The 72,089-nt window shown below is 36.6% G+C and overlaps 2 protein-coding genes across 4 annotated transcripts; one reads left to right on the top strand and one right to left on the bottom strand.

Annotated features, from left to right (window-relative positions):
* Window positions 1-25,979: 25,979 nt before the first annotated feature.
* LOC311085151 (uncharacterized protein) lies at window positions 25,980-33,762 on the top strand. The gene is made up of 9 exons (XM_084117583.1): window positions 25,980-25,992; window positions 26,631-27,145; window positions 28,094-28,259; window positions 29,382-30,038; window positions 30,996-31,052; window positions 31,987-32,028; window positions 32,679-32,746; window positions 33,007-33,050; window positions 33,397-33,762. Exons 2-9 carry the CDS (start codon window positions 26,933-26,935, stop codon window positions 33,458-33,460), a joined length of 1,311 nt encoding a protein of 436 aa, XP_083973709.1. The 5' UTR covers window positions 25,980-25,992; window positions 26,631-26,932; the 3' UTR covers window positions 33,461-33,762.
* A 3,654-nt stretch (window positions 33,763-37,416) lies between these two features.
* Window positions 37,417-47,864, bottom strand: LOC311084994 (uncharacterized protein). 3 transcript variants are annotated; one of them, XM_084117365.1, is made up of 19 exons: window positions 46,663-47,864; window positions 45,585-46,022; window positions 45,152-45,269; window positions 44,768-44,860; window positions 44,430-44,640; window positions 43,941-44,110; window positions 43,747-43,845; window positions 43,151-43,383; window positions 42,884-43,062; window positions 42,703-42,796; window positions 42,201-42,545; window positions 41,870-41,987; window positions 41,702-41,793; window positions 41,481-41,598; window positions 41,093-41,209; window positions 40,323-40,514; window positions 39,941-40,093; window positions 38,601-38,803; window positions 37,417-38,405 (listed from the first exon to the last, which is right to left on the bottom strand). In XM_084117365.1, the coding sequence occupies exons 2-18, from the start codon at window positions 45,684-45,686 to the stop codon at window positions 38,601-38,603; spliced, it is 2,637 nt and encodes an 878-aa protein (XP_083973491.1). In that variant the 5' UTR covers window positions 45,687-46,022; window positions 46,663-47,864; the 3' UTR covers window positions 37,417-38,405. The 3 variants fall into 3 exon arrangements, with proteins under 3 accessions (XP_083973491.1, XP_083973490.1, XP_083973492.1); XM_084117364.1 differs by lacking the exon at window positions 46,663-47,864 and having other exon boundaries at window positions 45,585-46,365; XM_084117366.1 differs by lacking the exon at window positions 46,663-47,864 and having other exon boundaries at window positions 38,601-38,797; window positions 45,585-46,365.
* Between the last annotated feature and the right edge of the window lie 24,225 nt (window positions 47,865-72,089).

The following is a 72,089-nucleotide window of genomic DNA, read 5'->3' as shown; positions in this document are numbered from 1 at the left end:
TGGTGTTGAAGACAAGTTCAGGTCAGGAAGGAAAGCTGAGGTCAGGGTGGTCAAAGAGGGATCATCTAAGGTATTTCTGCGACCTATATCAGATGTTGTCTTACTGCTGTCTCATGAGACTGAATAGACAAACTTAATTATGTTTTACGAGTGTTTTCATAGGGTGTTTTCACACCTAGTTCGTTTGAGCCCTCCAAACTAGTGATGTTACATATGACACTGAAGCTTCGATGTGCGTATCACACATGCGACACAATTTCTAACACAGGCTTCTGGCTGCTTTATTTTAAATAAGCACCAGATGGCGCTGTTCTCGACACTCTCGAAGCTTTGATTCTTTTCCCGGAACAGTCAGGGGAAAGCCTCAGTGATTCATTAGGCTTCATTTCCCCATCCCTACTCCAAACGCTCTCAGAGCGGTTCCTTGTATATGTGAACAAACCAAGTGATCTCAGACGCCCCTAAAAGGAAATTAGTTTGCCTCTACTGCTGTCACTTGGAAAACAGTAAATATATATATATATATATATTTGCCATATTGCCCACCCCTAAAAGAGGCTATAACAGAACAGTGCTACTGTAAGGTGGGTGCCAGTAAGTCTGGGCTACCCAGTGAGAAAGCAAAAGGCTCTCCTGAGAATTAACATTTGAACTCTCTCTTGCATAGTAACAGCAACATCCGAGATGCAACACACAGTGCAGCTCTCACCTCACTTTTACATTCTCATCATCTCCCCCTGCTCCCCCTCTTCTCCTCCTCACCTAAAACTAACTGAAAACCTATGCAATGTTAAATAAGTACAATAAGTAATTATACATGTTTGGTATCATTTGAAATGTCTCAGTGCGACTGGTATAAAGGTCTCATTCCAAAAGTAGTAAAACAAAAGATAACTTGAGATAACTTTAGAGATAACTTGCACACAGAGGAGGGTGCGTCTTCCAGACAAATGGCCTCCTGCTCTCAAAAGGTGTAAACTCTGAATGCAAATTCCCCTTGTTAGCAAATGTTTCCATGTGAAAGAAGTTTCTGTCTTGGCCTGGGTATATAATGAATTGCAACAAGAGGCTCGGGGCGACTTGTAACTCAAATTAGCCTGTGATGCTGAGTGTATGCCAAACACTTTGCATCATGTATTTTATAATGTCAGGTTCGCATCTTCTCTTTTCTTGTTTTTATTATCTTTGAACTGATTATGAAATTTCCGTTTACGGCAGTAAACATGCCACTTGACCAACCTAAATCTGGGTGTCTTACCTCTGTTTTAATTTAATATACCAAAGTATATGTGATTGTGTAAGCTTGTATGCGACCGATCTCAGGTATATAGCAATTACCTCTGTTCGGTGATGAAAACTGATGAGCTTGTGATCGTGAGACCCGCGTTAAGCGTGAGGACCTCTGAGCGACATAGCTTCCTAATATGAACGGGTAAAATATAAGTAAAGAGTTGAAAAGAATAGTCAAATGTGCTGCTAAACTATTATATGATTGACCAATAACCAATGGACAATCTAACCTAAATTTGAGGTTGTTAAAAAATGGAGTCAGATAAAAGCTTAAATAGAATTAAATGACTGTTTATATCTGTATTTATTTGCTGCTACACTATATTGTTGAGATGATTTTTTTATAGAAGGAATAGTACAGACGAATGATATTTATCATTAGTCATAGTCGCTATATCAGGAGGATACTGGATAACGTTAGCCTACTCGTGGTAAGTCTGATTTTTTTTCCCTTTATTAATACTATACTAATACTATTTATAATACAGTACTGGCTTTTTTCAGGTGGAGAGGCATTTTAGAGCTCAGTGAGAGCCCATAACATTATACAGCTGTGTTGTCTTGATTTAACTGTTAGCCCAATCATTACATGACTTGTTTATCTACATTCGGTTACAGTCCTCGATTAGATCATATTTCCCCCCAGCCACCCCAAACAACATTGGGCTAGAGTACTGTACAGTATCTGTACTGTATCAGTCAATGACCGATGCCATAGGACCAGAGCGCTGTCAATCACTGCCTGATCAATCACTACTTTGGCAATGTAAAGCCTTTTTTTACCATGCCAATAAAGCTATTTAAACATGAATTTCTCAATTTGCTGATTAATTTGCGATGCAGAGTTTTTGAAAGAGGAGAGACACGACTTGACCACAGACACGTCTCTGTTCGTAATATGTAAACACTCAATTATTTTGAAGTATCGCCCTGGTTGCAATATTTATTCTGATTACTTTTGTGTGATAAAGATGACTGATAAAGCTATTATATGTATCTAGTATGAGTAACAAAATGCTTTTTCTGTGTCTATATTTGACTAATAATAATGAAAAAAAAGTGCACTTCAAATGAACATTTCTGAGAAAAATGTTTAATCTTTAATACTAAATATATGTCCAAATTAAAAACTTAATACATGCAAGTAATTATGACTGAAAACATCCAGCAACTAAGGAACAGCCATATGTTTATATATAGGGCAATACAGCCATCTACTGGTTACGTAACAGTATTACAGATGATAAATGCTGCTTGACTCCGAGGTAAATATTTAGTACTGTAAAATCATCACCTTTGAATGACTGGGATCTTGATCTTCAGACACCTGATTTATTTTAATATAGCAAATATTTAAATTTCCTCTAGATTAAAACAAACATAGTTCACAAGTACACAAGAGGTTTCACTTTATTCTTATTAATCTATGCTGATCTTGGATTAGCATACCAACAGCATATGAATGTTGAGGGGATAGTTCAACCAAAAATACAATTCTCTCTTATTTTACTCACCCTCATGCTGTCCCAGATGCATTTTACTTTCTTTCTACAGATTAACACGAATTAAGATTGTAAGGAAAGTAATCCATCTCTGCGAGTACTAAAGACCCTTTAAACCACACACAGTGAGCGTGACGGTAATCCATGCAACCTCAGTGGATGAATCAATGCCTTCTGAAGTAAAACAATAGGCTAGATAAGAAAAATACTAATAATGTGACTGTTTTAACTATTAAAAATCACTTCCGACCAACTGTCTTAAGTACATGGGTTACAATCCACTTGTATTATGGACTCACAGAGATGGATTATTTCCTTAAAAATCTTTGTCTATGTTTATGTCAAGAAGAAAGTCATATACATCTGGGATGGCATGAAGGAGAGTAAATGATGAGAGAATGCTCATGTTTTAGGTGGACTATCCTTGCACTGCTTGTGTCCAGTCACTGCTTTGTTACTTGTACTGCAACAGGAACTGCTCAAAGAATCATTGCAACATTTAAAATGTATATGAATTTTTAAAATGTATTCTGTATTTGTAATTGTGCATTTTGTATAGTAATGTATATCATGAGAATACTGTGCATTACATTATGCAGTTAATGTTTTGTGGATTCTGGTCTTTCCGGTCACAACATAATTGCATCCAAGACTTTCACTCTGATACTTGTGTATATGCTTTAGTGACAATAAAGAATGTACATTTATTTGAATTCATATTTTCAGTTACATTCATTTAACTGGTTGTATAAGTCACGATTGAAACGGTTGATGATTGTTAACATATATTTACAATTTTAAATGTTAGAAGATAGTGTCAATTAAATTAAATAACTAAATACAATTATCAATTAAAAAAATGGCAACAATAAAAAAATTTGTGTGACATATGTAATGCAATGCCCTTTGAGGTCTGTATCTGACAGCAGGACACGACTGTAATTTTCATATTGTTTAAATTCCTCTTATTTAAGTGATCATTAATTTTGATGGTGTAAACGTATATCATGCTAACAATGAGTAGTGTGATGGCCATGGCTGCCAACCCTGATTACCTGGTTGAAGTTTGACTTTCTTGACGGCTGAATATATCACACACGTTTTCTCTTTAAATTGTAACAGCTGAACCTAATCAGAGCCTAACATGCAAAAGAATCATCAGGAATAAACAAATATTCTCCGAAAACATTGGACACTACAATACTTTAAGTATTATATACAGTACTTTAATGTACAATTACACCTGAATAGACTGAATAGATCTCTTGTGCTCCTAAAAGCTTCTGCTAAGTAGTAGCAGCAGGTAAATACAGATAAAATTAAAAAACAAACATAACTTAATATCACTAAAATGAAATAGAAAGCTGCGATTACAGACGCTCACATCCACACATAAACAAACACACCACTGACGTCTTCACTTCCAGGTCACGAAACTGTCAATCAAAAACTCAGTAACCAATGAGAACACACTGCCACTAGCCCCGCCCCCACGTGAGAAATGTGTCAGAACGGCGAACGAAAACTCAGGGAGCGTAAATGAAAACTCTGGAAGCGCATTTGTAAGTTCAGATCAGCGATTGAAATATGAGAAATAGTTTGCAAAACATGCAGTGTATTAAAAACGAAGTAAAAAAATGTGCCTGCGATTTATTCTTTTTCAGTTTCAGAGATAATTTATTTAGTTTCAATTTATATTTTCATTAGTTTCTTGAAAAGCTACGTTCATTATTATTGGCTCAAGAATAATTCCATACTTGACCAACCTAAATCTGGGTGTGTCTTACCTCTGTTTTAATTTAATGTTACTTTAGATAAGTGTACGTGGGAAACCACGGCATGGCCAATCCAAAGCTATTATAAGAGAAGTAAAGTTGGTTGACTTATCTGTAGTAGTGGCCATACCTCTACTGAAGTAAACGTTATGTTAAATTCAAGTGTATGCAATTCCATGTGGGCTATGCCAAAGTATCTTTGATTGTGTAAGCATGAATGCGACCAATCTCAGGTATATAGCAATTACCTCTGTTTGGTGATGAAAACTGACGAGCTTGTGAACGCGAGACCCGCGTTAAGCGTGAGGACCTCTGAGCGACATAGCTTCCTAATATGAACGGGTAAAATATAAGTAAAGAGTTGAAAAGAATAATCAAATGTGCTGCTAAACTATTATATGATATATATAATTATATAATATAAATTACTTTGCCGTGCGGAAAGACAGTAACACACAGAGACCTTCACCCGTTCTATCTGATGCCGCCTTAATTGGACCGATCCAGACGGGCTTACACTACAATGCCTGACAAAATGCATCAAAGTGGGTGAAATTAAGCATTCCTGTCCCTTCTATGATGACCAGGATGACATTTTGGGTGCAAGCACTTGTGCTTGTCGGAGTTCTTTTGAGGCTGTGGTGTGAACAATAAAGGGTCTGAGATCACTTCAATGCTGAAGAGGACCAAAAAACAAACAAAAAACGGGTTCTCTTTTGAGTCCACTATAATGTGAACACCAAAAGGACTGAGGTCACCTTCCGGCTGGTTCCCTTTAAGTGAACTGGGTTTGGTTCTTTTAAAATGAACTATTTGTGAAACCACCCATAGAGAGTAACCTCTGACCTTTAATAGCAGCAATCTTGTTTTACTCAGTTGATGCTGATAGTCACACGGTTAAAGCAGCTATCTTCAATCAATTCATCATCTTTGCAATCATTTATAGAAGCTTTGTCTGTAAGTATTAGGTTTACAAGAAGCTTGTTTCCATCATATGTTTGGAATTGGTCAACAAGCAAACTGTTACGATACAAACTGTACAGTCTCTTTATAAACGTGTTCTTCCCTTTTTCTGGATTTACTCTGTTCCACTTGTATTTTAAGTGGTGGTGCTGATAAATCCATGCTTCAGTTCAACTTTCTTGTGGAAGGAGTTATCTGTCTGCCTAGTAGAAGAAGGGGAACTCTTTTACGAGGGCAGAATAGTGAAGCTGGCTAATCTAAAACACTTGTTGATAATCTATGTTAAAACACTTGTTTCTTTCACACGGCTGTAGAGATGTAACTTTACCTCAGAGCTTTCAAATGAATAGTGTGATTAACCACAATCAAGAGGAAGTTAAAGGCAGGTTTGCTCTGACCACACTCTGTTTTTTTTTCTTCTTTTTTTCTATTTGTTCAAAACTCAACCATTGACAATTGAGATATATATATATACATATATATATATATATATATATATATATATATATATATATATTTTTTTTTTTTTTTTAATATATATATATATATGTACTCTAATTCACTGGCAGAAAAATTGACACTGAGAACAGCCCATTTAACTAAAATTAATAAATGCTCTAGAAGAATTTTTTTCATTGTTAGTTCATGTTAACTAGTGAAGTTAACTTATGTTAAAAAATAGAACATAACTGTAAAGTGTTATCATGGTGTTTCGTGTCATGTTCACTTGGTTAAAGTTTAAACCTCTTGATGCAGCAAGTGTGTGTGATCGTGTTGTTCATCAAGTGACCAAACTAGTGGAACACTTCATTTACAGAAAACCATGCTTGTGTTAACCACAAAAAAGAAAACTGTGCAAAAGTTATGTTTTTAAATATGTGCAAAAGTATTAAAAACAATTAATATGCATGCCAAAAAAATATCTTTAGATTTATTGACATTTGTTTTCTTGACTTCAAGTTTTGTCAAATCTCTGTAAAACATCACTCATGTAATGTGTAATTTGATATCAAGAATAACTAAAATTGTTGCAGAGATAAAAAAAAAAACAGTTTCAGCCCCAAGAAAGCTCATTTGCTCATGTGGTTTACAACTTTTACTGCTGAGCATGTCAGCGCACTTATAACAGAGAGAGAGAAAAAAATTCTATTACTATATATAAGCAAGATCTCCACTTAAAACAGTACCAGCAAAAAGTGTTACTATCATACACACACTGCATATTTACATACAAAGCAGCAAACGGAAATTATATGTGGGAATTTTAAATAAAAAATTCACACATATAAAACATAATAACAATAAAATTAATTTTAAAAAGCATATGTAGGCACACTTTGTATTCATAAAGTGTATCACATCATACATTGGCTGTAGACAGTAGTGCTCTGCTCCTGACTAGGCCTGGTGTTACTGGAGCACATGAAGAAATCAACTTCAGCACACTGAAAGAGGACCATATTATATATGAATGGACATATACAGTATGATAGACATAATGTACAGTCAGCTGGTCATACACATTTCAGATCATTTAATGAATCTTGTGCAGCTTGAAGTTGCACTGTAAGAATCTCCAGGATAATAGAGGACAAAATAAGATAACATATATTAATATTGAAGATCTTACCTGTGGATTATTTGAGTTTTGAGCCGCAGATTTTCCAGTTGCATCAATGAAGCTCTTCACCATTCCTGAAACAACAGCGAATAATATGAGATTCAGACCAGGGGAATGAAAAAAGTGTGTTCTTTTTAGAACGCCATGTCTCGCACGAGACGCTGAAAAAGAAGACAGACGTGAGCGCAGCAGTTAAACACGTTTAGTGTGTGTTTACATAAAAAAACAAAAAAAACAATGCAAAAGTAGCGCAGAGGAATAGAAAAACAAGTGACCGGACAAAAACACGTTCTGTGAGAACCGGCTACATTTTATAGATCTAGAGTTTGTCATCTTGTAGTTCAATGACACTTTTACTGTAGTAAAACAAGTACAAACCTATTAATGCAATGGTCAGAAGCACATTCAGCAGGACAGATATGATGATGGTCAGATTTCTCCATGGTATCTGGTGTTGTGGAGCGTCATCTGTCTGATTCCTGTGGACGGAGTCTGTAAAAGGTTTGTAGTTCAATCTTTATTCAGTCTTTAACAGAACAATAAAACTATTATTAGTTCTTCATACAGTATATTCAATCTGGAATCCATCATGTAGTTTATAAAGATATGAAATGATAAAATAACTCACCGCTGATGTAGATTTTGGTGCCGTTGTGGAATTTAGTTGGTTCACTAGTTTTCACACAATAATAAACTCCTAATTCATCAATGGTGATATTTTTGATGAACAGACGACTGTTAGTTTTCACTGAGTATTTGTGTTTAAAGATGCAGTTTTCATATTCAGCTTTTTCATATGTTCTATCATAAGTGCGTAAGATCAACACTGGAGGATCCGGTAATTTCTGTTTGTACCAGTAAATCTCCTTTATATCAAGATCACAGGTTATAATCACATCAGATCCTAAAGTTACTGGTGTGTTTGTTAGACTCTCTGTGGCTTGATACAACATGAACAGATCTATGACAGAAAGAAAAACACATTTATTAAGATATAAAATCAAAAGAAAACTGACTCAATCAAATGTGACGTGAGAAACTCACAGATCTGCAGCTGTATGATCTTCATTGTCTGATCCAGATGAATAATATCTGCTATAGTGATCATTCACACATCTCGAACTGTGAGCGGAAACACAAACCTCGACCACACAGACGAGAGGGGAAGTCAGAGCTGGCCTTCTCTGAGAACATGATCATTCTTAGTTGTTTAAATCAACAAGTCATTAGAAGATACAGTGTGTGTAAATATGCCAGTGTGTTTTATTTAAATATACAAATGTTTATTTTGATTTCTCCTATTTTTTTTTTTAAAACACACACACACACACACACACACACACACACACACACACACACAACACATAACTTATATATAACCATAAAAAAATGTATATATATATATTTTTTTTGCTACCAGCACCAGGTGACATAGATTTACATTTGACTAAAATGCCATTGCAAAGACTCAAGCTTAAAGAAAAACATCTGATGATCGCTTGATGAACAAATCAATAAATGTGCACGTCTGACTGTGTTTGTTCAGATGTTTAGTGGCAAAACAAACACATGTGGAGTTTCCACATTTTCATAATGCAAAAATTGTCTCAGAATTTTGTTTAATTTATATTGTTAATTGTGAACATTGCTACTGTCAGTCTTATGCTCATAAAAAAATGTAATCTTTGAAAAGAACACTGATTTTACTGCTAATACACCTATACATAAAATATATTTACAACACAGTAAAATAAATGATGAACGCATTATGAAGTTCTCTAAATAAGTTTTAAAATGACCTAAATGTATCAAATAGACAAAATCCACATCCTTAGATTTAGTCTTTACACTCAGTGAACAAACAAAGGTTCACAACACAACGAAAATGCAACTTGGTTTGATTTTGTACATTTATAGCCAATTTAGTCAATATAGTCAATGTTTTTAATTTATTGTCAGTAAATGTTTTTAAATCCTGGTTTTCTTGCTCAACACTGCCCTCTTGTGGTCAGGAGGCATTTCCTTTGTGTTGTGGATTATTTTTTTAGTTTCAACAGAAATAAACAAATTACAAAAGCATAGAACAAAGCCAGCAGGAAACATGAAAAGGACATATTATGAAAATGAAAATCTCACATGCATAATTGGGTATTATGTTTTTAATATTTACTTGCCCCTAAACAGCACATACATTGCTGTATAAATCAATATCAAGCTCTCAGTCGCACAGTTGGCCTGAATATCAGCACATATGCATAATTATAACCATATTTATAAGCTTTATACTTTAACAAAGAGAAAGACATATTGTTTTACTTTATATTTTCATGTAACATATCAGTGTTTGTGTTGAGTCTTGAGGTTGTTTGAAATCCATATCTTGAAGATTTTGTAGGTCTGTGTCTTGAAATTGTTTCAAGTCGTCTCCGTTTCTTGCATGAACAAACACCTTTAATAATCCTTAAAAGTGAATTCAGATTTAACATTAAATTAGTATTTCAGACAAAACATGATTTATTCACCCACATTTCATGGTTTTGTTCTTTCTGTAATATAACAGTTGTAGTCACTATAAAGAGCTGTAACTGCAAGAGCTGTTAAAATATTCTTTAAACATTTTTAAGCATACTGATATTATAGTGAGAATTCAAGAGCACAATGTCCACATTTGGAGCCATACACATATAATTTCACCAAAGAGCTCACCTATGATCACAATGATCAGAAGACCATTCAACAGAGCAGATATGAGGCTAATAATCTGCCAATGTGTCTGATTCTTCTCAATGTTCTTCACCGCTGTATGATTCTGGATCTCTGGAGTTGGTACTGTGTAATCATTGAAGGGGTTTAATATTAATATTTAATATTGTTTTGTCTAACAATGGTTAAATGTTAAGCTTGATGATCACTGAATGTTCACTCACCAGTGATGTGTAGTCTGGTGCCGTTGCTGTATTTTGGAGGAGTGTCTTTGGTCACACAGTAATAATCTCCTAAATCATCAATAGTGACATTATTTATGAACAGGCGATGTTTACTTTGCACTGAATATTTCTGCCTAAAAGCTTTACTGTAGTGAAAGAGAGCTAACGTTGTGGAAGAGCGTAAAATGACAACCGGAGAATCTGGAAGTTTCAGTAAAAACCAATAAACCTCCTTTACATCAAAATCACAGTTTATCGTCACATTTTGACCCAAATCTGTTAGTTGATCAGTTAAAGTCTCCGCAGCTTCACACCATATGATCAGATCTGTGGAATAAACACCACACACACATAATATGGATTATTATTATGTCATTAAACATTATAAATGATCTTATAAAGAACAATACAATTTTCATAAAGAACAATAAAATATTCATAAAGTACAATAAACTCACAGAGGTAAAGCTGCACAATCTTCATGATGTTAAAACACTTGTTTCTTTCACACGACTGTAGAGATGTAACTTTACCTCAGAGCTTTCAGATGAATAGTGTGATTAACCACAATCAAGAGGAAGTGAAAGGCAGGTTTGCTCTGGCCACACGTTTAGCGTTTTTGTCTGTTTGTTCAAAACTCAACACTTGACCTATATATATAATCTCTTGTCTTTTAAAAATATATATTTATCTCTAATTCACTGGCAGCAAAATGACCCAAGACACTGAGAACAGCCCTTTTATTTTCTTCAGTGTCAAACAAACACATATATTATGTTTTCTTCAACTATTCTCGTTCTAACCCGTGATTATTAACTCATTAGTTTAGAGGAGGTTTTTAGTTTCTGTCTCTTGACAGAATTTTCCACTAATTCACCATAAACAATATTTATCCTCAAAGCAAGTGTGTACTCTATGTATTTTAATTAATCTGGATTGATATTTTTTTTGCCTAGTACTTAGTACTTCTTTTTAACTAGAAAATAGTAGGAAGTCTGAAACTTATTTCTAACATTTATTATACAATTTATTAAGTAAGGAATAATTGACGACAGGCCGTTGAATTATTAGAAAAATAATGCACACCCGAGGTGGTAATGCGGTCACGACGCGAAGCGGAGTGGCCGTTCACCTCGGGTGTGCATTATTTTTCTAATAATTCAACGGCCTGAAGTCAATTATTCCGCTTATACTACAGTTACCACACCTCGAAACATTGTTCAGATTATGTATTTCAAGACGTTTGTAAAGTTTTTGTCATTAAAACGCTCTTGTATGTAGGACTAATTTCTTACGCATCTAATCCCATGCCTCCGTTGCTAATTCCAAAACGTCATTTTAGAGTTAGTAACGGAGGTTTGAGCCACTGATAGCAGACTAATGCTGGGACACACGACTAGCTGACACACTCTCTGACTGTTTTCATCGCAGCATATTTTAAACACCGACTCTGAACACAGACTGAACGCGCTGAACACGCGTTTGGGCATGATCAGTCATAAGTATCAAATTACATTCATAACCGGCCTTAAAGTGTGTCCCCGGCTTTATGCAGTTATTAATGCAGTTATTAGAGAGAGATGTGCAATAATGAGACAGAAAAGCATGTGCGTCAATATTATTATTTATTTATTAATTCAATTCGTTTTAATTAATTCGTTCATTCTTTTGTTTCTATTATTGACAGATGACAGTAGACTAGCCAAATAAATGAAACACAAAGCCCTTTTAACAAGTAGGCCAATCAATAATTATTTATTTGTTAAATTATCTGCAATAAAAATCCGTGCTGCAGGACTATCCATTTATTTAGCCTATATTCAGTTTAATTTTCTATTGATTATATAGGACTATATACTTTATTTATTAAAATTAAACTGCATGTTTCCATTGATTGTGAAGCTAGACATTGAAAATTGCAGATCAAGCGCATGGGGCTAAATGTTTTTTCTTGTTATGAATTGTATCCTATTTTCCGTTATTACAGTTGACTACGCGAAGTGATATGGAACTGTAATGCGGTCGAGACCTGCCTGGAACTACTTTAGCTGTGCGTTTCCCTGAAAATAATGCACACCTTAGAACGTTCGTCAACCAATCAGATTCAAGCATTCAACGGCCCTGTAGTATAATCTTTGTTAATGTTAGTTAATAGAAATTCAGCTGTTCATTGTTAGTTCATGTTTGCTCAGGTTCATTAAATAATATTAACAGATACAACTTGTGTTTTTAATAATGTACTTAAATTTCAATACAGATTCAATTAGCATGAACTACAATTAATAACTGCTGTAGAAGTATTTCTTTTATTATTGTTAGTTCATGATAACTAATGAGGTTAACTTAACAAAGAGAACATAATTATAAAGTGTTATCATGGTGTTTCATGTCATGTTCACTTGGTTAAAGTTTAAACCTCTTGATGCAGCAAGTGTGTGTGATCGAGTTGTTCATCAAGTGACCAAACCAGTGGAACACTTCATTTGCACGAAACCATGTTTGTTAACCACAAAAAAGAAAACTGTGCAGAAGTTAGATGTTTTTAAACATGTGCAAAAATATTAAAAACAATTAATATGCATGCCAAAAAAATATCTTTAGATTTATTGACATTTGTTTTCTTGACTTCAAGCTTTGTCAAATGTCTGTAAAACATCACTCATGTTTCAGCCCCAAGAAAGCTCATCATCCATGTGGTTTACCACTTTCACTGCTGAGCATGTCAGCGCACTTATAATAGAGAGAGAGAAAAACGATTCTATTACTATATATAAGCAAGATCTCCACTTAAAACAGTACCAGCAAAAAGTGTTACTATAATACACACACTGCATATTTACATACAAAGCAGCAAACGGTAAATATATATGAAAATTATATATTAAATTTCACACATATAAAATATAACAATAATAACAATACATTTTAGTTTGTAAAAAAAAAAAAAAAAAAAAAAAAAAAAAAAGCATATGTAGGCACACTTTGTATTCATAAAGTGTATCACATCATACATTGGCTGTAGACAGTAGTGCTCTGCTCCTGACTAGGCCTGGTGTTACTGGAGCACATGAAGAAATCAACTTCAGCACACTGAAAGAGGACCATATTATATATGAATGGACATATACAGTGATAGACATAATGTACAGTCAGCTGGTCATAAACATTTCAGATCATTTAATGAATATTGTGCAGTTTGAAGTTGCACTGTAAGAATCTCCAGGATAATAGAAGACAAAATAAGATAACATATATTAATATTGAAGATCTTACCTGTGGATTATTTGAGTTTTGAGCCGCAGATTTTCCAGTTGCATCAATAAAGCTCTTCACCATTCCTGAAACAGCACTGAATATGAATATCACTGAATTCACACATTAACAGTCCAAGAGCTGATTCACAGAGAGTGTGTTTTACTGTGAAAAATGTGAGATTCAGACCAGGGGAATGAAAAAAGTGTCTAGAGAAATGCGTTTTTTTAAAAGTTTAACTTTTTTAGGCATTTTTAGAATGTCTCGAAAGAGACGCTGAAAAAGAAGACAGACACGAGCGCAGCAGTTAAACACGTTTAGTGTGTGTTTAAAAAACAATGCAAAAGTAGCACAACCAAATAGAAAAACAAGTGACTGAACAAAAACATGATCCGTGTGAACCGACTACATTTTGTAGATCTAGAGTTTGTTATCTTGTAGTTCAATGACACTTTTACTGTAGTAAAACAAGTACAAACCTATTAATGCAATGGTCAGAAGCACATTCAGCAGGACAGATATGATGATGGTCATATTTCTCCATGGTATCTGGTGTTGTGGAGCGTCATCTGTCTGATTCCTGTGGACGGAGTCTGTAAAAGGTTTGTAGTTCAAACTTTATTCAGTTTCAGTCTTTAACAGAGCAATAAAACTATTATTAGATCTTCATACAGTATATTCAATCTGGAATCCATCATGTGGTTTATAAAGACATGAAATGATAAAATAACTCACCGCTGATGTAGATTTTGGTGCCGTTGCTGAATTTAGTTGGTTCATTAGTTTTCACACAATAATAAACTCCTAATTCATCAATGGTGATATTTCTGATGAACAGACGACTGTTAGTTTTCACTGAGTATTTGTGTTTAAAGCTGCTGTTTTCATATTTACCTCCTTCATATGTGTTGCTGTAAGTGCGTAAGATCAACACTGGAGGATCCGGTAATCTCAGTTTGTACCAGTAAATCTCCTCTATATCAAGATCACAGGTTATAATCACATCAGATCCTAAAGTTACTGGTGTGTTTGTTAGACTCTCTGTGGCTTGATACAACATGAACAGATCTATGAGAGAAAGAAAAACACATTTATTAAGATATACAATCAAAACTGACTAAATCAAATGTGATGTGAGAAACTCACAGATCTGCAGCTGTATGATCTTCATTGTCTGATCCAGATGAATAATATCTGCTATAGTGATCATTCACACATCTCGAACTGTGAGCGGAAACACAAACCTCGACCACACAGACGAGAGGGGAAGTCAGAGCTGGCCTTCTCTGAGAACATGATCATTCTTAGTTGTTTAAATCAACAAGTAATTAGAAGATACAGTGTGTGTAAATATGCCAGTGTGTTTTATTTGAATATACAGATGTTTCTTTTGATTTGCTCCTCAAAAAAACTACATAACTTTTATATAACGATATAAAATTGTATTTATTTATTATTTGCTACCAACACCAGGAGACATACTGTATCAGACTGAGCTTTGACTAAAATGCCATTACAAAGACTCAAGCTTAAAGAAAAACATCTGATGATATCTTGATGAACAGATGAAACCAAATCAGTAAATGTGCACGTCTTCCATCGACTCCAGCAGATTTTAAACACCGACTGTGTGTAAATAATGGGCCCGGTTTCCCGATAACACTCACTCTTAGCGCGCTAAGAAAGCTCGAAAGATATATCTTACCAAAGTTGTTTATGTTCCTAAGTGTGTTCCCCGAACCATACCTTAGGAAGCTGCTTAAGATATACCTTCTTACGTGCGACGTGACCCGGCGCTGTCCGTGGCGATGGTGCTGAATTGGTTGATATCGACGGCTCGAGAATCAATTATTCTCTCGTGCAGGGGCTGTTTATGTGAGAAAGCGGTGATCTTTATAAATGAAGCACTTCATAAATAGTTGAAATTGCATTTATTAGGACTCATGGGATATTATAAAAAATAACCCAAACTATAATAGCCTATAATAGCCTTGCCTACATATTATAAAATTGTAACATATATTGCTGCCATAATAACCATTTCAAAAATTTACGTGCTTTCTTCTCTTTCCCATTTTTGTTCGCTGAGGTGGAGCTGCGATGAAATATTGTTCTTGTAAATACTTTCCAGCATTTCAGTAATAAAAGTGTACGTCATGTACGGTGCTTGGCAGTGATCAAAAAGGATTTAAACAGCGGATTTTGAATCTCTTTTTGTAAACTCAGAGATGTGGATTCAGACGGCATAAATTAACGTACGACCTGTTTGTCAAAAAACAGTAGGTACTACTTTGGACAGGGATTTTAACGCGGGTTGGGTGAGAAAAAACACTGATATTATGGATTCGGACAGCACTAAAATAACCGACTTACCGGACGAGCCCATGAGAAACAATATTAGCGTCCGAATAGTACTTAACTGACAGTAGCCTATGCTTTCACTGGCCTTTAAAAGCGCTCTTTTATTAAAATAAATTTATAAAATTGTATTATATAATAATATAATTAAAATTCTAACAACAATCAGTGTAATGACAATTTTATTCTTTGCATGAAAATACTTGAATTCGCCTAATTGAACACTGTCTGGGTGTATTAAAACTTCAGAATTATATTCATATAGACCTGCAACAGTGATAAGGTAAAGCTAAGAGTGGTCCAGACTCCAGACCAACCTTCCGAATGTATGACTTACAGAATGTATACTTAACTAAGAACGTTTCGGGAAACACATATTAACGATAAGGTACAGCTTAAGGTGTAACTTAAGAACGACGTAGCGTTAAGAAGGTTTCGGGAAACCCAGCCCAGATCAGTTGTTAGTCAAAACATCAAAACATGGAGAACACAGAATCCAAAGTATGTAGTTACAGAAAAAAAGTATTTTAACAAAGTAAATAAATTTTGCAGTTTTATGTAAAAAAAAAAAAAAAAAAAGTAAGCTATAGTAATTGCAACTTACAGTATTAAGGTGAATAAATTGTATACTGTATTCACTGCAAGTATAGTACTATACTGAATATTGTATAGTACGTAATGCATGTCTATTCAGCACTTGCATAGTGTAAAAATACAGTAGTCCAACTCCAAAAGCCAAAAAGGTTACAGTAAAAAACTCTAATTGAAAAGCATGTTATAGTACACTCAATAGAGATGTGCAACTGCAAAATCAAAGTCAAAATCAAAACCAAAGCATCAATCATGTTGGGTCCGGCCTGATGACTTTGTCTACATCACAGGCATTGACCTTTCTTTACAGTTTTTCACAATTCCTAAGACACATTTCTTGAAACCTTCACCCATTTTCTAACAACATTGAACAAAAAATCTAAATTTTCAAACTAAACTCAAAAAACCATTGACTCTTCTCAAAAAGTCAAACAAGTGTTGTACTCAAAATCAAACAATGCTTTCAGATCATACACACGAGTCAATAAAATAAGCACTACAGATCATTCATTGGACACTACATCAAAAAATGGAGAAAACAGCATCTAGAATGTTACAGAAAAGAATAATATTGTATACAGTAAACATTTTTTTGCAATTACATAAACAGTCTAGTAATTGCAACTGATAAGGTGAACATATTGTATACTGTATGCACTTTAAGTATAGTATTTTACTGAATATTGAATAGTAGGCCTATTGAATCTCTGTATATTCAGCACTTGTCACAAATCTCTTAACATTTTTAAATCTTACCTTAAAACTAATTTTTTATAGCTTTTAATTGAATATTTGCATATTTTTTTCATTGTGCATTATTTTATATGGTGTATTTTGTTGCTTTAATTTTAATTTTATATTGTGGATTGTTTTATTTGTTTCTGTAAATCGCTTTGAGATATACAGTTAAAGGCGCTATAGAAAATAAAAGTTATTATTATTATTAATTGCATACTGTAAAAATACTGCAGTCCAACTGCAAAAGCCAAAAAGGTCAAATAAAACTCTAAATGAAAAGCATGTTATGGTACACTCACATACTGTAAGTTGTGCAACTGCAAAATCAAGGACAATGAGAGATTGATTCTGCTTCAGCTTCATGTCTTCCTGCTGGCTCTGGCCTGAGGACTTTGTCCACATCACAGACAATGTTGTCTCCAGCCAGACGAAGAGAAAAACCTTCTAGTCTGACACATCCAGCCTTGACAACACTGTCCACACCTTGCTCTTTCTCATCCTCTTCCTCCTCTTACACGTACTCCTCCTGCTCTCCCTCTCAGATTGTTTCCATTTATTGTTCATATCATCAGTGCACCTGTGTCACCTGTACACTCTGAACTGGCTCATATTATACAGTTGGTTTGATCACATCATATGAAATCAGCGTGAACAATTTTGAATCGTTTGAATTGCAAAAAGAGAATTGCAAAAAGAGTGCAGGAGATTTGCAAACAGTGTCGAACTGCCAGAACTTGTTTAAGGATTTTGCAGAAATAGTGATTTATTTGACAATTGGTTTAGGCTATTGAGAATTTGGTTCAGAGAATGGAGTTTAGTGTTTTAGCAATTCAGAAAAACTGTAAAAGCCTTATTCAAGTAGGCTATAGTACAGCAGGATGCAGTAAATCTTTTAGTGTTGTTTTAGGTGTACAATATGTATTGCCTTTAATGTCCATTTATATTCTTTACACATTAGCTTGGATACTTGCATGGGTAAAAAATAGCTAATTTTAAGGCGCTGACGTCGCGTCAGGTCGTCGCGTGAGTCACCCGTTCAGTAAGACGCTCAAAAGTACAAGACGTTCGGATAGATGTTCGATCGTTCAGATGTTTGATTTTGGCACGGAGTGCGCGCCATATTCTCAGCTCCATTTAAAATTGTAATAATACAGGTTTGTTGTAAATGTCATTTTAGTGTATTTTACAGATTGCATGTGTCAGTTGCAAAGGCTGGTATCACTGGGATTGCATGAGCAGACCAAACTTTCATTTGTCTGGGATCCCAAGACCCTGTGTAAAGTGTGTTAATGTGTGTGTTTAAATAAAAGTGTTTTTGCTAATATGTCTATATGGCATGCCTCGTTTGTGAATAAACTTCAACACAGAATCAGTTGCTCTTTTTTATTAAAAATGAAACTACACTCATGATTTACTATCTTTGATATTTTCAGTAAATGTATTATTTTATCTGCTGTAAACATTTTAATTGTTATGGAAAGATTGTAGAATAGAACTAAAAACATTTAATTGCTAACTTGTTGCAGGTTTGCTCATTTCACAACTTTATCAATTTAATAGTTCCATATCACCACTGTGTTCCTAATACACAGCATCATGTGGTCAAAAAAAAAAGTTTTTTACATTTACAGTTACGCTACATTTACAAGACATGTTTTGTCAACTAAATCCATCGTTTTGGGGGGAAAAGATCGGGAAAGTTTTCTGACAATATGAAAAAAAACCCCACAACTTTAGGATTTAATAAGGTTAAATTATTTACCAACTGAGCAAGCAATTATGAAATTATGGAACAATCACAGCAGTGTGTATGTCTAATTATCCCCATATTAATAATAATAATCCTCATGCTTTTGCCAATTACTGTATGTCTTCTCCATATACATATTTGTAAATAAAAACCCATGAGTAACTTAGCTTTGTGGTTGATCAATTTAACCACTTGTAATTCAGTTTTAACATTTATCATTGTGTTTTAATACTAATGATAAGTATTGTAGATGTTAATATTGATTAAAAACTTAAAAACTTGATTATAAATCACTCAAGAGATATACATTGAAGCGGCAGTGGATTTCAGAATCAAACCATTCAGGGGTCTGAAGTTGCACCCTCTTTGCAGACTGTTACACCAGATCCTCCTGTGGTTTAGAGCAAGCTCCCTGAGAGAGAGTCTACATTCCTGGATAACTGAATTTAGGGAGAAGAAATCCTGTCGAGTCAGGTACTGAGGGCTGGGAAATGGAGACTCCGTCCCAAGATGGAGTTGATTTGGAAAAAGTCTGGCTGGGCGGAAATGGAGCTGTTTGCTTCTCAAGAAACACCACACTGTCCGCTCTGGTTCTCATTCACCATGGTACAGACATGGCCGATGTCTGTACGCTGTCCCCCAGATTACTGCTCTAGAGAGTGTTCGCCAGGACGGGATCAGCCTACTCTTCGTAGCCTATCTCTCCTGAACGACTCTCCTTGGGAGATTCCAACCAAGTCTGTCAAATGCTGGGGGCACAATCCACCACCCTCATTCACTCGCATTTGCTGTCCTGCAGTATTTTAGACCAAACATATAATGGTGACTGAGAGTGACCTGGACATGAATAAATAAAATGAGCCTGCCAGAAGAATTTCATGATAACTGGATTATGTCTTGTTCGGTCTGTATCATCTCAGTGAGCTTTTATGAGGGTTTACGCATGCGCTGTAAGGTGAATTTAGCGTTTTCCGATGTTTCAGTGTGGATTAGAAACTTTTGGAAAATGCTTGAAAACATTATGGACAGCGAGTGTGGACAGAGAGGTGTTTAAAGTCTGTGTGGACAGAGAGTGTTTTGAACTCAGTTTTCAAATCTATCTGGATTAATGTAGACATAGCAAAAGCCTTAGGTAGGCTGTGTGTTGAGAAGTTCATATCAAAATTTTGCATGCAGGAATTAATTTATATTACATAGGAAATAAAGAAATGCTGTTATCTGGGGGTGAATGCAACGTATGCAAATTTCAAAACATGATTGTTGAAGAGACAAATGCTTTTTATTTCACCATAAATCGCCTTTACAAATATTTTTGTCCTCAGCTGTGTTGAGGTGAGGCGTTTACTTGGAATTGAACATCGACTCCAATCAACAAGTAACCCTGTTCAAGAAAACACATTAGGTTACACAGGGTCTCTCTAAATGATCCAAGATGTACAGTGAAAGATTCAAATTTAAGAATATGTTTTAGATCTGCTGATCCTACTTCCTTACATAACATCACATGAAAAACTAAGGTAAATTACACTGTATTGGGCATTCAAGGTGAACATGATGGCATCAATTTACTGATCAGAAGTCAGCTGTAAGTCAGCTGTCTAAACATTGTAATAGTCAGGGGTTAGTTGAACTGTGTGTGAATGTTACATAGTCTTGGATCTCAGTTGGGGGTAATTGCCTCTATTGTCTTTAGATGATTAGATTCAGTAGTCATCTCTAAGGCTGTGTGTAAGTTCAGCACCTTTAAGGACAGCCCACTGTATGGCCTATAAGATACCATGTAAAGTTCCCTCAGTCAGATTATGTTGGACGAATCCTCATCCGCGCTCAATAAAGAATACTTCTGTTTGAACGTGATCCCAACTGTCTCACTGGTCTCTGCTTCGAACAAGAAAAACTTTACAACAGATGGTGCCGTGACCCGGATGGAGAAGAAGGAAACTCAAAGAACTGAATCTTAAAACTTCAAGCTTCCTCCAGATTGAAAACTTCAAGCTCAAAGATCTCAACAAAGCTGACTGAGTTCCAGACGAATGTTTTCTGTACAACCAAAGACTCGGTGAGTTTCACTCCACTCAAAGAACCAATGCAGACCAGTACAAATGTTTTCCTCTGCGCCGTTCAGAGAAGTAGTTAACAAACAGCTGTAGAGTTTGGTTAACTAAAGATAAGCCTCTAAAAAGTTTTCTTTTAGAGATGAAATTGATCCTCTGTTGTTGGCAGGGAAGATTAACAGTTACATGTTAATATTGTTTGTACCTTTGTAAGCTAGAGAAGATTTAGCCTCATGTGCTAATAAGATTGTACCCTCTGTTTGCAAGACAGTAGAGAGAAGTTTTTTTTTTAGTGTTTGTTTGTGGTAACAGAAATTCACAAAATGTTTAGGAAAAGTACTAGACAGATTACACCTTTTTGGACAGATAGTGAATTCAAGTCTTTGTTATCAGAGCACATGGACTCCATCGTGACTGAGCCAGTCAGATTGAATTTAACAAAGAAATTTGGCATTGATCCAGAGAAAGTGTGGTCAATTGAAGATTGCAAGAAAGTGTTGAGTGCATGTATCAGGAAGAAAAATCTGAAAGGCATTATCTGTTGTCACAGAGAATTTAGCTTATCCATTGCACAAGAACAATCTCGTTGTATTGCTACGTTAAACGATCAGAACAAACAATTGCAGACTCACATGTCCTGTCTCAAGACAAAGGTGGGCCATAACAAAGCCTCAACCAAATGTGATTTAGAAGACCAACAGTCAGATGAAAGCTATCCTGGTTTACAGTCTTTTGATAGATGATAGAGGACAATGTCAATGCAGATGTAAATGCAGTTGAAGTGTGCGTAGCTAGACAAAAGCCTCAGGGAAAAGGTGTTGATACAGTTCCATTTGCAACCCCCATATTGCAGCCACAAGCAGTCAAAACATTTTTAGGACCTAAAGATGTATAGAGACTATCCCAGAGCTTACCCTCAGCATGCACAAATTTTTCTGAATTTAGAAAAGCATTGATCAGTAAAATGCGTCTTTATGACATGTCGTTGGCAGAAGTTACACAGCTGATGTCACAAATTCTAACTGAATCTGAATTCAACAGTTTTGAGTCTGCTGTTACTTCCGAACTGCAACATGTCAGTAAAGGCGATTTGAGAGAAGGTGTTTTGAAAATCCTAAAGAATATCTTAGGATTTTTATGCTTGCTTCAATTCTGTTTAAGAGAATATAAAGTTTGTATGTAATTTGAGATCACTATCTCACATTCATAGATGGATGCACACTACTCAAAAACTACTCACATTTCAGCATTAGAATAATCTCTGTAGCCTATGGGTATAATCTGCAACGTTTTAATTAGTTTACATGGTTATAAAATAAAACCCGAAAATAACCTGCAGGGAAAGTTCCCAGAAAATATCTTTGTTTGACCGGTTGTGAACAAGTGCGGCAAACACGACTAGAATTTGGCTGAAATAACCTCTGATGATGACGTTCTCTGTGGGTATAAAAACATAAACCCAAAATCTTCTTCTTCTTCTTCTTCTTCTTCTTCTTCTTCTTCTTCTTATTATTATTATTATTATTATTATTTGGTACATTGTTCAGTATTATATTGAGAGCACTTCTTGTTAAACTTTCTGTTTACTTTTGTGAGGAAGAAACTACTTCAACTAGTTGTGAAGTTGTGTGACAGTTTTATCATTTTTATTTGCACTACAAAGAGTGTATGTATATTTTTTTTATTATTATTTATTCATTTTTTATATATTTCTTAAGAAGCATAATTTATTTTTAGACTTATTTGTTGGCCAGTTGTGGTCTGTGCAATAAATATTAAAAGTTCTAAACCATCTATTGTGTTTTGTTATTCCACTATATTAATGATTATATTTTAATATTAAAGTTAATAGGTGTCTCTTACATTGTCCCACAGCAACAGTAAAATAGTGTAGATTAGTGTACAATGTTTTATAATAATAACAATTTATTATATTTAGTGTCCATTTCATTCATTTAACATATTTAATATTGGGGTCATCCAAGTTATTTGACATATTTGAACATTTAAAAAAAAAAATCAATAGTTACTTTCCCAGATAATTAGTTTTATAAATAATTAAGTTACTAGCTCAGTTACTAGTGAGAAGTAACTAGTAACTATAAATAATAACTTTTTTATAGTAACATGCCCAACACTGCTAGTATGTAGCTACCGCTGGACGCAGCTTTGCGGTAACAATAAATACAACATAAACTAAGTTAATAATTTCAGAGTAAGTCAGAATAAATCCAAATGCAACATTTTATTATTAGTCAGGTAAATGTATCATGCCAATTACATAATCAAGTCAAAGATAATCAATACAATAACATTAAATGCTCAAAGATAAAGAGTAAAAGATGCATATCTGACATTAGATAAAATATATAATGCTGAGCGTCCAATTACAGACTGATCTGACTACAATATCACACTGAGCCTCTTGCAACATCTCTTTAAATAATCAGCCCAAGACAGAAACCTCTTTCATATGGAAACATGTGCTAACAATGGGAATTTGCATTAATCACAGTCTTTCGAGTTTACACCTTTTGAGGGCAGAATCCATTTGCATGAAAGACCCACCCTTCTCTGTAAGGACAACCCAGTCTCACGGCAGTTCGTGACATAGTAACGAAATTTAATCTATTGATTCGTGTTCGTGGACACGATTTCCCCCATTTTTTCGTGTCAGTCAGCACGACTTTCAATCTAATGTATTTCAATGGGACGTATTTTTCGTGCCTGCACCACGTTTTTCTTTCGAGAGCACAGTATTGTTTTTTCTCAATTGTTATTCATTTTGCAAACTTTAAGAGCTACATTACTCAATATTTAATCAAGATATTTTAATCCTCGTTTTTATTGCTTTATATTCGGTAGACTACTCAACATTAATCTATTTATTCGTGTCCAAGGGCACAAATATCCTTCTTTTTTTCGTGTCACTCAGCACGACTTTCAATGCATTTCAATGGGACGTATTTTTCGTGCCTGCACCACGTCTTTCTTTTGAGAGCACACTATTGTTTTTTTCTCAAATGTTAGGCTATTCCTTTTGCAAACTTTAAGGGCTAGGCCTACATATTACTCAACATTTAATCAGGAGATTTTAATCCTTGTTGTATTGCTTTATATTCGGTAGGCTACTCAACACGAATTGATTCGTGTCCATAGGCACGAATTTCCTTCTTTTTTTCGTGTCACTCAGCACGACTAATCTAATGTATTTCAATGGGGCGTATGCACCACATCTTTCTTTTGAGAGCACTCTATTGTTTTTTCTCAGATGTTACTATTCCTTTTGCAAACTTTAAGGGCTACATTACTCAACATTTAATCAGGTGATTTTAATCCTTGTTGTATTGCTTTATATTCGGTAGGCTACTCAACACGATTTGATTCGTGTCCATAGGCACGAATTTCCTTCTTTTTTTCGTGTCACTCAGCACGACTAATCTAATGTATTTCAATGGGGCGTATGCACCACATCTTTCTTTTGAGAGCACTCTATTGTTTTTTCTCAGATGTTACTATTCCTTTTGCAAACTTTAAGGGCTACATTACTCAACATTTAATCAGGTGATTTTAATCCTTGTTGTATTGCTTTATATTCGGTAGGCTACTCAACACGATTTGATTCGTGTCCATAGGCACGAATTTCCTTCTTTTTTTCGTGTCACTCAGCACGACTTTCAATCTAATGTATTTCAATGGGGCGTATGCACCACATCTTTCTTTCGAGAGCACACTATTGTTTTTTCTCAAATGTTACTATTCCTTTTGCAAACTTTAAGGGCTACATTACTCAACGTTTAATCAGGAGATTTTAATCCTTGTTGTATTGCTTTATATTCGGTAGGCTACTCAACACGAATTGATTCGTGTCCATAAGCACGAATTTCCTTCTTTTTTCGTGTCACTCAGCACGACTTTCAATCTAATGTATTTTAATGGGGATTATGGGGCGTATGCACCACGTCTTTCTTTCGAGAGCACACTATTGTTTTTTCTCAAATGTTAGGCTATTCCTTTAGCAAACTTTAAGGGCTACATTACTCAACATTTAATCAGGAGATTTTAATCCTTGTTGTATTGCTTTATATTCGGTAGGCTACTCAACACGAATTGATTCGTGTCCATAAGCACGAATTTCCTTCTTTTTTCGTGTCACTCAGCACGACTTTCAATCTAATGTATTTCAAAGGGACGTATTTTCCGTGCCTGCACCACGTCTTTCGTTGCAACATGGTCTCACCCCTATTCGTCACATACCGTTTGGTCATTTCCCCCTCACGTCCAAAGCCGACGTTGAGGGTACCCCCTATTCGTCACTTGACAACGGAGAGGGTCGTCCGATAGATTTGAGTGCGAATCCCTCATCTTTGAATTTTGAACTTTGATTATTTTCCTAACCCTAACTCTTTTTCCTCTCTTTTTATATAATTTTGGGCTACATTAAAATTGCATAATTACAAGACGGTAGGCTATATTTTCTATATGCTTAAAACATTCCAAGGTTCATTTAGGTGGGATATTTTATAATTTTCGATCACATATTGTGGTAATTTCCCCCTCACGTCCATAAGCCGACGTTGAGGGTAGCTTGCTGAAACTCTTTTCTAAATCGGTAATATCACGATTTTTCCTCTCTTTTTTATATTATTGTGGACTACATTAAAACGACATAATTGCAGGACTGCATATTTGCTGTAGGCTTAAAACATGCCTTAATTTATTGTGGGATATTTTATAATTGTCGATGGTATTTCAATTTGCAATGGCTTATAGTGAGCCTACTTTTCTTTTCTTTTTTTTCTGCGCCAAAAAAAAGAAAAAGAAAAAAAGAATAGCCTAGAACTTTCATCTCAATACTGATTATGAAGTTGTAATAAATTAATTATATAGCCTACTGCAGACATGTTTATATTACTTTATATGGACATATCCTTTGGCAAAGAGATGGATGCATTCTGGGAAGTGATATGTGTTTAAATGTAATGGCTACATACTCGTTTTTCCTTCACTTGGACATTTATGCTGACCCCTTTAAAAGTTTGAGCACGGATATAAAATATTAAGACTGTACTTTTTAATTATGATTGATATTTTGGCGCAATTTTGTGCAACACGTCACTGTGTGCGACCATCGGAGAAACCATTGCCCAGCCCAGCGCGATTCCACCACGGTAAGTCGCTTACAACAGTCTAATAAGCAAGATGAATTCATAAGCATTATTTACACGTCCAAAATGAATAAAATTACGAGTTTATATAAAAAAAAACATGTTCTAAGCCTAGATATAGGTTCTAGATGTATATATACAAAATAAAATTATGAGTATTTCCACATAAAAAAAAAAAAAAAAACATGCTGTGATATATATATCACAACATGTGTTTTTTTATGTGGAAATACTCCTAATTTTATTTTGGACGTGTAACTGCTTATTGAGAATTTTTTGGGGGAATAGTAATTGGGGACATTTAGATGATGAGATTTTCTCTCGATCATCGTGGTTCACACACAACGTCACTGTAATGTGTTAGTAATAACAATATTATCACTTGGTCTAACGTTATACTGCACATAACGCTGCCTTTAAATCTGGGATGGCGAACCCCTAGACACATGTTACGTGCCATTAAAAAAAAATGTTACGCGCCTTTTAACAGTAGCACAGGAAATAGGAACAACGTGAATCTGTATTTATTTATCCTAAGCATTTACAAGAAAATGGGAATCACTCAATATTTGGGTACACTTTTTAAATCTTATATCAACATAACACTACATAATTAACATTTTCTGTTGTTCTCCCTGCAGATCCTGTCAAACATATCACCTGTCGAACCTATCCGAACCTGATTTTCAAAACCCAAAGGCACTTTTAAGAGCCAACCTCTATCTCTTCATTATTTTCTATCTTACATCCTCTCTGTTACATCCTCTCTTTCATCCTCAATCTTTATCTATCTCACAGTCTTTATCTATTGCTCTTTCTTTCCTCCCTGTCTGTCTTTGTCTACTTGTCTGTCTTACCCATCTTTGTCAGTCTGTCTGTTTGTATCTGACTGTGTCTGTCTGTCTGTATCTGACTGTCTGTCTGTATCTGACTGTTTGTTATAATGCCAGGGGGGTCTACAAAAAAGATCTGCCCCTTTTGTCAGGGGATAATATTTTGTGCTCAAAAGATCTGCTCACATTGTAAAAAGGAGCAGCCTCTGAAGCAGCGCCTCAAGAAGAAGCTTCAGAGGTTTGATGAGAAGCGAGAGGAATGGGTGGTTGGTCGTAAGAAAAACCACAACACTGCGTCCATCAAGGATGAAGCCAATATCATGGTACGTACAATTTCATACATGACAGTAAACTGTCCAGATCATCTAAGAAGTACATTCAGTGGTACCATTTGATATTGAGCATGCCAGCGCAAGGTCAGAAAGGCATTATTTTTTGCCAATATAGATAAATTTGAATTTTTTTTTCCAATGATACTTTGTCCTCCCTGTGTCATCAGAATCAATTTAAAAGTATAATTTAACTATCAACTTTGAAGGCACACGTAATTGTGATTTGTAGTTTTTATTTTAGTGGTGGTAATACAACCATAAAGTTATCACATCTTCACCGTAATACATCACATACCTAAATGATCTACCAGAGCAAAATTTGAACACACAGCAAATACAATTGAAACTCAGGAATTCTTGAGTTCATAACATATACAGTCATGCATTATGACAGAATTACAGGTGCAATTTAATAATCAAACTTTCTTATTGAGTGGATGAGAAATAACACATGAACTGCATTCATACTGTACTACTCAAAGCACTTTAAAATGTGAATGCGTCAATTGTAAATATGTGCAGCATTCACCCATTTGGTCACATAATCACTAAGGTTCTGCCTTTATTTATAATTAATCTTTAGATTGTCATTGTCCAGTTGCACAATGGTTACATAATCTTATCAATGTAGGTGCAAAACCCGAGCTACTAATGTTACAAAAATAAATATTTATATAAAGTTATATGAAGGGTACCCTCATGGTGTCAGATTTATCTTTTTACTGTTTTTCTATATATAGTTGTTTTTTGCTTCTATTGTATGAGCCTTTCCTGTTTGCACATAAAGCTAAACTCACCATTAGGTTAAAAAGCCTGAATGACAGTAACCTGGATGCTGTCATTAATAATGTTATATATTTTTAAATTAATATTCTTAGTTATTTTTTATGTTGTTTTTCTATTACTTAAAACAGCAAACACACAATTTTGTCATTGCAGCTTGAGAAACTCCATGCCATTGGCTACAAACCAGTTCTGCTACTAGGAAAGGAGAACAAAAAAAAAGAAATTAAGTGCGAAATATTAACGCCTCGCTGCACACTCTCCACCTTTGCCCAGGACTACCTACAGAAGATAGGTTCATTTTATGAATACCTTTGTGAAGGTGAGATGCATGCACTGTCTTAAAGTCACAGTTCACAACTTGTGTTGAGTACTCAAAATATTTTATTAAAGTTTAAATCTTAAAGGAATGTCTCACCCCTAAAACTTAAATTCAATCATTCTTTTTTTCTGCTGATGAATGCTTGTATGATCATAGGCTACTCTATGTGACTTCTCTACCAACACATTTAATGTAGACGCAAATGGGTAGAAAAATATAAAAATTCACACCTGGCAAATGATTATGGGAATTGAAGTAAACTTTCAAAACAGTAGTTTCTTGCAACTGCAGATACTCAGACATGTAGATTCTAAGTGTATTGAGCCCTGTTTGTATTAATAGCATGCAGTACACTGGTCTACAATGGGATTTGGCACCCAGAGTTAAGTGCATTCAAGCATATACTGTCAACTTTAGAATTATGTTTGGTATGTTTTTGTAGGAGCCATATTTCATTTCTGTTTTCAGCCCACATACAACCATATTTTTAATGTTTAGGCACACTGACCACAGCATTTTTTGTAGTGACATACTAATTGAACACATTACATTTGCAAAGACCCGTTTTGGTCACTGGGTCAATGAATCAAATGATAATGAATCTATATATACTCATTGAAACAATATCGAGGACAGTGCTAAAATGTAGATCATTAAAGGAAATAACACAGAGAAAAAGAAAACCATCAAATTTTTGCTGTGGATACACCACAAACTTACACTGCTACTAACTTTGAGGCATAAAGCCCAAAGTTTTTTAGCGCACGCAGTCTAGTCTTAACTGAATAGTTTGACCCAGTCTGTAAACAAACATTATACTTGTCATTTTTTTAATAGATATTATGAGCACTCTGGGTTTTATTTTCCTGACTTAAAGATATATTGTGTTGGTTATCGTCATAGAAAATCAATCAAATATATTACAGATATCTACTGTAATACATCCAGTAGACTCTCAATAGTTCTCCTGCAATCAAAAGTGCCTTCAAATCTGGTTGGGGAAAATTTGGTATATATTATTCAAACACATTTACCTAACAGTTAAAACAGGTACAGATCAAGCTTATGGTTAACCTCTATGTTTTAAATAAGCAAAACACAACACTTGTTTAACTTGCACAGGATGGACCCAGGATTCCAGTGGCAATGAGGATCAGCTGATTACTCTGCAGCTCACACCCTGCGAGGCGAGCCCCACGGAGGGGCAAGTGGAGCAGGCGGAGTCCACGGAGGGGCAAATGGAGCAGGCGGAATCCACGGAGGGGCAAGTGGAGCAGGCGGAATCCACGGAGGGGCAAGTGGAGCAGGCGGAGTCCACGGAGGGGCAAGTGGAGCAGGCGGAATCCACGGAGGGGCAAGTGGAGCAGGCGGAATCCACGGAGGGGCAAGTGGAGCAGGCGGAGTCCACGGAGGGGCAAGTGGAGCAGGCGGAATCCACGGAGGGGCAAGTGGAGCAGGCGGAATCCACGGAGGGGCAAGTGGAGCAGGCGGAATCCACGGAGGGGCAAGTGGAGCAGGCGGAATCCACGGAGGGGCAAGTGGAGGAGGCGGAATCCACGGAGGGGCAAGTGGAGCAGGCGGAGTCCACGGAGGGGCAAGTGGAGCAGGCGGAGTCCACGGAGGGGCAAGTGGAGCAGGCAGAATCCACGGAGGGGCAAGTGGAGCAGGCGGAGTCCACGGAGGGGCAAGTGGAGCAGGCGGAATCCACGGAGGGGCAAGTGGAGCAGGCGGAATCCACGGAGGGGCAAGTGGAGGAGGCGGAATCCACGGAGGGGCAAGGTAATTAGAACAAATTTAAAGAGTTACAGTTTATATTTGTAAAGTCCAAAAGTGTTTGACCCATGGGTTACCTTAACTTTACTTGACTTCCAGTGTTTTTCCCCCATAGAGCTTGATGCAGGTTAGGGCTCTTTTCAACGAAATGAACTCAAACTCACCATGCTATAACTTTTTTGCTGCTTGATAAAGTAAAACTCACTATAGGTGATGATACACAGGGCAACTTTTTGAGCAATGTTGCTGGGCAATCTTGCCGAGCGATTGTTCCTTGGGCACTTTCACATTGAAAATGGGCAACACATTTCTATCTGGATAATTTAGATGGGTTGTGGGCCCTGTGTCTCATCTGGTTGCCTGTTGACGGCAACATTGCCCAGCAACATTGCTCAAAAAGTTGCCCTGTGTATCATCACCTACAGGGTTCTCATTTTCAATGGATAATCTGCTAGAAAAGTTTATCTGATATTACATAATTAGATAGATGATAGGTCTATCTGATTCTGTACTAGGGCTGTTGGAAGGAATTTTGTGAGTCTATTAAAAATTTAAAAGTAAAATAAGTACTACTAATCAAATGCTGAAATTACTAGGCCAAATTTTATTATTAAAGATATTAGGATAATTCGAATATTCAAAATAATTGGGAATGTCAGTGTCCCATGAACACTTAACTTAACCATTCTCCCACCCCTTGCGTTCCCTGAACAAGTCAGCGCAGAATCAGCGCTTGTTGAAACATATTAGGATTATCACAAACAGGATGGACATAAACGAGAAAATGAAACACGTGGAGTTAATGGAGCAACCTTAATTCAATCGCAATAAGAATGCATGTACTTTACACCTATTAATACATGTACTGCCACACTTGTGCGATGTTGTGATCTTCAAGAATTTGAAATAATAAGTTAAAGATTTATTTGGTATATGAGTAATTTTCTTTCTCCAAACCCACAGCTGTCTTCACAGGGTCAGCCAGGGGCACAGTCGCAAGTCGAAAAAAAAAAAAGTCAGGTATGTAAATAATGTTTGTCCGTCCTTCGGATGAGACGTTAAACTGAGGTCCTGACTCTCTGTGGTCATTAAAAATCCCAGGGTGTCCTTCGAAAAAGTAGGGTGCGGTGGGGTGTAGGGGTGTAACCCCAGCATCCTGGCCAAATTTGCCCATTGGCCCCTGTCCATCATGGCCTCCTAATCATCCTCATATACTGATTGGCTTCATCACTGTCTCCTCTCCACCAGTAAGCTGGTGTGTGGTGAGCGTTCTGGCGCAATATGGCTGTCGTCACATCATCCAAGTGGATGCTGCACATTGGTGGTGGTTGAGGAGATTCCCCCCTTCAATGTAAAGCGCTTTGAGTACCCAGAAAAGCGCTATATAAATGTAATGAATTATTATTATTATTATTAGGGTAATTATTGGTGGTTCTGATAACTGTTACCATAGCTTGGTAACTATGAAACTCAATGAAACTCATTAGTCAAGCAGATTCTCTAATAAGTAAATTCATTACTTAAATAGAATTTAAAGGGGACCTATTATGCTAATTTCCAGTTCTATATTTTTATTCTGATACTCCACTAGAGTAGCTTTGCATGATCCTAAAAAAAGTCCTTATTTATCTTGAACTGGTCCTTTATGCAGACCGTGTCTGAAACAGGTCATTTTAGATGGAGTATTCTAAAAGCCTACTATGATTACTATTTTCCAATGAGCCTGCATGTGATGTAAAATCTGGAGCCAAATTAAACGGTGTGTTTGCACACACATTAACTGGGAGGATGGTCTTTTCTCATATTTCAGGGGTGTCTAGACACACCAGGGACACATATTTATGTTGAAAAGACATTACAAAGTGCATTTTGTCTAATTATTGTAAATGTGTTTTTTTTTTTTTTTTTTTTTTTGAGTGGATATATGACTGGACTGTAATCTTATATCCCACAGGGGGACCAAGGCATATGCCTGAAAGGAAAAGGCCACAAAAGAGTAAGTGCATGTAAAAGCAATGATTCATACTTTGCTAAACATTGCAACTTAACCCGTTAATTCGCTTTAGTTCAATTGCTTATTTTTTTTAACTACTACAACAGACAATTTCCGGTAGTCACAATTTTATTTATTTAATGAATTATTTAGCAAACGCTTTTATCCAAAGTTACTTACAAATAAATACAATATGTACAATACAAGCAGTCAAATCAACAACAGGGCAACAATACTGTATGTAAATGTCGTGACCAGTCCAGCTAGTCCAGCGTAGCACACGTAACCATGATTATTCATAATAGATATAGAATAGGAATGATTAGTATTATTGATATTATTACAATTGACATGCTATAAAATCCAACAGGCTTAATTAGTCAAATTTGACCAAAATGCATTGCCAAGTAGTAGAAGTAGCAGCAGTGTTCTTAGTTGTGAGCTGTGGCTTAGCAGTAGTATGGTTATTCAAGCAAGCATACCACATTGGAACCGAGAGTAATTTGGTTCCATGATACATATTTTGATTAGTGATAAACATCACTTGTCATCCTTGCAAGTCTGGTCACTACTTAAGTCTTCATAGTTGTGTTTATTTTGTTTCTAATCTAACAATCTAAGAAATATTTGAAATGTGTTTTTGATGTTCACAGATTGCTCCTACCACACTCGCCTAGAGGCTTTCCCCATCAGGAGTGTATTAAGAGAAAGAGTGAGAAAGGTTAGACAGTCATAAAGGAACTGCAGAGTGTAGGCAGTATGCAGAGTGTAATATAGGATTTAGAAACTTCCGTGTGTTTTGGCAAATACATATTATACATACCATAATTGTTAGGTAGATACTTTTTATGTGTTCAGTCTTTTTGAATTACAGTTTATGAAGGAGTGTCTTCTGAAAATCAATGAAACTCAATGCCTATAATCAGACATAATAGCCTTATGCTAAGAATGGATTTTATTTTTTGTATTTTCTTACATTAGGGCAAAGCAGAAATGCTGGTTGACTGGGAGCCCTGTCCAGTATGGTATGTATTATTCTGTTCTTCTGCTTAATGAATTAATGCATTCATTATTTATTTACTTAAACTTTTTTTTTTGCTACAATTTTTTGATTAATCTGTTCTGTTTCAGATTAAACAAGCCTTTTAAACAAGTTTAAAGCACACATCATTACCGAACATGTCTTTTATAAGTATAACAGTTTCATTTTCCATCTATGAAGGACCACCACCATTACTGGATGCATGAAGGAGGTGGTTCTTCATAGATGGAAAATGAAACTTATACTTATAAAAGACATGTTCGGTAATGTTTTAAGTTTATTGGAAACCCCAACCAGTAACAGAAAAAAAAAATCCCTTCTGTTTTTAGTGGTGAGCAGTGGGCCCATTCCTGGCAGCCAAAGGATTCACTCCAAAATAATAAAAATAAATAAAATGTATATTTAGAACTCCATTTTGGTTTCAGCCTATTTATTAAATTGTTTCTGTGCTGCATTTGAAGTCATATCTCATCTTTCTGTAGTAGTGAAAAGGGGAACATCTCCAAGAATATGACCTGGAGTTTAATCTCGAAAGGGAATGTACTAGAAATGTACTTAATCCAACTGAATTTTCTTCTTCAGATGTTATTCAAAAGCATGTTTCATATTTCATGATTATAAATTGCACTGTTATTTTATTACAGTTGACGTGTAATTTGATTTCATGTTCTGTTTTCTGTGCTTTTCAAGTTCACTTAACCTCACAGTCCACTGTTAAGAAAAACAACCTTATGGCTTGTTTGACATGAAGCTAAAATATGAAGTTCAACAAATAAGACTGTCCTTCTTTATACTCGCACATTATATCATATCTTTTACATTGTCTCTCTCACTCTCTTCTACTCCAAACTCATCAGCTGACTGGGTGTTTTATGTCTTAAACCAAATGTATTTTCTTCTCAACCCTCTTGAGCCAATCGTGTCATACAGTAGGTCCCTCCACTGTGGTCATCAGGAGAAGAGCTCCACATTCATCCAGATCTCAGCATTGCTACTCACCCCTTCACCACCACCAGTGTCGGCTCCATGTAGGGGATATCCCTTTTTCATATCATGCATTTCTCTTAAAAGAGTGATGTCTTGATGTGGTCCAATTGCCAAAGACTATATAGTTTCAATTTGTTATGCACCTTGTCAATAAATTTGTTTGATCATTCTTTAAGCCTCTAGTGAGTAATTAAGCAATAAATAAGCATTTGGAATATTTTCACTTGTATTTTTGTGAAAGAACACAAATACACTACAATAACACTTGCAAAAGATGATAATTTTTGTTTTTACTTTTCCATGCATGAATTTAATTCAAAACAATATGAGGATGAAGTGGTTGAGACAAAAGAAACAGACTACATTGAGCATATTTATATGTGATGAAGTGGATTCTTTTTTAATTAAAATTTAGCTTAGCATATATAATTGAATCAGAGCTCTCAAGTTTTTATAAAAAAAATTGGAGTGAGGTTACATTTGTTAGGGGAGGAGCCACTCACATATTTGAAACAGTGGCCCCAAGTTTTTGCTTGCAGTTCAATTGTATCTATTCTTGACCAGCACAAACAAACTATAGCAATTGGTAAATCTGATAAACAGACTGATTCATCCAAATAAAATATATGATTTTATCTTCTAGAACTGAACAGTGTTTTTCACACATTTTGGAATTCTTTACTGTAATATTAGGATATTGTTTGTATACTTATTGCATCTAATGCTGACATATTTATAAGTGGCAGTTTATTACATTCATCAGTTGGTAAAACATTTGCAGGCCATAAATAAATAAATAAACATAATGTTAAATACAACTTTTTTTTTTTTTTTTTTTTTTAGTCGCTCTTTGAAGGGTAGCATAACTCCCGCCGACAATCTTGAATTCATGTCTACTGTAGCCTAGCTAAAACCACAGATTTGAAGTCTTGGCGATTTTTTTTTTTTTTTAATCCTAATCATATAGCCTATAAATATAGCCTAATGTATGTTTCGGCTGTATAATGTATGTTTCTTAATATAGAATAGTAAAGACACATTTTTATAACATTATTCCTGGTTGGGAAACCAGAAGAACTACAAGTATGGTGACTGATATGTACACTCTGTAAGATCAATGGCACGTCTCTCGTGGGAATTGTAGTTTATACAGTTTTTTCCCAACTGCTTACACACAAAATCTTTTTTATGTCACACGATTTTTTGAAACCTCTCACTCAAAGTGCAAAACTTCACACCACATCTCCAAAAACAATAAACTATTTCTCAGCCTTTGACTAATAGCATAAAACACTTTTTTCAAAACACTAGGCTACACACAATTTTGTGTGTGCAGTTTTGGGAAAGTTTTGAAAAAAGGTGACATAGTTTTGAAAATGTGTGCAAGCAGTTGGAAAAAAAAAGTAAATAGTGTACATTGGAGACAGCCCTGATGGTTGTTCTACAACTACAATAACAGTCAAATATACTCAATGACCTGATAGCCTCGTGATTTTTTTTTCATCTTGATCATTTAAATATAGTATAATGTATGTTTCAACTGTAGGAGATTGTTGATATATACACTCACCTAAAGGATTATTAGGAACACCATACTAATACTGTGTTTGACCCCCTTTCGCCTTCAGAACTGCCTTAATTCTACGTGGCATTGATTCAACAAGGTGCTGAAAGCATTCTTTAGAAATGTTGGCCCATATTGATAGGATAGCATCTTGCAGTTGATGGAGATTTGTGGGATGCACATCCAGGGCACGAAGCTCCCGTTCCACCACATCCCAAAGATGCTCTATTGGGTTGAGATCTGGTGACTGTGGGGGCCATTTTAGTACAGTGAACTCATTGTCATGTTCAAGAAACCAATTTGAAATGATTCGAGCTTTGTGACATGGTGCATTATCCTGCTGGAAGTAGCCATCAGAGGATGGGTACATGGTGGTCATAAAGGGATGGGCATGGTCAGAAACAATGCTCAGGTAGGCCGTGGCATTTAAACGATGCCCAATTGGCACTAAGGGGCCTAAAGTGTGCCAAGAAAACATCCCCCACACCATTACACCACCACCACCAGCCTGCACAGTGGTAACAAGGCATGATGGATCCATGTTCTCATTCTGTTTATGCCAAATTCTGACTCTACCATCTGAATGTCTCAACATTCTTTGTAAACCCTAGAAATGGTTGTGCGTGAAAATCCCAGTAACTGAGCAGATTGTGAAATACTCAGACCGGCCCGTCTGGCACCAACAACCATGCCACGCTCAAAATTGCTTAAATCACCTTTCTTTCCCATTCTGACATTCAGTTTGGAGTTCAGGAGATTGTCTTGACCAGGACCACACCCCTAAATGCATTGAAACAACTGCCATGTGATTGGTTGATTAGATAATTGAATTAATGAGAAATTGAACAGGTGTTCCTAATAATTCTTTAGGTGAGTGTATAGTAAAGCTACAATTTTATAACCCTAAAACTAACCCTACTCTGAAAACTGGAAGAACTTCAAGTATGGACGCTGATTTGTACGCTTAGTAACAAGTTCAATGGCACGTCTCTACAGGGGGGAGCGTGCATATCTTAAATGTGGGTTAAATGTGGTAAGAAAATGACTTGACTTAGAGTTTCATTTTGAGAAAAATCTTTGAAATTAGAAAAATATTGAGAGAACATAGGACTGTGGGAACATATGGTTGTGGGAACATAGGGCCGTGGTAACATAGAGCTGTGGGAACAGAGGGATGACCCCAACTAGGGAGCTGGCACAAATCTCATCTGAGAATGCTTGTCTCTTTGCCCTTTCCCTTTCTCCTCCCCCTCTCATCTTATCCGTTTCATCGATCTGTTGAAGGTTCTGATTGCCGTGTGATCAGTTTTGACTCTTTGTGTAGTGCTTTCTAAATTACAACATTGTGTAGGCAATGATAAATGGATAATGTGTGTAAAGTTTTGCAGTGAAAGTTTAACAAATCTGACTCATGTGTCAAAACTGGGGAGTAGTGTTTATAGTTTGGGGAAAAGGGTGTGCTTTTTGATAAACGGTGTTGCGTTTTTGAAATTTGAGTTCATATCCATAGTTATAGTGTTTCAGCAATCGGGAAAAACTGTAACATATACACCTAACAGATACACATTACTTATTATGATAGATCTGGTTTAATTACAAACAAGGTTGATTGTTTGAAAATAAGTAAAAAGACATGCATTAAAGTAATTAATTAATTAATAATGCTTGATGTTAAACAGAGTTTAAACTGTTAAACAGTTTATCTGTAAACAAGATTCCACAGTGTGATGTTTTTTATCAACTATAAAAATATAAAATATTGTTTTTCAATAAAGTATGAAAAAGTAAAAACAAAATATTCATCTTTGGAAATACTTTATTTCTTGTCTCTCACAACAATACCAGTGAAAATACACCAAATGCATATTTGTCAAACAAGCCATAAGGCTGTATTTAAAAACATTGGACTGTGAGGTTAAGTTCACTTGCAAAAAGCTCCAGCAGAACAAAGAATTAAGTCATCTGTCAACTGTAATAATATACAATATAAATTATGATCGTAAAATAAAAAACGGTGTGTTTTTCTGTTACATACTATAATGCATCTTTGCAGTAATATAAAGTTACACAACAGTTATATACACCCAATCAAGTAGTAATCCATAGGCAGCCTCCTCTGGGGGAAAAAAAAAATGACATAGACTGACACAGACACTGCTGCTGCACCGCAGAATAAGTGAATTTTGAGAAATGCAATCAAGAATGAGTTTTTACATTAAGGCCTAAATGTGATGATAGAGGAACTGTCATGAGGTCACCAAAGTCATCATGTGCTTACAAGATTTCATGGCAATCTGCCCAATTAGACAATATTCAATTTTACATTCTGGTCTAATGATTGTGCTACAGGGAATGTCATAAGGTCAACATGACATGATTCATTGCTCAGCAAATTACAGAAATCGGTTCATAACATTTGTTGTATGCAAGTCAAAAGTTTGGCCTAACGTTGGTGCAAAAGGAAAGGTCACAGGGTCACCACAATTAAGGGGAGTCTCTCTTAAAAGAGTATACACTACCCTGATATCATATGAGCCCAGTAATTACATCTGGTAATATCATACATGCAAAGTTTACATTTTTGGATAAGATTGGTGCACCTATACTGAGAGGTTTGTGCATTTTCAATGAACTGTGCAATGTGCTAACTAAATTGCTTGGAAAATCTAAAGACACAGTTTGAATTTTTAACAAGATTTTGATGTGGTTAATCAATCAGCATACTAATAATACACAGATATAGGGCAAGTCCATTTCCTTCAACATAGTCCTTCGTGCAGCTTCCATCTGGGGAAATACAGAAAAACAAAAAAGCAAGAATTAGGATAAGAGAGTGAATTTCAGCTGTTTTAGAATAAGTAAGGTGTGTAAAGCATTAATAAAATACACAAATAAATTATTAAGAATAACAGTAACAGGGGGTTATTCCAAAAAACAAACAAACAAACAAACAAACATACATAATATTAATAAATGAATGACCTAAATTGTGTTTTCCTCTTCATCCTCACTGGTGTCTGGACTACTGAGGCCACTTTGATCTTCCTCTTCAACATGTAGAAGAACAGAGGCCTCAGGACCTAAGGCAGTCTTGTACTGTTGGAGGACCACTTGGAACCTTTCTGACACCTCTGACAGTCTTCTTCTCAAGAGACAGCAAAGTCCCTCATTTCCCTGGTCTACGTCTCAAAATACAAACGAGATTACATTAAAGACAAACTATATTAAAGGTTGTATCAGTGATTTCAGGCCCAAACATAAATGATCACATTCATCTAATCTTTCCTAATGATCCGCTAGCTGGCCGCCCCATAAGCATGCAGTAAAAAAAAACGTGTCTCTGTCGGCAGCCTAGGCTCTGAGATCTGCACACAAAAACAGTTGCGCTCACCACCACTCAAAACCAAAACAAATAGTGTTCCAACCAATCACCGACAGGGGTGGGTATTGTGAGTTTCGCGTGCAGCCGTCATAGGCAGCCGTGCACGAGCGCAAAACCTCACAACACCCGCCGTGATTGGTTGGAACACTATTTGTTTTGGTTTTGAGTGGTGGTGAGCGCAACTGTTTTTGTGTGCAGATCTCAGAGCCTAGGCTGCCTACAGAGACACGTTTTTTTGACGGCTTGCTTATGGGGCGGCCAGCTAGCGGATCATTAGGAAAGATTAGATGAATGTGATCATTTATGTTTGGGCCAAATAACTTAAATGGAGTAAAAAGATATCACCAATTCATATCTACATAGCAGGATGATTGCCATTTTTATGTGTATCGCTGACATGGGACCAGGCAAGCTTCTGTATAAAACAACTTAAGGCAACATGGCTCACTGAGGTGACTTTACTGTATGTAGGGAGGCCCAAAGCAGCATATATATGTCTGATAGCTGTTTTAAGTTAACAGTTTTCTTCTTCACTACAGTTGTGCTGAAGTAACATATTTTGTTACTTGCTGACCAGCAAGGTTTTCTATGTTGACTGGAGGATATAATAATAAGATTAATCTTGATGTTATGCTAACCCCATGTAACACACCAGGACACAAATTCCAATGTTCAAATTCTTTTGTTCATTTCCGCTTTCCAGTAACAGACATAGTACAACAAATCTGCACATCTTTCAAGCAAATGTGAATCTTTATAGCCTTACTGACTTGTTACCATAGCTACAGTAACAACTTTAATCCCCATTTTATGTATATCCCAAAGGACCACGGCAAAGAGAGCCATAACCGTTCTACTCCATCCAAGTTCTGTGACTGATGTGTTTTTTTGTACGTTTTTTTTAAACACATTAGATGGACAGGGTTTTAATTAAACTTACCCTCCTCAGCCAACTTGTTCTTGAGAACCATTGCCAGGCTCTGCAACCACGTGCAGTGTTGTGCCATCTCCAACACCAAAACGCTTCTTTCCTCATGCAGTCGCCTTGTTAACATCACTTGGTCGTGCACTCGTTTCTTGATTGAAATGTTTGCTAAGAATCAATAACAGTTATATGTACACATGAGACAATCTTGCATAATCTCTACAAACATTGACTTTTTTTTATCAAATTGATACATAAGAAAACTGAAAATACACCATTAAACTAAATTAATATTACAACACTCAATATGTAACATGCATGCCTTAGTTCAGTATGCTCTATAAAGCAGAACTGTAAATACGGTAAATTCCTGTGAAGCATCTAAAAACAGACATACCACTGCCATGAACCTCCCACGGCCATATTTGAGACACAGTGCTCTCTCCAGTTAGGGAATGCTCCACCACAGCTACGTCAATGGTTGTTGCCGATTCTAGTACAAGATCATTGTATTTCTGTATCTCCTGAAGAAGGAGTTTTTTGTCTTCTGCCAGCTTCCTTCGAAGGCGATGGCGAAACTTGCTGCTGTCTAGAAAGACATAAAGTACAGAGGCAGAGGTTTTTGACAGAACTCTTCAACAAGAAAAAAATTATAGCACCAAAAAATTGAAAAGCAAAGCTGCAGTTATTGAAGTATGTGAAAATTATAATGTAGACTGACATGGGAAACTAATTGTCCAGTGTGTAACATTTTGGGGGGAATCTAACTAACACACACACTTTTCATGATTGCCTGAAAATAATAATTGTGCATTAATTAAGAATGGGCAGTTTTAAATACGTTCCCCTTCCACGGAGGCCACTATGTTGCACCTCCAGGTTCCTACAGTAGCCCACAACGGACAAACAAACACTGGGTTTAGGATAGTACCTCTCACATTTTCTCGTCGGCTACCGTAGCTTGGAAAGATAGAGGTGAGGTAAGCTGGTTGCAATCGTCAAACCTCACTGATAGATACCACTAAATCCTACAGACTGGTCATTTAAAGAACAGAATTTAATGATTGAGCTGAACTGTGCTACTACATTATTTGCTAATTCCATGTTGGTGGAATAGGATGCATACATAGCCTGAATTTATCAACCTATTATATTATATAGTTATACCATTCTGACGGTAGAGGGTTCGCTTCCGGTGCCTCACACTAAGGTAAAGCCCCTCAATTGATTGCTGAAGTCCTCTGTGTGTGGTGCCTTGACTGGCACAAGATGTATCAAGTGTCTCTGTAGAAGATATAGTGAAAGCAAATTCACTGTTAAAACACAGAACCGTTTCTCTGCTTGAATTTCATGTAAAACCTTTTAATCCAACTTATTTAAACTTTGTATGTGCACTTCCTGCAGGGAACTGGAATATACTAATAAACCTGACATAAATGTGGCATCACATTAGATGAAGATCTGCCTACTATTTTTTGCTGCTCTTTAATATCAAACATAAAATTTAGATTGTAGAAAGGGATATTTGTTGTTTCTTTTATCTGGTCATGCTTACCACCAGCTGCCCATTCTTTTACATCAGATAGCCACTGTGACACCACTTCATCTGTGCAATCTAGCTCTGTTTTTAGGTCAGCTAGCCTTGCAGTCTCATCCTTGAGTCTCTGACAAGTCTGATGAACAGTTATACAATAATAAGGATTAAAACTTTGTATGATTAACAACAGGCCAAGTAAACACAACAAAAGGACACAAAACAATTAATAGGAGACTTACCTTCACATATCTTGTGGAAAGTCCCTGATGTAAAGAGAGATTTTTTTTCTCGTTCCACCCCATTGCATGCAAAGTAAGCATGTCCACCCGTGCTGTTGAAAGCAAATAATGAGGTTATGATGATCAATCTAAAAAAATGTATACACGAATATTGCAAACTCCGATCACCTGCTTTGGACATATATTTGGTCGTCAGGGCACAACGTGAGAGGTAGCTGTTCACTTGCTCCACCTCCTCACCAGCGGTTGTCCCTGCTCCTTCCTGGTTCCTGCCACTCCAGTTAATCTGTTAGTAAAGGGTGGAAGAAATTCAATTTTATTTTATTTATATAGCCCAATATCACAAACCACAATTTTCATCAAAGGGCATTACATTCCATGCAAGAAATGGTTATGCAAAAAGACAAGATAATATAGTGTAGCTTAACTTATATTTCATATTATTAATGTGCTTGTAAATATTACAAATGTACATATGATGCCAAAATATTATACACACCTCACACTTAGTAGCATGTGCTCGAGCATGCATTACACTGAGAAAGGGTTTCATAGTGGTCAGCTCCTGAAGAGCAGGAAGGACACTAGCTACTTTCTCCAGGTATGGCCAGTATTTGCATGCCACGTCCATTGCGAAGAATTGTGCCTTGGCTGGCATGAGCTCCCTTTGAAGGTACAGAGGGTAGGCAAATATCTCCCCCCTGTACATATTAAGGGCTTTCAAAAGGAACCCATGGCGACACACAGCAACCTCCATCCCCTCTTCATCCAATTTTGAAGCCCTCCTTGAAGTTTCCCTCGCTGCTGTCCACTGGGAGTCCCCACATGTGCCTCTTCCCTGTGTCTATGACACACAAAACAAACACGACAAATCAAATAAAAGCAATGGCGTCATTCAATATATGGCATTTATTCTCTCAATTTGATTTTGTAATTGGTAGGCAGGAGTAATTGAAGTGGGGGTCACGTTTATTATTGTAACAACTATTTTGTCAACTTGCATTTTTCACTGCTTTCTGTATGGTGTCGACAAATCTAGACACCGCGCTGTCTTCAGCCACAAAGAGCCCCTCAAAAAAGCCAGGATCATCAGAGCTGAGGAAGAAAGAAAAATAGAAAATCCGTTCATGAAATATATGAAGTAAGAAAATAAATCAATAAAAAGACTGAAAGAAAGATCACCTTCCGTTTCGGCGAAAGCGATATAGCTTTCTGTTTCCATCTGCTGAAACAGCCAACATTTCTGGCGTGCAGGCTGGGCAGGTGAAAGGAGCACTACAGCAGAGCTGGTCTTCCTCAAATGATGCATACGAAAGCTCTAAGAAGCTGCGCTGCAGTGCATCGCCGTTGATAGGTCCAGACTGGAAAATATATAGAATGAAATAGTATTTTGATATTGTCTGCTTATGGAATTTTTTTTAATAAAATGGTAATAACATTTACACTTACTCTTCCTCCACACTTAGTGCGATGTTCCAGCAGCTTTGCGAAGGCTTGTCTGGAGAATCCCGGAGAGATGATCTTGAGTTCCTGAAAGGAGCTCAAGAGGTCCAGTGTATAAAGTGTGGAATTGGTGATGGAGGCTGGCCAATATCCACTTCTTAGGAGGTTTTTAAAGTCAGGGGTCCACTGCTGCTGGCATGTTTGACATTCATACAGTGGCTGATGCAAGTCAAAACGCCCTTGGAACAAAAAAAATAATTAAAAATATAATACACATTTACCACATACTTAATTTTACAACACTTAGTTCATTATGCACATTGTGAATGGTTGAGAGACATTGCACAAGTTCCTATAATCCCACATTTATATTTTCAAATTCACTAAATTCCACACTGCTGTGTTGATTGGACATCATGCTGGAAAGATGCTAATAATTTTTTTCTTTGCGGAGGACAATAACAGGTCTTTGTTTCAGTTAATAACATTACCATGTGCTATTCCATATGTTCTGTCACTTCTGCAATTGTAAGCACAATGCCACAGCACACTAGTGTGAAAAACATCAAATCTACTATATATATATATATTTATTTTTTTACCATTGATGGTAATTAAAATCACTGGTTTGCCTGGTAACACAGTGAAGTTTGTGCCTCCACAGGAGCAGTCTGGCACCTTCACAGTTGGCAAAATGCAAGCTGGCAAAAAGAAGGAAAACCAATAATTTAGATTATCTGTAACTGTCTGCAGACACACATTGAACAGCAAAATTAAAGCTTTCGTGAGAACGTACCTTGCTCATGGGTGCAATATCCATCCTCCCCTTTAATGATGCATGTGGTCGGAGGAATGGCTTCAAAAAAAACACGAATCACGCATTCCCTGTTGTGGAGTGGATGTTTTTTGTGATGCAATACATCACAGTCCCCACAGAACCACTCCTCAGGAAGACACTCCCTGCACCTAAGGAGAAAATAAAACAATATTATAATATAATACATTATTTCAGGTGAATAACTCATATAAAGTACTGTACACTCTATTTAAGCTATTTCACTTTTACTAGGTTCGATTTTATTGTATAGGATTGCATAGTGCCTCAGTGTTTAGCACTGTCACCTCACAGCAAGAAGGTCCTAGATTTACTTTTCTCATTAATGTGTTTTTCATCTGGGTATCTAAGTCTTCTCCCATCCCAAAAGACATGTATCTTAGCCTATAAAGCAGGGCACTCAGCAAACCCACCCTGGGTAATTGAAGTTTGGTATTAATGAAAACCAACCTAATAACAGCAGGCTCGTTGCAAAGGTAACACAGGGGATGACCAACAGCCTCTTTTGAAATAAGGCATTTTAGGTGGTATGGTCTTGCTTCTTTCCAGCGCTCTGAGGCTTTCTGCTGCCGAAAAGACCATGATGATGCAGAGCTACTTTGAGGCTGAGCAGCAGAAGGACATGACGCCAAAATATCAGAGAGCCTCTCCATATTTTTTTCTGTAAAGAAAATCCAAAAATAAAGCGGTAAGGGATAATTTAGATAAGGAACAATTAAAAGTCAACTGATCAGTATTAGAACACTTTTTTTATACTGTACATGGATAAATTCATCACTGTGAATTACCAAATTCCTCTTGAGGATTTAGTTTTGTTGAGGTTGCAGTAAGTGGAACCTCCACACTGGATGACAGGGAGCACTCGACCGTGGGGTATGTGGCTGTAAAACAGCACATAGAAGAATAAGAACAAGTTAGGCTATCACACTCTATTCTTGTTCTTCTTTTCAAACTATATACTAAACAATTTATGAAATCAGACATATTTTTGTTAAGTACATGGTAGTGTCTTCTACAATAGTGTCACTGAAAGGTTTATCTACTTTTTAATGTCTTTTTAGATATTTGAATATTTTAAACTCTCAATAAACAATTACAGTGTTCTAATTTGAGTTGGTCCAACATTATCATTGTAAATTCCTCCTACAAATGTCAAATAATTCAGATATAACCTGTAGCGGAGGCATGGCGTCGCCCTCCTCGCCTCCCCCTCGGCTTACCACGTCCTACAGATTCCCTTTTAGAGGTGTGTGGAGGGTCTCGTACACGTTTCCTCTCATCAGCTGCTCTCTGTGTATTGGAGTGAATATTTCTTGTAAGACTGATGTTGATAAAAGTACGGTAACCAAAAGGCTTAAATGAGCCTTGGAATAGATTCTCCAAGTCTCTGTAACTCAGAGGGATGGAACTGCATATACTATTATTATTATTATTATTATTATATTCCCTTATTAACACATGTCACAGAGCATGGCAGGATGCATCATGCAATATACCTGTATTAAATCTTCTGCACTCATCATTCTTATATATTCCTCATCACGTTTTACTTTAATTTGTTATGTTTGTTGTTATAAAATGATTGAGGTGTACAAAAACTCTAACCTTGGCTTCAGCTAGAATGTGTTCATGTTTCAGCTCCAGAGCCATGCGTCTCCCCTCTTGGTAGTGGGGATCCTGTGAATCAAGTTTATGCTTGGTGGCCATTGCAAAGCAGTCAGATACAGACAGACAGTCAGATACAGACAGACAGTCAGATACAGACAGACAGTCAGATACAGACAGACAGACACAGTCAGATACAAACAGACAGACTGACAAAGATGGGTAAGACAGACAAGTAGACAAAGACAGACAGGGAGGAAAGAAAGAGCAATAGATAAAGACTGTGAGATAGATAAAGATTGAGGATGAAAGAGAGGATGTAACAGAGAGGATGTAAGATAGAAAATAATGAAGAGATAGAGGTTGGCTCTTAAAAGTGCCTTTGGGTTTTGAAAATCAGGTTCGGATAGGTTCGACAGGTGATATGTTTGACAGGATCTGCAGGGAGAACAACAGAAAATGTTAATTATGTAGTGTTATGTTGATATAAGATTTAAAAAGTGTACCCAAATATTGAGTGATTCCCATTTTCTTGTAAATGCTTAGGATAAATAAATACAGATTCACGTTGTTCCTATTTCCTGTGCTACTGTTAAAAGTCGCGTAACATTTTTTTTTAATGGCACGTAACATGTGTCTAGGGGTTCGCCATCCCAGATTTAAAGGCAGCGTTATGTGCAGTATAACGTTAGACCAAGTGATAATATTGTTATTACTAACACATTACAGTGACGTTGTGTGTGAACCACGATGATCGAGAGAAAATCTCATCATCTAAATGTCCCCAATTACTATTCCCCCAAAAAATTCTCAATAAGCAGTTACACGTCCAAAATAAAATTAGGAGTATTTCCACATAAAAAAACACATGTTGTGATATATATATCACAACATGTTTTTTTTTTGTTTTTTTATGTGGAAATACTCATAATTGTATTTTGTATATATACATCTAGAACCTATATCTAGGCTTAGAACATGTTTTTTTTTTATATAAACTCGTAATTTTATTCATTTTGGACGTGTAAATAATGCTTATGAATTCATCTTGCTTATTAGACTGTTGTAAGCGACTTACCGTGGTGGAATCGCGCTGGGCAATGGTTTCTCCGATGGTCGCACACAGTGACGTGTTGCACAAAATTGCGCCAAAATATCAATCATAATTAAAAAGTACAGTCTTAATATTTTATATCCGTGCTCAAACTTTTAAAGGGGTCAGCATAAATGTCCAAGTGAAGGAAAAACGAGTATGTAGCCATTACATTTAAACACATATCACTTCCCAGAATGCATCCATCTCTTTGCCAAAGGATATGTCCATATAAAGTAATATAAACATGTCTGCAGTAGGCTATATAATTAATTTATTACAACTTCATAATCAGTATTGAGATGAAAGTTCTAGGCTATTCTTTTTTTCTTTTTCTTTTTTTTGGCGCAGAAAAAAAAAGAAAAGAAAAGTAGGCTCACTATAAGCCATTGCAAATTGAAATACCATCGACAATTATAAAATATCCCACAATAAATTAAGGCATGTTTTAAGCCTACAGCAAATATGCAGTCCTGCAATTATGTCGTTTTAATGTAGTCCACAATAATATAAAAAAGAGAGGAAAAATCGTGATATTACCGATTTAGAAAAGAGTTTCAGCAAGCTACCCTCAACGTCGGCTTATGGACGTGAGGGGGAAATTACCACAATATGTGATCGAAAATTATAAAATATCCCACCTAAATGAACCTTGGAATGTTTTAAGCATATAGAAAATATAGCCTACCGTCTTGTAATTATGCAATTTTAATGTAGCCCAAAATTATATAAAAAGAGAGGAAAAAGAGTTAGGGTTAGGAAAATAATCAAAGTTCAAAATTCAAAGATGAGGGATTCGCACTCAAATCTATCGGACGACCCTCTCCGTTGTCAAGTGACGAATAGGGGGTACCCTCAACGTCGGCTTTGGACGTGAGGGGGAAATGACCAAACGGCATGTGACGAATAGGGGTGAGACCATGTTGCAACGAAAGACGTGGTGCAGGCACGGAAAATACGTCCCTTTGAAATACATTAGATTGAAAGTCGTGCTGAGTGACACGAAAAAAGAAGGAAATTCGTGCTTATGGACACGAATCAATTCGTGTTGAGTAGCCTACCGAATATAAAGCAATACAACAAGGATTAAAATCTCCTGATTAAATGTTGAGTAATGTAGCCCTTAAAGTTTGCTAAAGGAATAGCCTAACATTTGAGAAAAAACAATAGTGTGCTCTCGAAAGAAAGACGTGGTGCATACGCCCCATAATCCCCATTAAAATACATTAGATTGAAAGTCGTGCTGAGTGACACGAAAAAAGAAGGAAATTCGTGCCTCTGGACACGAATCAATTCGTGTTGAGTAGCCTACCGAATATAAAGCAATACAACAAGGATTAAAATCTCCTGATTAAATGTTGAGTAATGTAGCCCTTAAAGTTTGCTAAAGGAATAGCCTAACATTTGAGAAAAAACAATAGTGTGCTCTCGAAAAAAAGATGTGCATACGCCCCATTGAAATACATTAGATTGAAAGTCGTGCTGAGTGACACGAAAAAAAGAAGGAAATTCGTGCCCTTGGACACGAATCAAATCGTGAGTAGCCTACCGAATATAAAGCAATACAACAAGGATTAAAATCACCTGATTAAATGTTGAGTAATGTAGCCCTTAAAGTTTGCAAAAGGAATAGTAACATCTGAGAAAAAACAATAGAGTGCTCTCAAAAGAAAGATGTGGTGCATACGCCCCATTGAAATACATTAGATTAGTCGTGCTGAGTGACACGAAAAAAAGAAGGAAATTCGTGCCTCTGGACACGAATCAATTCGTGTTGAGTAGCCTAGCGAATATAAAGCAATACAACAAGGATTAAAATCTCCTGATTAAATGTTGAGTAATATGTAGGCCTAGCCCTTAAAGTTTGCAAAAGGAATAGCCTAACATTTGAGAAAAAAACAATAGTGTGCTCTCAAAAGAAAGACGTGGTGCAGGCACGAAAAATACGTCCCATTGAAATGCATTGAAAGTCGTGCTGAGTGACACGAAAAAAAGAAGGATATTTGTGCCCTTGGACACGAATAAATAAATTAATGTTGAGTAGTCTACCGAATATAAAGCAATAAAAACGAGGATTAAAATCTCTTGATTAAATATTGAGTAATGTAGCTCTTAAAGTTTGCAAAATGAATAACAATTGAGAAAAAACAATAGTGTGCTCTCGAAAGAAAGACGTGGTGCAGGCACGAAAAATATGTCCCATTGAAATGCATTGAAAGTCGTGCTGAGTGACACGAAAAAAAGAAGGATATTTGTGCCCTTGGACACGAATAAATAGATTAATGTTGAGTAGTCTATATAAAGCAATAAAAACGAGGATTAAAATCTCTTGATTAAATATTGAGTAATGTAGCTCTTAAAGTTTGCAAAATGAATAACAATTGAGAAAAAACAATACTGTGCTCTCGAAAGAAAAACGTGGTGCAGGCACGAAAAATACGTCCCATTGAAATACATTAGATTGAAAGTCGTGCTGACTGACACGAAAAAATGGGGGAAATCGTGTCCACGAACACGAATCAATCAGTAACGTGCGGTGAAATCTTGTCATGGGTAGGCTGTGACCTATCAATGTGGCATATGTTCATATTCATTCAGTTAATGAAGCAACCCAAGTTCATATCAGGCATCATCACATCGCTGCCATACAGCAAAGTCATATGTGAGGCTAATGCACAATCAAATCTAATAATCAAATTAATGGACACATCTATCTTATGATAGATATATATTATACAACAAACAAATGTTTTGTGCGGGACACAGTAAGAGGGAGGCGGCGCGGTGTCAGCGAACCGACAAGCAGCCTAGTCACTATTGTGTAGTTTGTATTAATGCCATGGTTCCAAAAATAATGTAAAGGTTAAATAATAATTCACTTAGACTTTATAAGAAGCAATTGCGACTTTATTTCAAACAATTCTGACTTTATATCTTGCAATTCTGACTTTATAACATGCAATTGCGACTTTATTTCACACAATTCTGACTTTATATCTCGCAATTCTGACTTTATAACACGCAATTGCGACTTTATTTCACGCAATTCTGAGAAATAATGACAGAATTGCGAGATGTAAACTCGCAATTGTGAGATAAAAAGTCGCAATTATCTTTTAAAATGTTTTATTCTGTGGCGGAAACAAGCTTCCATACCTCCTGGCCTCTTCCTCCCATCCATCCTCCCTGACGCATAGCTACCGGGCCGGCCCAGCTATCGGTAGGCGCCGGCGGTGCCGCGGTAGTTACCCGAGAAAACGTTTTGGAAAAGACGGGCTATATGGACCCAACCAACTCTATAGGAGGGGAGGGGAGAACTCCCTCACATGGTACAACCCATGCAGAGGCTGCGCGCTGCGGTGTCAGAATGCGGAACGTGTGTAGCCTAATGTAACTAACGTGACAAATGTGAAAAAACAAAAATCCTCGACCGGCCCAAAAGTGAAGCGGCCCACCGGGAATTCTCCCGATTACCCACCCCGGGCCTGTTGACAGCCAACGCTAGGCGCCGCTAGATCGGGAAGTGCGGATTGAGTGAGAGCGAGTGGATCACGTGACATGAAGCAAGCTCGGTCTCTGCCTCAATGTTGATAATTCAAGACAGCATGAGAACTGACTGCGCATGCGCAAACCTACGTAAACTACGTTCTATGGACCAAAGAGGCACTGCTAACCTCTGCCTCAATGGCCATGGCCTTGAATTTCCTGCATGAAACAATGGTTTTAGGAGCAAACAATGGCAAAATGAGTATATTATATGTGTATTCCTGAAAATTTTTGTTACAAAAATTAATATTTGGAATAAAATAAATGCAATTAATAATGTGGTGAATTAATAAAGTTCTTGGAATTAATAAATGTAATGTCAACATTTCCTTTGGTGAGGCACTGCCTACCCTGCCTACCCTGACCGCACGTCCCTGGAATCAATAGATTAAATTTCGTTACTATGTCACGAACTGCCGTGAGACTGGGTTGGTAAGGAAGATATCTCTAAACTCCTAAAAGCTTTATTAGCTTTTGGTTTGTTTCTGTGGGGATGAGAGCGTTGTACTGATATTTTCATTAGATATTTTCAAATGATACCAAACATGTATAGTGTTGTATGATAATTGTTCACATTAAACCATATAGATTTTTGGGTGGATTTCAGGTTATCCAGCATGAGGAGAGAAGGGATGGGTGATGAGGAGACTGTAAGGGTGAGGTGTGAACTGCTCGTGTGGTTCGTATTAGATGGCGTTATTACTTATGCAAGAGAGTGTTTAAATGTTAATTCTCAGGAGAGTCTTTGTTTCTTCGAGGAATCGTCGTTTTTTCTGTCCTTTCTGGCTTTCAAATCTTAGCTCAATGCTGTCTTTAGTGATGACAGCATGCTGCATGGAGAAGTCAATCCCAGTAAATTCAAGTACTTTGGCTAAAATGAAAGGGTCACAACAAAAATAACAATTATTTTGAATGTCATGAATGCTGTCATGAATGATTTTTGTAATCATTGCAGTCAGTGGTTAATAGTGTTTATTCATAGCACCATTTATTGTTGCCAGCTGGGTGTTAATGATGGTTTCCATCTTGGAGCAGACCTGAAACAGCAGATAGTTAATATTGACATGGAATGAGACTCTTGGTTTATGTTGTGAACAGTGAATGTTCAGTAATTTCCTACCAGCTTTTGAAGAAACCAGGTCAAAAAGGGAACTCTGGGAATTGTATCAAGGAACCTCGATCTGTAAATACCATATTTTAAAGTGTTAGTTCTTATAAGCTGTAAGCTAATTTGTTTAAAATTCTGTGACATAGACTCTGGGAACATAAACCAGAATAAATTGGTCTATTTTTAAATGTTATGTGATATTTGCAGAACTTACAACCCAATGGATAAACGTATGTTTTATTATTGAACATACGAATCCTGATTTAGCTAAATCTGCAAATATCACATAACATTTAAAAATAGACCAATTTATACTGGTTATTAGCCAGCTGCTATTTGTGATGTGGTGAGCTGAACAAAATTACCCGGTGTTGACTTTGAAAGTTCCAATTTTTGCTTCACAGTTTTCTATGCTGAGTTTTAGGTGGCCAGTTTTTTCATCTCTTTTGAATGCAACAGTGGCAGTAATGGCCAGTGTATCCACATTCACGTTCAACGATCTGTGAAATAGAGTTCAGGGCATTATTTCCTCTTCAGAAGCCTCATTTAACTCACTGTATATTAACCTCTATATATGTGTCTTTCCACAGACTTGTTGAGGCTGCTCTGATCAGGCTCCAGATTTGAAAAGACATATTCACATTAACCAATTTATTTTTTCCATCTGTTAAATTTAGCAAACAAATGTTGTTGTTGTTTTTTTGTCTGTTTATGGTGTGTTTTTATTAAAAATAGAATTGAGTGAAGAATTTTACCAGTTTGTTACTACTATTCTTTTTCTAATGATTTATTTGATGAAAATTTGTGATATCAACATTATACTAACTCTGATCCCTGGTTTCCAGTCACTTGAATTTCGGCACCATTAATTGTTAAAGTGACTCCAGTTGTAGGAACAAGCTCCTGCTCCACTTTAAGTTCATTGATACGAATCTTCATTCTGTCAAGAAAATATGCACATTTTAATATAAAATATACATTTTATTTAGCAGGAGGATATTGTAGGAACACTGGTCTCACCCTGTAAATGTATAAATTTCGTAGGGAAGGGTTTTGTCCGGAAATGGAATATCCATGTGTTTGAGCATCTCAGTAGCCTTACCTACAACTGTCAAAACAAACAAACTTGTGTACTGCTTAAAGATTAGGTTTTTGGATCTGTTCCTTCATTTTTATGACATGAAAGATCCAAACCCATCAGGGATCTATATTCTTATTCAATGAAAATGTGTAGCCTACATGTGATCTCCATGTCCATGTAGTGTTTTGATTATTGAACTACATATTACAAATATTTTATTCACAGTTAGTCACAGGTCAAAAGTCACAAAATAGAATTCATTTTCATTTACAAAGTTAAAATATAACTCCCTTCTCCATTTATACTCATGGGAGATTTTAATAGTCATAATAGTCATTTAATGTTCATCATATGCGGTAGTATCCATGGCAACACTAAATGAATAAGGATTGAAGATGTTATAGAAAACCATGCTCTATGTCTACTAAATGTTGTGTCAACTTCTTATTTACAACGAGAGGACATACCAAACAACTGATTTAACAATCTGTCAACCTTAGATATTCTTAGACCTCTCATGGCATGAGCGCAGTGGAAATGACAATTTTCTAATTATTATAACCATTAAAGTAGAGGAGAAGAATCAAGCATAACAAAAAAAGGTCAATTAAAAAGAGAGGATTATGCAATTAAAAAAATGCTTATATCCATAGCTAACAATACAGTTCCAAGAACGTTTTCAAATTCAAAATGCAGACAGCTTCCATGGCTTGATGACAAATGCAAAGAAGCTGTTAAAGTGTAGAAACTTAAAAACTCTTCTTCAGAAATCTGATCAATATAAATCTTTTTTTTATTATTATTATTATTAAGTAGATCACAAGCAAGGAGAACAATAAATAAAGCAAAAAGGGAGCTGAAAAAAAAATTGTGGATGCAGTTCATCATACCAGTGTGTTTTAATGTTTAATGTTTGTTTTAAAAAAACTTTTAAATCTCTCATTATGCTATATTATCACCAAATACTGGATTCAATATTTTTGTGTACATGAATGTGTGTGTGTGTGTGTGTGTGTGTGTGTGTGAGTGGTAGCACAAGTGCTGTATCTTTGCAAGCACAGTGTATATGTGAACAACATGATAAACACGGCACGCTCCTGAAAACTAAATGTTTCTCTTATTTTTTATCTCTCCCATTCATTTTCAATGGGTGGTCTAGTGTGATAAATTGTACAGAATATTTAAAAAGTTTATTCAGTATTGCCAAAATTACCCCCAAATGATTTAGGTGCATACGCTCGGATAAAGGAGGCATACAATGCAAAAATAAATACAAAACCTGTGCTAAATGAAAGAAAACAAGTTGACAAAAGTCAATATTAAATCCAATATTTGATAATAATATATGTTACAGTCATGTTGAGTTTATTTTAGGTTCTTGGACTTTCTGTTTTGTTTACATTCTTCATAGATGTTCCTTGTTGTAGTTTCCCAGCACTGATCAGTCAACATGGACACTACTAACACTAATCATCAAAGCTGTTCATCTTTTAGTTAATCATCACTGTGTATTTAAGTTCCTGCTTTTGTTCTGTTCCTTGTCAGGTATTGTTTGTGCATAGCTCACTGTCTCACAGTCACCAGCTGGTGTGCCCATGCCATGTTGACCACTAGAGGGCACTCTTTCTCTGACCTTTGCCACTCAGCCATGAACTTCAGTCCCCATAATCCTTTGCCCAGACTCATCATGAATATTGCATGCATTCACTTGTTTGTCATTACATTGTTCGTCTACTTGCACAATGTTCTCTCTGTCATTTTTCATCAATTGTAGTTGTCACATTGCATTTCTGAGCACTCTCAGACTTGTTTTTGTTCTGGATTTTCCAATAAAGCTGCGTTTGGATCTTATTAAAGTCTCAGAGCAATCCGTGACAGTTACGTATCTTGTTCTGTTATTTAAATAAACCACGTGTAATATCTTATATTTATATTTATACACAGTTATATTTTGCTCACACTTACCTAAATCGAGTCCCGTCTTGGTTAGTATGACTGTAACTCCAGTATTGACACCTGTAACCACTGGGACCAGAGTCAACAGCACTAGAGTACACCAATAGAACATCATCTTCTCACAGACCTATAAGAGAGACACAAGGGTATTTGGTAAGACAGAATAATAATTTTTCCTTGTCAGGATACAAGACACAAGTAATATTTCCCAGTCTCACTGTTTTCTCTTGAAATCATCTGCAGACTTGTTCTTGGCATTCCACCATGTAGCATTGTTTCGGCATAGGGACAAGACAATGGTGAAAAATTTGTTGTCAAAACCACATAAGCTGTAGAGACTGCCTTGACAATCCACCTACTGATCATACGTTTGGAAGCTGGGGAGCCCTTCTTGGGTGACTCAAAGCATTCCAGCAACTGGTCAGACTTCCTCCACTGGGAAGATCTGAGGACATACATCTTAAGAGCCCTCACAGGGCAAAGTAAGTAAAGCCTCTCTTGGTTTGCTGACACATGTTGAGGAGGGAAAGCCTGAAAAACTATAGCTTTAGTTGGTACTTTAGGCACATATCCCAGTCTCAGGTGAAGAATTTGACCGCAACTGGGGCAAACTCTAAGCAGGAGGAGGCAACTGACAGGGCCTGCTAATATCCTACTCTCTTTAGGGAGGGTAATAGCCAAAAGCAATGACATTTTGAGCATGAAAATTTTCTCAGAGCTTCCATTGGTTTGAAGGGAGCCAGGGACAGCCCTTCCAGAACCATAATGTTGTGTTGGCTTAAATGTTATGCTGGGTTAATATGCTCTGTCCACTAGGGGTCGCTACTATCCTGGAGTGTTGAGGGGAAAGGAGTAGAATAAAAGATGGAGAGTTGAGCTACTGCAGGTTTGTTACTGCTGCTTTTTCTTATATTAATACTAATGTAAGATACTACACATGGTCAAATCCCAGGCCGGGACCTTAGTACAAAAATCTGATCACACTTGTAACGCAAATAGTCATTCTTTCAAATCCGGATGTTCAGAGTATTTAATCTGATGTCATTGACTGTTTCCTTTCCCTTGTACTCTATCCTTCTCTATGTTCACAAATTGCAACACACACACACACACACACACACACTTTGAAAATAGTGTTTATAATGTAAAAATAATTAATTATATTTGGTTATCCATATAGGAAATTGCAAATAAAGTAGAAACTATACCTGTAGAATCAATATCTATAGAAATCTATAGATGTACCATAGGATTTATTGATTAACCATTAAGAACAGTTGTATTAAATAATAGACAAATGTATTAACCTGAACGAAAAGAGATGCAAATGAAAAGTTTGATAGTAATAGCATATTGAAAGGCAGTTACTGTTATTGAAACATTTAGATGAAACACTTATTTTGTGTTGTGAAAAGGATACTTGAAAACTTTTGAAATCAGATCTTTGTGTCATTTTAAACTGCTTTATACAGAAGTAATTCAAAAGCATGAAAATACAAATGTAGCTGGTGCACGTGTAAAAGTGATACAAGGTATGCAGAGAAGACTCAAGAAGGTGTTTGTCCTATTCTATATCTTAAAGTATAGGATAATGTTGAGCATGATGATGTGCATGCTGTGGATTAAATTGTGTTTTTAGCCTTTATTTCCAAATGAACACATGAACAATCAGTAAGCATTTGTATAGGCCATTTGTCTGATGCAACATTTGCTATCATTTTAAAGGGGTGGTATAATGCCCCCTTTTAAAAGATGTAAAATAAGTCTTTGATGTCCCCAGAGTGTGTATGTGAAGTTTGAGCTCAAAATACCCCATTTGAGGGTTGAAGATTTAAAAATCTTTTTGAGGGTGAGCAAAACCCTTTTAAGTGCATTTAAGTGTCCCTTTAAATGCAAATGAGCTGCTGCTCCCGGCACAGAGGGCGGAGCTTCAACAGCTTGTGTGTGTGTGTTAGCAGCTCCGATTACCTCACACAGACAAGCATTTAAAAGTCAGAAACTGTTCTCCCATTTATGTTTAAACGGGAGTCGGACAATGATGGAGAGACTCAAGAAGAAGTGACAACATGTAGAATGCAACAGGGCATTTCTGAATAGTTAGTTTATGAATTTATGTTGCTGATGTGGAGTTAACTATCTTCAAGTCATTGATTAGTATATTCTGTCATGATAATCTATAAACTCACTCGTGTGGGAACTGTAGTAAGATGTCTACAGAGCGACATGCTATTGCATTTGTGTTACGTACTGTATTGCAATAAATGTGAAAAGACGGATGCGACAGCTTGAGCTTTAGCCCTTAAAAAGCGATTTCTTTAAAAGCAAATATCTCCCTTTGCTTTGATTATTTCATTGTGGTTTCCCGGTGTGCACTGAATCACCGAGCACCGTCACAAGGGATTATTCACTGGATCTGAGCACCGTCACGAGGGATCATCATTGGACTTGAGCACCAGCACCTGTTGTCCACCGAGGTCCCTGCATCACTGTTCCACCCAGCGTTTGTGTCCGCCCGCCTGTCCTGCTGTGTTGGCGGCCATCTATGTTTTGTGTTGACCAGTGTGCTGATTACTAATAAAGAGCATTATTGCATTTACATCCTGTTCTGTCACCTGTTACAATAATACAATGCTTACCGTGATTCTTATAGCAAAACCACTCACTGAGTTTGCAAAACTAAAAGCACAAACACTGCTTTGCACTCAGTTTGCAATTTTGTAACACACACTTTGCAAAACTGTAGGTACAATCCACTGTACAGCACTCTTTTTGCGGAACTGTAAACACAACTCACTGCTTTACACTCAATTTCCAAATGATCAACACACTCCAAGCAAAACTATACACATGTATGGCTATTATTTACACTATTTTGCCAACTGTCTGGCACACTGTCACATGTGAAAACTGTTTTAGATAATTAGTTCACTTTGCAATCAGCCTAAGCACTATAAATAAGCCACAGGTAAGCTGTCCGTGTGGAGTACAATGGAGGGAGCAGGAAGAGTGAGAATTAGAGGAGGCCGAGGAAGAGGACGTGGAGGTGTGTCAGGTAGTTGTTAGGACCACAGCCACCAGCCCAAAATTGTTTGCCGAAAGGCCTGGGAAAAGTTGTAATGAGTGGAGTACACAGTAGGTAAGGATTAACGTCCAAGTGGATTTATTAGGACAGCTGTCTCAGCACACGTGCTCCCAAATGAAGTTCAAAATAAACAAAACAAATCATCAAAAATACGGAAAAAATAAACAATATAACTCAAAGATAAAACATGCTGAAAGCAGCAAAACACGGCATCAAATCTAGCCTTGAGGAACAAGCCTCTCACAGTAAAGACTCACATCTTGCAGCACTTGACTGTATAAGCTTTGGCTCTTGGCCCAACTCCCCTCTGGCTCAACTAGCCTCTCCCTTTGTACAGGAAATCTTCCCGCCAAACACTAGCGGACCATACCAACAGTAGGGGTCGGGTAACTCCCATGACAATAAAAATGCATTCAATGTCTATGCTGTTACATATGCATTTAAACAGAAAACAATCTCAAATAATATAATCAATCAAATAAACAATATGAAAACAATCATAACACATTAAACAATAAATCATTGTATACAACACTGTGCACTGATGTTCCTATGAGGATAACCCCCCAGGTTCATCATCACAAGGTGAAGAAGTAGGCGGAAGAGGAGGAGGAAGAGGACGTGGAGGTGAAGAAGTAGGAGGAAGAGGAGGAGGAAGAGGACGTGGAGGTGAAGAAGTACGAGGAAGAGGAGGAGGTAGAGGACGCGAAGGTGAAGAAGTAGGAGGAAGTGGAGGAGGAAGAGGACGCGGAGGTGAAGAAGTAGGAGGAAGTGGAGGAGGAAGAGGACGTGGAGGTGAAGTACGAGGAAGAGGAGGAGGTAGAGGATGCGAAGGTCAAGAAGTAGGAGGAAGTGGAGGAGGAAGAGGACGCGGAGGTGAAGAAGTAGGAGGAAGTGTAGGAGGAAGTGTAGGAGGAAGAGGACGCGGAGGTGAAGAAGTACGAGGAAGAGGAGGAGGAAGTGGAGGAGGAAGAGGACGCGTAGGTGAAGAAGTAGGAGGAAGTGAAGAAGTAGGAGGAAGTGGAGGAGGAAGAGGACGCGGAGGTGAAGAAGTAGGAGGAAGAGGAGGAGGAAGAGGACGCGGAGGTGAAGAAGCGAGAGGGAGAGGACAACAAGGACAAGGAGGTGAAGTTAGAGGAAGAGGACAAGGAGGAGCAAGAGGAGAATGAGGAGGGGGAAGAGGAAGGGTAAGAAGAGTGAGAAATAGAATTACTGATGACATCAGAGCTACAATAGTGGACCATGTAATCAACCATGACCCTGAGGGAAGATTGACAACGGGTTCAGCCTAACTTGAGCCGCTACACTGTAGCAAGCATCATAAGGACATTTCGAAATGAGAATCGGTTAGTACAGTCACTTTGCACTAAGTTTTGTAGCACTGCCATACTCTAATGAGAAACACAACAATACCATAAATGTAAAAATACTGAAATTGTTACTTTGCAGAATTGCTAGACGTCCAGATGCTGGAGGCAGAGGAAGAATGTTCACTGCAGAACAAGAGACCCATACAGTCAATACGGTGATTGCAAATAATTCCATAAGGCTACGAGAAATACAGTAGCGTGGCAACATAACTATATGGTGGTAACTAACAACGTGGTGGTAACATAACTATGTGTGCAGCTATAAGTCAAAATGGTGTTGTTCACCATCATGCAACCCTAGGCCCATATAACACTGCACACATTATTACATTCCTGGACACCTTACATGACATGCTCACTAATGTTCAGAGCCCAGAGCAGACCAGATACGTCATCATATGGGACAATGTTAGTTTCCATAGGGCTGCTTTGGTCCGCAACTGGTTTACAGATCACCCACTCTTCACTGTACTCAACCTCCCCCCATACTCTCCATTCTTGAATCCAATTGAAGAGTTCTTCTCTGCCTGGCGCTGGAAGGTCTATGACCATCATCCCCATCAATGCATAGACCTTTTACAGGCAATGGAGGAGGCATGTGGGGATATTGACCAGGCATAATATCAGGCCTGGATACGGCATTCCAGAAGATATTTTCCCCGGTGCCTTGGACTAGAGGACATTGCATGTGATTTAGATGAAATTTTGTGGCCGGCCCCAGAGAGACGACACGATGTAGACTGATTTTTTTTTTTTCTCAGTGAAATTACTATTTTGTGTTTTGACTTGGAAAAAAAACACTTGTGTTTGTATAAACAACAATACTTGAAGTTTGGATCCCTGTATGTTTACAGAACTATGACAAAAGTATGACCTCAAACTGACATAGCCTACCTTGTGCACAGAGAAAGCAAAAGCCAGATGTGTTTTTTATTTATACCATCAGTGTGTAGTTGGCGCATTGTGCATTTTGACTTGTGTGCTTATTAATGCCAGCAGGAACACCAGAAGTGTTTGAGCGGCCATCTTACTATTCCCTACCGACAGAGGGAATTGACTTGCAGCCAAAACATTGACCTAAAATCATACAAATTGTATTTCAGTTGCACATGAATAGTTTTTAAGATATATGTATGTACTTTAATTGATACTTCAAAAGTTATCTGTTATTTTATGGTCTTTTCGGGCAGGATAAGCGATATATAGAAACCTTGTCTACTGCACACAGGTAACTGAACTCAGACAAATGAGATTTCTTTATGCAGGCATTTATGCAGGAAATATTAAGAAAGAACATATATCTGGGATTATTTGCAGAATTTGATTTGAATATAGATTAAATATTACAATACATACAATCCCCTATTTCTAAATTGCACTACTATGTTAAAAAGGTTAACAATCGCTGAATCGCTGATCGATTGCTCCTGTCTGCCTCGCTGCCTGCTGTGAGTGTGTTTGTTTGCTTCGGTGCTGTAAGCTCCGTCTTAGCCTTGTATTTCTTTGTTTTGAACCATCATTTACTACCATTTCTAGTTGTTTATACTACTACATTTTACCCAACATCTCAGATTAACCAGACATCGCTAGCTTCTGTTACTAGTACTACTAGCACAACACGCTAGTAATTCGCTAGCCTGTTAACGCGCCACCCGTGCGCTCAGCTATCTTTATTTATTTATTTATCTCTCGCGCGTCCGCGCCTTTAAGTTCATAAAAAGCTCAGAGGGTTGTTCCATAAAAGACGCTTAGAAAAGCGGGGATTAAACTCCAAAACCGGACTTGAATGAGCCTAACAAATAAGTTGGGGCTAAAGTGGTTCCATAAAAGGTAATTGAAGTTCACGCAATCTCACTAATTTGATCCAGGTTTATCAAGTCTAGATAATTGCGTGTGCACGCGTTTTTGAAGCAGCCCTAGAGGTCGATCGTGGATCAAATCGATCCACCATCAAACAGCGTATATTTTGTGCTGTTTTATGCGTTTGTGATATGTGTTTTTTCCCCCTCAGTGCAAAACTTACATTTTACAGTTATATCCTCCATCTGTAAATGTTAGAAAGTCATGCAAATGTATCCATTTTGCTGCTAATCTTCATATTGAACGAGCACTGCTGCGCGCATGCCCGCCAAATAGGAGCGCAATAATTCTGACTGAAATATACATTTTGCTTGGAAAATTAATACGCGATATTTTATAACACTAGAAATATCTTCTAATTATAATAATTTATCTTTAGGATGTTGGATAAGTTGCAGTGAACTTCTAGCGAACAGAAGTACTTCAGTGAACAGAAGTAGCCTAATTCAGGGAAGTTTATTTTAAGAAACTAAATATATAAAGATACAAAATATAGTTTTGGGTATATGACCTATGCTACTTAATAAAGAGATGATGTATACTTATTTAGAATGCTGAGAATTACAGCTTTTAATGCAATACTTTTTTTGAGAAAGCCAGAATCCCCAGTTTTAAATGAGTAGATGTAATTTCTAAAGTACATTATGGAGAGGATAACATGAAATTAAGAGCAAATGTATACATTTTGAAAAGATATGTGCAACTCTAAAATCAAAGAATATTCCATAAAATAAAGGAATATATATTAGCCTACATTAACTAAATTTTTATATAACCCTCCCTCCCTTTTATTTCTAGTTATTTGTTATTTTATTTATTGACTTATTTAATATTGAATATTTGATATTCAAATAATATTACTTGAATAACTATTAGGAATTATGTGTCATTATAAGAGTTTGATATAAATATGTGAATGTTACATTTTTATTAATATTTATTTATTGTTTTTTTGTCTTTTCCCCCTTAAATCGTATGTAAAAGTGTCTAACTATGTACTTTTTGGTTATTGTTCTAATCATGTGTTTTTTAGGCTATGTGTTGGTGGGTATTATCAAAAAAGAAAAAAAAAGTAGAAGGAAAAATAAATAATAAATGAATATTTATTGGGGGAAAATATGATGTCTTTAAAGGAACTGTCCATTTGTATAATTGTGTTAAATGTGTTTGAATTGAAAGCCACAATAAAGTACATAATATATATATATATATGCTAAAATATTTGTTATTTGGACATTAACTGTAATAACTGTAGCAATAACTGTAAAGGGACTATTGCAATGGGGTAAATCAAATGTAGGCTAATATACTGTCAATTACTAAGCTCAGATTCATCTTACCAGTTAAAATGTATACTGTGGTTTTGTAATTATTTATTTTTAATTTTAACTTTTTTTAGATTGTGTTCTAATGTTCTTCTAATAATCATAAACATGCACTACAGCTGCCAAACAAAACCAGAGAGAAATGTATTCATAAATCTTTAAAACAGTCTAATTAAATCTTGGGCACAAAACATTCAGCCCCAAAAAAAGAAAACCTGTAGTATATATATTGTATCTATCTATCTATCTATCTATCTATCTATCTATCTATATATATATATATATATATATATTGTCTAATTTATCATTGTAGCCTTATTTAAGTTGATTTTCTGTATACTGTGTATTTATTTTTGGACTAATAGTGGTTAATAAAGTCCAATAATGGCATGAGAGAGTGTCAGTGGTAATATCATTGTGTTCTTGTCGGTCAGTGTTAGAGGATCTGTGTAATAGCTGAGGCTTAGCCTGACAGTTAGCCTGCCCTGGACCAGGCTAGTTTCCCAGCATAAGTTGCCAGGGTAACTGAGTTTGAACTATTTTAAGTTTGCTTTATGAAACAGAATCCACCGACAATAAGTCTGACTAACCAAAATAAGCCTGGCTTGTATTCTAATCTTGTTTTATGGAACAACCCTCAGGTGAGTAAGAATCAGTCAACAAACACGGTGAGTAATGTCTTGTCCTGTTATTGTCACCTGCACTTCATGTCACATGTTTAGCATAGCCTTCTCTGTCGGCAATATAGGATTTATATGTGATAAATGTAAGGAGACAGTTAGGTTGACGGAGAAGATTTCAGAATTAGAAACACGCATCCAAACTTTAATTGAGGATAGTAAGAGTGCTAGTACTTTAGATGTTTTGGATGCGCATAGTATAGTGGACTCTTTACATGAGTCGGTTCCGGCTGAAGTAGAGCCTGCGCAGCCGGGCAAATGGGTGACAGTGAGGGATCGCTCTAGTCGCGGATCAAAAAACCACTCTTCCGTTCCGATTACCATAACAAATCGATTTGCCCCGCTCAGTGAAACACCCACTGAGAATCATTGTGTCCTAGTAATTGGCGATTCTATCACACGGAACGTGAAAATAGAGACACCAGCCACCATAGTCACATGTTTGCCGGGAGCCAGAGCGCCTGACATCAAAGCAAATTTAAAAGTGCTGGCTAATGCTAATCGTAAATTCTCTAAGATCATTATTCATGTCGGCACTAATGATGTTCGGCTCCGCCAGTCGGAGATCACCAAAATTAATATTAAAGAGGTGTGTGAACTTGCAAGTACGATGTCAAGGACTGTAATCTGCTCTGGCCCCCTTCCTGTTCGCAGGAGTGATGAGATAGTTAGTAGATTGTGTTCGCTTAACGGTTGGCTGTCTAATTGGTGTCCGCTTAATAATATAGAATTCATAGACAATTGGAAAAGTTTTTGGGGCAAACCTGACCTGTTGAAAAGAGATGGTATCCATCCCTCCTGGGATGGTGCTGCTCTTCTCTCTAGTAATATGGCTCATAGTCCTAGAGCTCAAACATGACAATCTGGGGCTCAGGTCAGGAAGCAGACAGACTGGCTAAACCGACCGTCTGCTAGCGGCCTCGCGTCACCAAGGTCAGATAAATCACATCACATAGAGCCTCTTTCACCTAGATATCATCATATAGAGACTGTGTCTGTTCCCCGAACTTGGAAATCCAAAAAACGTTTAAACCCATCTAAGGTTAAAAATTTAATTGATGTTCAACAAATAAAAAACAGCTATAATACAGATGAGCAAATGCTAAAGCTTGGGTTGCTGAATATTCGATTGCTTACTTCAAAAGCACTCGTTGTTAATGATATGATTTCAGATAATAACCTAGATGTGCTGTGTTTGACAGAAACCTGGCTAAAACCAAACGATTACATTACTTTAAATGAATCAACCCCGCAAGATTACTGTTATAAACATGAGCCTAATCTGAAACGCAAAGGGGGTGGTGTTGCTGTAATTTATAGTAATAGTTTCAAAACCACTAAGAAATCAAGTTTTAAATATAATTCTTTTGAAGTATTGGTGCTTAATGTAAAAATATATAGTGTAAACAATAAATCACGTTTGAGATTTGTGCTGGCTACTGTATACAGGCCACCAGGGCACCATACAGACTTTATCAAATAATTTGCGGACTTTCTATCAGAATTAATATTGACTGCAGATAAAGTACTAATTGTTGGTGATTTTAATATTCACATCGATAATGAAAAAGATGCATTGGGATTGGCATTTAAAGACATTGTAAATTCAATTGGAGTTAGACAACACGTGTCAGGACCTACTCATCGTCGTAATCATACTCTAGATCTAATATTATCCCACGGAATAGATGTTGATGCCGTTGAAATTCTGCAGCAGAGCGATGACATCTCAGATCATTACCTAGTCTCGTGTAATTTGCATTTAGCCAAGGCTGCAAAGCCGACTCCGTGTTTCAAATATGTTAGAACTATCACTTCTGCCACTAAAGATTGCTTTATTAATAATCTTCCTGATCAGTTTCATCATCTCAGCATCCCAGATAGCTTAGAAGAACTAGATATTACAACAGAAACTTTTGACTCTCTCTTTTCCAGCACTTCAGACACAGTTGCTCCCTTGCGCTTAAAGAAGATTAAAGAAAATAGTCCAACGCCATGGTACAACGAGCACACTCGGGCCCTTAAGAGAGCAGCCAGAAAAATGGAGCGCAACTGGAAGAAAACAAAACTAGAGGTATTTCGCATTTCATGGAAGGAGAGCTCGATTACTTACAGAGAGGCTTTAAAAACTGCTAGATCTGCTTATTTTTCAACCCTATTAGAAGAAAATAAACATAATCCTAGGTATTTATTTGAAACGGTGGCTAAACTAACAAAAAATAAAGCTTCAAGCCCAGAAGTTTCCAAGCAACACAGCAGTAATGATTTTATGAACTTCTTCACTTATAAGATTGATAATATCAGGGACAAAATTATAACTATGCAACCGTCTACTACAGTATCACATCAGGCAGTGCATTGTAGTCTCCCTAAGGAAAAATTTGATTCATTCGTTGCTATAGGAGAGGAAGAATTTACAAAACTCATTAAATCATCTAAATCGACAACATGTATGTTAGACCCTATACCAACTAAGCTACTGAAAGAGATGCTTCCAGAGGTCCTAGATCCTCTTCTTAATATCATTAATTCGTCTTTGTCACTAGGATATGTACCGAAAACCTTTAAGCTGGCTATGATTAAACCGCTTGTTAAAAAAACGCAACTTGATCCTACAGAATTAGTCAATTACAGGCCGATCTTGAATCTACCTTTTCTGTCAAAGATACTAGAAAAGGCAGTATCCTCACAACTGTGTTCCTTTCTTGAAAGAAATGATATCTGCGAGGATTTCCAGTCCGGATTTAGACCGTACCATAGTACTGAGACAGCTCTCGTTAGAGTCACAAATGATTTGCTCTTATCATCCGATCGTGGTTGTATCTCGCTATTAGTGTTACTCGATCTTAGTGCTGCTTTTGACACCATTGACCACAACGTTCTTTTAAATAGATTAGAACATTATGTTGGCATTAGTGGAAATGCACTAGCATGGTTTAAATCATACTTATCTGACCGTTATCAGTTTGTAGCAGTAAATGATGAGATGTCTCATCGATCACAAGTTCAGTATGGCGTACCACAAGGCTCAGTACTAGGGCCGTTGCTGTTCACTCTGTACATGCTACCATTAGGAGATATCATTAGGAAACATGGAATTAGTTTTCACTGTTATGCTGACGATACTCAGCTGTATATTTCTTCAAAACCTAACGAAACTTATCAATTCACAAAATTAACGGAATGCATAGCTGATATAAAAAAATTGGATGACTCGTAATTTCCTACCTCTAAATTCTGAAAAAACAGAGTTTCTAATTATTGGACAAAAAACTTCCTCACGTAATAATCTAGAATACTGTCTAACACTCGATGGCTGCTCTGTTAAGTCTTCGTCGTCGGTTAGGAACCTGGGTGTGCTCTTTGATACCAATCTTTCATTTGAAAGTCACGTGTCTAGTATCTGTAAAACTGCATTTTTCCATCTTAAAAATATATCTAAACTACGCCATATGCTCTCATTGACAAATGCGGAACAATTAGTTCATGCGTTCATGACCTCAAGGCTAGATTATTGTAATGCTCTACTGGGTGGTTGCCCTGCACGCTTAATAAACAAACTACAGCTGGTTCAAAACGCAGCAGCTCGAGTTCTTACCAGAACCAGGAAGTATGACCATATTAGCCCGGTTCTGTCAACACTGCATTGGCTCCCTATTAAACATCGCATAAATTTTAAAATATTGCTGATTACTTACAAAGCACTAAATGGTTTAGGCTAGCTCCGCAGTACTTGAGCGAGCTCTTAACGCATTATAGTCCGTCACGTCTATTGCGATCTCAAAATTCCGGCCAGTTAATAATACCTAGAATATCAAAATCGACTGCTGGCGGTAGATCCTTTTCCTATTTAGCACCAAAACTCTGGAACAGTCTTCCTACCATTGTCCGGGAAGCAGACACACTCTGTCAGTTCAAAGCCAGATTAAAGACACATCTCTTTGACCTAGCATTCACTTAATACATTATAGACTTCTATAATTTAATGTTAGGCTGCATAGATTAGGTCAGCCGGAACCGGGAACACTCCCATAAATCCTGATGTACTCGTTACATCATGAGAAGAATGGCATCTACGCTAATTTTAGTGTCTGTGTTTATCCCGAGGTTTTTCTGCAGCCTGCCGGATCCAGGCCATATCCAGATCTGACGAAGGACCTTCGCCTGGACCCGATGACAACGCAGTGCTGAAGTGCCAACTAGTCTCTCCCTATGGAGGATCCCTCTACCACTATACAGATAAGGCGTTGTCGGGAAAATTCGTTTCGCGTTCCTACCCCAAAGCAACAAAATAAAATACAATTCTTTATCAAAATTTATAAGGAAAGACAAGTACTTTGTTTAGGCTTGGCTTGTAGGGAATTCCAAACCTGCGTATATTCAAACGCACATAACTATAGAACCAATTCTTAATGCGCATGTGAACGCCATCAGCGTTTCTCACAGGTTCGCGTTTAAAGTCTGTGTAGAGAGAATGGTGTCGTCTTAGCGGCCCCTAATTTAATAACAAATGATCGTTGCGACGGAAGCAAATCAATCAAAACTAACTTTAGATGGAAAAAAAATTAACTCTGCTATAAAGCCAAAACAACCTCTGTTAAATTATACGCTAATCTCTGTAAAGCTGCTTTGAAACAATCTACATTGTTATAAGCGCTATATAAATGAAGATGACTTGACTTGACTTAACCATGCATCATCTTGCTTGGAGCGACAGCATAAATGCTTGGAAATAAAGCTTCATGTCTTAAAATCCATACGCAGTCAGCATCTTTTCCCTGAATAATTTTTGAACCGTGTATATTATTTCCTGATGTTTTTTGTTTTTTTTGTTGACCAACATCCACACAGACTCTTGGAAACCGGTACAAAGCCAGAGGTCAGCTCAAATGCTTTACAAAGCATAAATCTGCATTCATAAATCATTGTATCATTTGTAATATAAATGAGGTGTTTCGTCTGTCAGCTGATCTGATATTTGCTACTGTAATGAAGATAAAAATATCTTTTAATAAGCAGGGGAAATTCCTGACTTTAAACAAATAAAAACGTAAATGTTTAGGAAGTTTGCATTGTAAGAATGTACAGGGAGACTTCAGATAAAAACGTTGACTCGTAAGGTAATGTTTTCTCATTAAAATCAGATGATTTCCTAATGTGAGGGAATACTAGGGAATACCAATATGGCGGCAATCCAGACATTTATATAGATCAGTGATTCTGACTAGTCAAATTATAATTATGACTTGTTGAAATACAATTGTAACTATCTAAAATAGTTTTATGTCAATTCTCCAAAGTGTTGTCATACACGCAGCGAGAGTTCCCTCGAAAGGGAACTTCTTTTCAATTAATATTTCAATTAATTTCACCCAAAGAGTAGATTCTCTATGCTTTAAAACGTTAGTGAAAAGTAACTTTGCAACTACATGTCAACTACAACTCATTGGAGTATTAGTAGACTTTCTGCTTAATATCTGCTAACATTTTATTTTGATGCTCCCTTGGGGACCATCAAAATAAATATAAGTAATTATAAGTAACTTTTCAGGTACTTTATATGTCCACTTATTCTACTAACCCCAACCTAACAGTCTACCAATACTCTAATGAGAGTTAGTTGACATGTAGTTGCAAAGTTACTTATAGTTAATAGAATGTGGACTATTAAAATAAAGTGTAACCAGTTTATTATCTATCTGTGGTATGAGCAGAAACAAAATACAATGTTATACACCATGGCCTGAAGCAACAGTGCAGAAGTTTTAAAAGGTTTTAAACAGATTTCAAAAAGTTTTAAACATTACCTAAAATAACAAGCAACTGCCAAATAAACTAAATAATTATGTATAACTAACTATATATATATATATATATATATATATATATATATATATATATATATATATATATATATATATATATATATATATAAAACTATATATATATAACCAATGTTACAACATTTCAAAATAAAATAGACACTGGAGAAAGCAAACCCATACCTGAGGAGACTTTCGAGGAGACTTCCACTATGGAATAACAGCACCTGTAAGAAAACTGTTGTCCTGCAGGAGTGTTGGAAGCTTTTTTAAAGGTCAGGGTGTTAAGATAAGCACTGCTCACATCTTCAGGTTTTTCATCATAGCCCAAATGGATCTTTGCACTTTGCATATCTTTGCATATTTGCATGCTGTATCTACAATCCATGTAAATCAAGTAATTGAACCTAAACGGTCATTGCCAAAAGTTTGTACAGGAATAGTTTAAGTTTTTATTGGTTGGGTTGGTGAGATAAGCCCTGCTCCTGTCTTCATGGTTTCAGTAGCTTGCGCTCAGTATCTCGTGAAGTGATGAAGTTAAAAAGCTTATGAACATCTTTTTTGTTAATGAAAAATATCTGCATTTTCACTTTCATATTTCTTTAAATCTTTTTATTGCTTTGGCATAATTTTCACAAGCAATTGGTAAATATTCAAAACTCTTATTACTAATATCACAACTGATCATCAAATGTGCGCTTTTTTTCCGAACATTTCAGCATATTTTCAATTGTGTCTACTAAAGTGTAAAGTGTAAAGTAAAGTGTCTACTTTAATATTTCAAATAACATTTGTGACCCTGGATCACAAAACCAGTCACAAGTCGCACGGGTATATTTGTGGCAAAAGTCAACAATAAGAATATGGTTCAAAATTATAGATTTTTCTTTTATGCCAAAAATCATTAGGCTATTAAGTAAAGATCATGTTCCATGAAGATATTAGTAAATTTCCAACCGTAAATATATAAAACGTTTATTTTTATGAGTGAATGCTGCACAATCACGAACATAAATGGACAACTTTAAAGGCGATTTTCTAAATGGTTTGATTTTTTTGTAGCCTCAGATTCCAGATTAGTTGTATCTCGGCCAAATATTGTCCTGTATAACAAACCATACACCAATGGAAAGCTTATTTGTTCAGCTTCCAGATTATGTATAAATCTCAATTTCAGAAAATTGACCCATATGACTGATTTTGTGGTCCAGGGTCACATTTGTGAAAATAAAATGTCAACATATAAGGGTTGTTACATATGTAACGGTGGGAACTGTGGGAACGCCTCTGCGGGATTGTGTTGTGAAGCACGTATGGAATCAGTCCAATGGCGTGACGGAACGTCATAGGCGGGTGACATCATCAACCAGGAAACTAAAAAGCGCACGTGAACAAATAATGTCAGCTTCTCATAGGCTGAAGCAAGTCGATCACGGGCATGCCGGGAGTATGGCACACTGTCAGAAAAAAAAAGTACAGAAAAAACTGTACCTTTTAGGGTACAAGTGGCCATCACTGGGGTGGTACCCTGAACGGTACCTTTAATGTGAGGTACAAAATTGTACCTTATATCTTTGTACCATTTAAGGGGCAATTTTGTACCCCAAGGAACGATTGTGCATACTGCAATAAAAGCAGAAAATTGTACCTTATTAAAATATTTCCCAGGGTACGCCCCAATGACAAATAAGTTTTGATCCTATGGGGCGCAAAAAAATATCTTAAATAAACTGGCTTACAGATATGCAGATTTAACAGATTTTATTTATAAACTTTCTTTTACAAAGAGAATTATTACATCATCTCACAGCAGCAGGTGTGAGTCGAGACAATTAATTAAAAGCTCATAAAAGCTCATCAGACATTACTCAGCAAATATATTCAGAGTTATGAAAAAGTCCTTTAAAACAGTAACACCTTCAAACTAAGTAACAGGAATACATGAAATTGTCTATACTGTAGAATCCTTACAAATCAGGAATTGTTATAATTAAAAGTACTGTTATAAATTGATATCCAGCTAATTAAACAGGCTATATCATGTGCTGCACATAGGGCAGTTGTTCTTTAGCAAGAATACCTAGTGCTAATAAATAATTTATCAACACTGTGGGCATCTAGTGCCTGGTATCAACCTCCTCACCTGGTGAGAGGACAGTCCGTTCATTCTCATATTTCACACAGTATGAATAATAATGATGACAAAAGGATTCAGGAATTAACAGCTTGCCACACAATAACCAGTGTCCATGTTAAGAATGACTTAATCTGGAAAAACAGTGGAACTTCTTCTGTATGCAGGTGACCCACAGTAAACACATCTTTAACACAATATCTGACCTCATTTATCTTTACTTCTGTTACTCGCTGAAGCTGTTTGCCTTCAAAATTTACATGACTGTACTTCTTGTTCACGCTTATTGAATGCTGTAGAGCTGAAGGTAAAGACTGAACATCCAGAAACTTTCTCATATTCCCCCAACATATTAACAGACGACAATTCCCAACATTGTCTATGCTGATGTCGGTTACTTAAAATGGATAAAATGTTAATTATTTTTTTTACAAGTGCTAGCAACCTGTTTGAAATATTGATGTTTGCCTTAAATCCTCAAACACCATAAAGAACGCAAAGGCCCATAGCAAAACATCAAACGAGAGTAATGGATTAAATAATGACATTTAGTAAGAATATCACCAAACTCTTCAACTGTACATGACAAAAACTCAGAAACAAGCCATTCTTTTTTTTACAACTGGTGCCATTACAATGTCAGAAATTTCACGACAAAGTAATTAGACATGCCAATAGCTGCAGCCCTCCGGGTTTCTGTGTGCTACCAAAAAAGGCAGTAGGCGAAATAAACACCATTTCTGTGAGGCAGACCCTACTACATTCCAGTTACGTAGAAGTTTTTCAGAAAGAGGAACAGGCTTGTTTTTTTTATTTTATTATTCTGTCCAAAAGTAAGTTTTCTCAGCTCCTCGTTAAACTGTTGTATAGTTATGACAGGGTGACACAGAGTCTCGACTAAGGTTACATACGTAACCGAGACGTTCCCTCTCAAGGGAGCTCGCATTGCGGTTCCTCCCGCACCGGGTGAGGCACTGGTGCTTCATATATCCAGCTCTGAGGAGTTGGATGTAGAAAGCATCGAAGCAGAGGGTGATGACTTGCCATCTCACTCTCCTGCTTATGAGGAACTGGTGGAGGTTGTGTCTTGCACTGTTGCTAAACTAAACATTGACTGGCCAGCAGAGAAGCAGGACATTCGTCCCAAATCCAAACTGCACGAACGTTTTCTGCCCTCATGAGCGCAACCTCTTACGCCTGCCATTCTTTCCCACACCGAGGTGTCGAGATTGTGGAAGAAACCGGTCTTCACGAGGCTGACTCCAGCTCCTTTTTCACCAGCTCCTTATTCGACTGGAAATCACAACAGTGGAAAGTCCTGCTCAAAGATCTGCCTGGTAAATGTGTACCTAATAGGTGAACCTCAGAACAAACAAAGGGTTTATGCAATCAAGGATGATCAGAGTAATCTATCATCAGATGATGTTTTCAAAACTCATATTTTAGGA

This window comes from Abramis brama (genome assembly GCF_963993115.1).
Source record: "Abramis brama genome assembly, chromosome: 6".
Classification (NCBI taxonomy): domain Eukaryota; kingdom Metazoa; phylum Chordata; class Actinopteri; order Cypriniformes; family Leuciscidae; genus Abramis; species Abramis brama.
Note: the sequence above shows the minus strand (reverse complement) of the source record. Positions and strands in the feature narration are given on the sequence as shown.

Bases quoted from the DNA above. Each gene is read 5' to 3' on its own strand.
- LOC311085151 (XM_084117583.1), top strand. From the start codon at position 26,933: ATGCCAGGGGGGTCTACAAAAAAGATCTGCCCCTTTTGTCAGGGGATA. The intron at 28,260-29,381 runs GTGAGATGCATG...TAACTTGCACAG, and splicing joins TTATGAATACCTTTGTGAAG to GATGGACCCAGGATTCCAGT. The intron at 33,051-33,396 runs GTATGTATTATT...TTCTGTTTTTAG, and splicing joins TGGGAGCCCTGTCCAGTATG to TGGTGAGCAGTGGGCCCATT.
- LOC311084994 (XM_084117365.1), bottom strand. From the start codon at position 45,686: ATGGCCACCAAGCATAAACTTGATTCACAGGATCCCCACTACCAAGAG. The intron at 44,641-44,767 runs GTAATTCACAGT...TTTTCTTTACAG, and splicing joins AAATCCTCAAGAGGAATTTG to AAAAAAATATGGAGAGGCTC. The intron at 43,063-43,150 runs GTAAGTGTAAAT...TATATTTTCCAG, and splicing joins GCACTAAGTGTGGAGGAAGA to TCTGGACCTATCAACGGCGA.